Here is a 71,537-nt window from a genome sequence, read left to right as displayed (position 1 = left end):
TGAGATCACAATGTTTAACATATTACCATATATGGGACCTTGAGGGGTCAGGAAATGCATACGTTGTATAACCTATATATGTGTACTCTGGACGCTCCTCGGCGTTCAGATCTTGTTGTTGGCTTTGGCCATCTGAACCTGCGCAAATAAACTTTCCTTCTCCAAAGTGCTGGCTTGTGTCCTTCGATTCCACAACAGTATAACTCAAATGAACAGATAGAAGATTACTTTATTCACAGGTATTCTCAATCAATAACTCACAGTTACAGCTGAGATGCTTCCGGAATACTGTCGCAATTAGAATCCATTTCATTAGGTAAAAAGTTAATAGTTCTTTGTCATCCTGTGTACGAATCACATGTTTGCAGAACAAAGCTTCCAACACATGCATCTGGAAGCCATGGAATAGAGCGAGACAAAAGGCTCCTTTTAGAACTGGCATGTAGCCAGGATATCCTGTGATGAACTTAGTAGGTCCTCCTACTGACTTGTTAACATGGGATTCACTGAATAGCTAAACTACATTACCCATAAGCCATCTCTTAAGGAGACAGCGCTTAACCCTATAAATGCCAAACATTCTAACATATAGTTCCCATCTAACTGGCTGATCCAGAACACTCCCCGCTTGGAAATATAATTTCCACTACTAACTAACTGAAATAGGCAAAAGACGTAGCATTGAAGCATGCAATTCTCATTGCTAACTAACTAGTGACTAAAATAGGCAAAACATGGTATCAATCATGCATAACTATAAGGTAAATATCAAAACATGCACAATTATAACATAGATAAACAAGTGTTACATCAAACAGTGCAATCATGAGTTAAACATAAATGCATAGTTTAAGGTTCAATCTTGCAGTTCGGTCTTCTTCAGCAACAGGACCAGGTTGGTGATTGGCCAGGTTTAAAGCCTTTTCGCGAGAATTTTAGAGTCACGATCTGGCTCACATGGCTTCACGATCTGGACCTCAACTTGGCGAACTAGTCCATCAGAACTGGGTAGGAGAAACTAGAACCAAAGAAACTTCTGGAACAGAAAAACTGGAACCCAAAATTTCTCAGGAACAAAGGAACCTGGGTTCACAGGATGCTCAGGAACAGAAGAAGCTGGAACCACAGGAAACTCAGGAACCAAAGGATCTGGAACCACAGGAAACTCAGGAACAGCAGGAGCTGGAACCGCAGGAAATTCAGGAACAGCAGGAGCTGGAAATTCAGGAACAGCAGGAACAGGAGACTCAGGATAGTCAGGAACCGAAGGATCTGGAACCACTGATGGAGCGTCGATGATGGCTGCTACTGTTGTCATGAGGGTAGTGAGGACCTCATGTATGGGCGTGGGTGTCTTTGTCGACATAGAGTCCATGATTTTGTGGGGTACGCCAATCATGCGCTCCCATGCTTTGCCCATGTGAGATGCACGGGGAGGGTAATTTTTGGCCTTCAGACATTTGTCAATCGCTGGGTCATGACAAATACCTTCAATAGTCTGTAAGTCCTTGCAGGCTCCTACAAAGCTAGTTTTGGGATGCTAAGGCAAGTGATCAGGATGATCAATACTATGCCCAATCTCAGGTGTCTCCGCTTAGAGGAGGGTTTGAAGCTGGCTGGTTCTAGGAATTGGCTAGAAGGTGGTTTCTCTGTCTCTTTGCCCATTGAGGACAAGCAGATGGTCTGGACAATTGTTTTCTTGTCCTGTCTAAGAGATTTACTGGGTGCCTGAGGTTGAACGTTGGCATGTTGATCTGGAGCTGGAAGCATATAGCGTTTTGGTCTCTGTGGCATCTGGCTGTCTGGACAAGCCAAGAACTCAGTACCTTTTAGCCAGATCAATTCTGTCAACTCTGTGGCAAGGGTGGGCCACTTAGCTTGATCCACAAGGTTCTTATCTGTTGGCACATGTTGCCATTGTTCAGGGCTTAAAGATGTTTCAATCTTTTCTACTTTATTGCCTACATAGACATAGAAGTGTCTGCTTTGGTTGCAGATATAGCTTGACATCACCTTGCTGTCTGTGTAGAAGGTGGTGGACTGTAGCTCAAGGCCTATCATTTTCATTGTCAGCTTGGTGAGTTTTGCTGTCAATATGGTACCACAGCGTTCTAACCTTGGTACGTTGTGGCCTTGTTGTATTGTTAGTCTTGCTTTTCCAAAGATGACACCGAGACTGCAGCTCTCCCGGCTGTAGACTCCGATGTATCTTATGGTTGCAATCAAAACGACGTAAGTGGGGCTCTCCCTGCTGTAGACTGTGATGTATCTTAAGGCTGCATTCACCTTCGTTGACACATAAGAGGAAGCGTACAATTCTTTCTTTTGTACAGTGGCGGGTAAGCAGGAAACATACGTGCGCTGCACGTGTATGCTTTGGAGACATCTTAGGAGTGCACTCCACGACTCCCAGTCTTGTTTTTGTTCTGGCAGACGCGGCCTGTCCCAATGTGTAGTGCCTTGGGAGAACGTGCGTAGCTGCAGAGATTGTTTGTCCACTATGGCCAAGGCTGAGTCATTGTGGCTTTCACTGGTCTGGAACACTGCTGCTTCCAAAATGGGTTTGGTTGTCGCAAGTGTGAAGTGTTCCTGGCGTGGTTTTTTGGTGGGAATCTCTTCCATTGCTGAGAATGGAGGTTCTTGAGATATTCACCTGGGTTGGAGTTTGCAGTTGGTCAACACAGACCGACCCTCTGATGGCCCATCCAAGTTCCGTCTTAATGGCTACTAGGGTACCTGGTGGACCTTTGATTCTTTCATTGGAACCAATGGACTCCGGGGCGTCTCGTCCCACCATAAGTAGGGTTTCGGCTTCAGGATCTAGGGGAAGGTTTAAATTGGCTATGTGCACCAGGTGAGGTATTTTTCTTGCCATCTCTGGTGTTGAAATTTCACTACGAACATCTGGTAAGGTCTTCCATTCCAACACTGATAGCAATAGGAACTGCGAACTTCTGTCTATCGATTCTATGAGAAGACCAGAGATTTTCCTCCCTGCTGTGCTCATTGGTACTGTGCACGTATTTATTGCGAAATGCTTTAGTTCACTCGGGAGGTTGAAGTGGTCGAAAAATGCAGGCTTAGCTATTGTGACCTTGCTGTGTGCATCTAGTATGACGTACATCTTTACAGCCTTTTCTGGTCGCGTGTCGGGGTAAACTTTAGCTAGACAGATGGGGGAGCATGAAGGAGGGCGCGGTGAGTCGCCACATATATCTGTGTAGTACACCCCAAATGGTTCTGGGCGCTCTGTGGAACCACGTTGAGTCTCCGTCTCCATGGGAGGAGTCAAGGTTGCTTGCTGTGGCTCCTCAGAGGGCTTCTTAGAGTCTGGAAGTAAGGCCACCGGATGCTTGTCACTGTACACAGGTGGCATTTCACCCTAACTGCACAATCTTTGGTCATGTGATCCATAGAGTCACAGCACTTGTAGCATATCCTAAGCTCCTTGAGCAGGGCCTTTCGATCATCCAGGGACTTTCTTCCAAATTCTCTGCAATTGTTTAGAGAGTGTGAAGATTTATGAATTGGACAAGTCAGGCCTTTTTCGGACAGGCGAGGTTTGGAATGAATACTCCTTGGCAGTTGCGCGTCTGAAGTCTTCTTTGGCCGGGTCGTGACCTCTGTCTTGTATACTGAAATAAGGGTCCTTTGTGGCTTGGAAAGGACCCTTGTTAGTGCCTAAGTTGTGACTGGTCCATTTTGGCATCGTAAAACGTTTGTCATCGACATCAAGGTAATAAGGGTCATTGTACAGTTCTGATTGATCGGAAACAAAGTCTGATCGGCATATCTGGCCGTTGAGATTCTTCTCGTCTACTCAGTCTTGGGGGGCTTGTGGACAGCTGCGGCACTCTCATCTGTTCACCTTCAATGTAGGCTTGCACACGGTTATGAGGGCTTTCCCTTCCTAGCCCTTCCAACCTGTGCGTGGATTTAGCATCTTCCAGCTCTTTCTGCAGAACTGCTGCTCTTACAGCTGCCTCTTTTGCTTTCTGCTGGTGCTGGGAAATCTCAAAGCTGGCCTGAGCTTTGACCATGTCTTCCCTTTGCTGATGCTGTGCCTCTACCACACGAAGGGCTGCTGCAGCCTGCACTTTGGCCATTTCTTCCTTCTGCTATCACTCTGCTTCTACTACATGTAGAGCTGCTGCAGTCTCCGCTTTAGCTACTTCTTCCCTCTGCTGTCGCTCTGCTTCTGTTACACATAGAGCTGCTGCAGTCTCCGCTTTGGCCAATTCTTCTTTTTGCCGCTTTTCTTCTACTGCTGCTTGTGCAGCTGCATCAGCCATTGTGATATCAATTCGCGCTTGTGCAAGTCGGGCGGCAAGGCTTTCTACCCTTGAGGCTCGGGATGCTTGGCTCTGATGAGAAGACACTTTTGAATGGCGGGAGGCGCCTGTAACGTGAGATTGTTGTGACACACTGGAATACGCCTGGGCTCGCGTTGAGTTATGGCAAAAGGGTGAGGCTTTCCCAGAGGCGTGAGATGGAGCCACTTGTGATTGTTGGGATGGCACATGTGAATGGCGGGAGACTTTGGACTCGGCCCTCTCATCTGGTCTGTCTTTCCTGTAAGGCTCGGTCTCCGGGGGGCATTTTAAGCTCTCTAGAAACTTATTATGTTCCTTGTTTTTTAGTTTGAGACTTTGCATTGTGCTATCTATAGTTGAGTCTCCTAGTTGCGCCTGTATCTCTTTGAGACGGCTTTTGAAGTCTATCCATTGTCGGAAAGCTTCTTCCTTATCATCTTCCAATGAGCGCGCACATTTGGGGGAGTACTCCTCCTTAGGTACTTGGTAGAGTTTGTGTAATTTCTTCTTCATGGCGTTCATAACCCGACTCCCGTCTTTCCATCAGGTGTGAGCGCATGGCTTCTGTAGGCTTTCTTTGTTGCCTCAGGTCATAGTGCACCTGGGATGTCTTTGGCCTCACTGAGGCATGAGCATCAGCCTCTGTGTACAGGTCAAGGTTAGCTGGTTGCAGCATTTCTCCTTGGCCGGCTGGTTGGGGTGTCTCACCTAGGCTGGTTGGTTGAATCCCTTCTTCTAAATCAAGGAGACACTGCACCATGGCTAGGACAGGTTCAGTAAACTTCCTAGCTATTTTGAAGCGAATTCTATGAACTTTGCTTTTTGACCACTAGGGGTCACTCTATCTGGGTGGGCTCTTTGGGGAAATTCTCTCTTTGGCCACCAGGGTATACTGTTTGCGTGAGTGAGTGCTTCAGTGAAATTCACCCTTTGACCACTAGGGGTCACTGCTTGCGGGTCAGTCACCAGGGTGCTCTTCCTTCGAGGTTCACACTTTGTCCACTAGAGGGTTTTCTCTGTGCATGATTAAAGGCTTGCGTGGAGTTCCTTCTTTAACCACTGGGGGCGCTTGGAGAAAAGCCAGCTAAATTCTTCCTTCTAAGAACCACGTTGCACGTTGTTGACCATCTGGAAAATACTGAGCTTCGGATAGCTCCCGTAAATTTCCCCCTGGTTGTTACGTCTTTGTGATAATAAGCAAGGTTAATTTGTTGCCTTTTTTCTCCTTAATTTGCCCTCAGCAAAGACACCACTAGGAGTGACTGCTTGCGTGAATGATTACTTCGGGTGAAGTTCACTCTGTGCCCACTAGGGGGTGCTGGTTACTATGGATGAATTCAGGGAACTTTGCTCTTTGACTATCAGAGACACACTCTGCATAGTTAGAAATTTCAGCGAAGTACCTTCTTTCACCTTTGGGGGGTGCTATTAACTTGGGTTACTGCAAGCCTGCTATTTGCAGATCAGCTACCAAGATGGGGGATGCTGTCTTTTCACCAGGGATAAAAGGCTGAATACTATTTTGCTGACAACTTTAGGCGTTGCGTGCAGATTGGCCACCAGGGGATGCTACTGCCTTTGCCATTTGCAGCAGTGGGCTTGGTTCTGTCTTTGAAACCAGAAGCCTTTTTTCTCCCCATTGAGATTCCTGGAATTCCAAGGGGAGGGGAAGGTAAGTGGTATTCTCTCACCAGATGCTGTGTTACTAAGGCAACGAATTAATTTATGGTTCTGAGTTGGTTTGGCATTTGAGGCCAGCAAAGGGTGAATGCTTGGCTTTGATGAACCTTTTTAAAACAGCTTTGCATAAGGGAAATCAGCCTTCTCTGGCTGATTTCAAACACGTTTGAGTTGCAGGCAAAGAGGGGGGGTGGCTGTCCCAACGCTTACTTTTCTTTTCCTTTCAAATGCGAAGTGCCACAGAAAGTCTCTCTTCTTTCAGTTAACTTCTTCCAAACAAATGCTTAGGGATCTTATAAACGAACAATTGCCATTCAAACAAGCGGAATTGGCATGGCACACACACACGTTTGAGTTGCTTTTCTGATCTTTAGACAGTCTTTACATGCAAGGATTCTGGCAACACGATGCAGTAGACAGAAACGTTTTGGGGGAGGGCGGTTTCATCCAATTTAACACTTTCTCTATACTTTAAAACATTGGTTGGCAAACAAGCACTTCTCTGGAGCAGACATAAAGGACAATATTGTTTCTATTGCAAGAGTGCAATCCAATTACTTTTAGCGAAGAGAGAGACAGACTTGTGAATTTACTAATGCAGGCAGTTAGAGGAAAATTAGCCTTATTTTACTTCATCCAAGCAGGACATAAAGAAATATATTAACTTTTTACTATCCTGGCCCACGTAGAATGCTTCCCTCTCAACGTAAGACAGGCTGTATAACTCAAATTAACAGATAGAAGAAGATTACTTTATTCACAGGTATTCTCAATCAATAACTCACAGTTACAGCTGAGATGCTTCCGGAATACTGTCGCAATCAGAATCCATTTCATTAGGTAAAAAGTTAATAGTTCTTTATCATCCTGTGTATGAATCACATGTTTGCAGAACAAAGCTTCCAACACATGCATCTGGAAGCCATGGAATAGAGCGAGACAAAAGGCTCCTTTTAGAATTGGCATGTAGCCAGGATATCCTGTGATGAACTTAGTAGGTCCTCCTACTGACTTGTTAACATGGGATTCACTGAATAGCTAAACTACATTACCCATAAGCCATCTCTTAAGGAGACAGAGCTTAACCCTATAAATGCCAAACATTCTAACATATAGTTCCCATCTAACTGGCTGATCCAGAACAGTCAGTGTTTTTGCATCAGCAATATGGCAGCCCATATTACCATCCTTGAATCTGCAGTAGCTTTAGTGTTGCCATGTTTGCACTCATGTCTATACCCTATCACAGGCTTTTCATGCCTATATCCTATTGCAAATATTTCTTTAATAAAAGTTATTTAATTACATCACATGTCTGCTGTTGCTCACCTAAAACTAGCTTGAATTTTTGTTTGGCACACAATTCTTTTACTTGTGTGTTTCGCATTACCACAGACTTGCCTGGGACTGCACCCCAACTCCACACCTTCAGCATGGTATTTTTGCACCTTTTTGTATCCTGGCCTGCTGAACCCAATTCTTGAGAATGCCCCATATACAGATGTTCTTGTTCATGAAATTGCAAAAATTACAGCGGACTATAGAAATAACATACCATTTCTAAATCCCCATTATACAGATTCTATTGTACCAGAACTGAGTTGCTATGCTGTGCTTAATGAAATTAGTAGGCTGTATCTGCTCAAAAACAAAGCACTGTGTGATCTTGACTGGAATAGTATAGTCGATCCAATTATAAAAACAAAACTAAACCGTTCAGTCTTGCCTGGGAGAATCGTAATCCACCAACAATTGAATTTGGGTACTATAATCAGGATCATTCTGATGAGGGGAATGAACCAGAATCTGAAAACGAGCAGGAGCAAAATTGAACTCTATGGAGCTGGGGCCAACAAGGCTCTCCTTCCAAATGCCAAGGGATTGTAGCCCGTTTTTGTTGTTTGCTTGCTTTTTGTTGAGTTGGCTAGTGCATTCAGTTGGAATATGGGCTGAGGGTAGGGTGACCCGAAAGTTTGGTGTCCCCACGTTGCTTGCTGCACATGAATGGGTGGGTGAAAATGGGAGTTTGACTGCAATAGGCTGCCGATACAGTTGGTCTGCTTCCCCTTCCTGGCTGGAACAAAGGCTGATGGGGAGGGGTGAAGACTTGAGTTCATAAAACTGAGTCTGTTCAACACCTGTTCAACAATTTCTTTGCTTTCTCTTTTTTCTTTTTTCCTTTCTTGCTTTACATTAACTTGCATTAGCTTTTACCTTCTTGTTTCATAGAATTGAAGGGATTTTATTATGCTTAAGGATGATATTAATAATATTGATATTAGTAGTGATATTTTGTATATATATATATATATATATATATATATATATATATATATATATATATATATATATATATATATATAGTACCAAAATAACGATCACCAAGAGAGCATCTATAAAATATAGAATTTAATACACCAAGCTTTCGTCAAATACACTTGACATCATCAGGGTTAAAAGGCAAATGCTGATTGAAGTCTTATATACAATTGCTAAGTATCTGTTTCCGGCTCTTAGAGCGTGTAACCGGCCCCAGCTGATCCTGCCGTTTTCTGGGCGTACTACCCACGTCATCGTTTATTCCTCTCCTTCTACGACCTTGTGCTCCCTCCTGTATTGTTCCATCCGCCGTTTCGGCGTTGTGTGTATTCAGAGGGTGGGTGTTACTACCCCTCCTGTATATGGCCCCTCCATCACCTCGTATGTGACTACCTCCAAGGGATACGGGGGGAGGCAAACCATCCCCCCTGTTCTTGTAAATCCAACACCCGTTCTGTTCTTGCTTGCCAATCCCTTCGTGCCATAATATGGGTTCTTCCCTCCCCCTCTTGCTATTCTCCTTCTCACCCTCATTCTTATGCGTAGTCCTATGTAATGTATGCCCCCTCCCAGTTTCATCCCTCTCACGTGCCCCCGGAATGCTCTCAGTCGCTACCCCGTTGATAGCGCTCTCCCGTACGGTCTGTTGCCGGCAAGTTGTTGAATACGCCGGAGGGGGGTGTTTCCCTTCATTCCGTCTTGATCGTGTTACCATTGTGTGCCTGGTGGCGCCGTTAGAAAGTGGTTCCTCCTTACCCTGGCCCTCCGATCTCACTGTATCCCGTCCGTCCCTCTGTCTCCCGGATTCCACTCCGTGGTTAAGTATATTGTCTCTCCATTCCAGAGGGAGGTCGCTTTTCATGTGCCTTGACGGCCCTTGCGGTAGTTGTTCACTGGGATCGGTCTGTTGATGGCTAGACGGTGGTTGTGCCTCCGATGATAGGTGATTGGGTGGAGGCGGGTGAAGGTGCCAGGGGGTGTTCTTATTCCGATCGTACAGTTTATAGTTAGGTCCTTTTGGGTCATCGGTGCGGTGTCTGGTGCACCACGTTCTCAGAGCTTGATGTGCTGAGCACAGGTCCACATGGCGGTTGATTGAATCAGCTCCTGAGAACCATGCTTCTTTCAGCAAGCGACCCCCCTTCGTGGCATCGTTGGCCAAGATTTGAGTGTTCTCAAAGTCAAAGCGATGCCCATGTTCAATCATATGAGTCCAAATCTGGGAATATGGTTCCCCTCGCTTGACTGCCAGTTTGTGTTCTTGTAGGCATGTTTTTAATCTCTTGGACATCTCACCTACGTAATTACCCTGGCACCCCATGCAGTCTATCTTATAGACGATCGCCGACCTCTCAGTGGCGGGGAGTTGGTCCTTAGGGCACATTACTTTCGCCCGTAAAGTCTGATTGGGCTTGTGGGCCATTTTATGTTATACGGTGCCAGTAATCTGGCCGTGGTAGGGACACACGTACCGTTCGTGTTGAGGGTTCCTCCTCGCTCTGCCATTTGTTTTGGGGTTCCAACTTCATGCTGCAGCGTTTGATAAACTTAGGAGGGTAGTCATTCGTCCGGCAGATACGGAACAGATGTTTCCTTTCCTCTGCCTTTGACTCAGCCGTGCTGCAATGCGATTGTACCCATTTAAATAGGGTCTTAACACAGCTGGCTTTATGGGAGATCGGATGATTACTATAATAGTGGAGGATGCGATCCGTATGCGTGGGCTTTCGATAGACTCTGGTGTTCAACGTGCCATCCAATGAGCGCTGGACTAAGACGTCCAGGAAAGCTATCGAGCCTTGGACCTCCTCCTCCACTGTAAATTTTATATCCGGATATATTGAATTGAATAGCCCCATAAAGTCATCTTTGCGACAGCGTTTGATGACAACAAAGGTGTCGTCAACGTATCGAGCCCAAAATTTGGGCTGATAACGGGCCATAGCCTCCCACTCTAACTGTTGGAGAACCACCTCTGCCACCACGCTGGATATTGAGGAGCCCATGGGCGTACCTTTCACCTGCTCATATGTGACACCCTGGAAGGTGAAATAAGTTGTTAAACATAATTGTAAAAGCTGCACCAACTCCTCGGTGTGCAGGGAATCTTGATGTCCAGCTCTTCCTTGTTTTTTTAGCTGGTCTCTCAGGACCTTAACCGCTAGGTCCTGGGGAATGGAGGTAAAGAGTGAGGTGACGTCAAAAGAGACCATCACCTCATCCTCCTCCACTTTAAGGGTTCTAACTTTCTCAAGGAATTCCTCTGCCGACTTAACTACAGTAGGGCTGCCATCAACCAGATAGGCAATACGGTTGCTGAGCCACTTCGCCAATCCCGAAATGGGGGTGCCTCTAAAGGAGACAATAGGGCAAAGTGGGATGTTTTCTTTGTGAATTTTTGGCAACCCATAGAACCTTGGAAGCGCCGAGTCATTAGGCCTTATTCTCCTTAGGGTGTCATCATCGAGTTTTTTGGCTCGTTTAAGATTGTCCAATAGTTTGTTAATTCTATTTTTTAAGGTCACCATGGGATCTTTTTTGATGATTCTATAGGCCGTCTTGTCATTCAATAGTTGCAGCGCTTTGGTTACATAGAGCGCCCTATCAATCACCACTGTGGCTCTCCCTTTGTCAGCGGGGAGTACCACAATGGTATCGTCCTTTCTAAGCTGGTTAAGGGCTTCTATCTCATCTCTAGTTAATACCTGGTGATGTCTGTGGCGCATGAGCAACCCGGTAACTTGTTGCCTGACTAGGCCCACGGAATCTTCCTCCATACCCCCGTGGCGCATGGTGGGTTCCAACGCGGCAATAAAGTCTAACACACCTGCATCTGAGAGGTTGTGTCCTGTATCACGTTGTAATAGGGCGAGCTGGGGACGGGTGAGATTTTTTGAGGACAGATTGTGAACTAAATTATCCATACACCCGTTACCCTTTAATCCCTGTAAGGTATCTATCTTACGTTGGAGGTGCGTGGAGACTTGTTGGTTAACTTTCTCCGTCATTAACCGAATGTGCTTGTCAAGCATTTGGAAGTGCTGTCCCGAAAGGTCTTGATTGCACTGTTCACGAAGATGGCGGGCCCCCATCTTCAGGGCACTCACCCATCTATGTTGGTCGTTGATGAGTGCACGTATCATGGGGCGTTGGAATTGTAGGTACTCAATGGAGCTGACCACTGGTCTTTTCCTCAAAGACTTGGGTGGTAATCCTTCATGCAAGCAGGTGTGCAGGAAAGTCAGCTTACGATAACTGGTTGCAATACGGTATGCCAACTTCTCCCAGCGTCTTGCCACGAGCAATACTGCTCTATTATAATGTTCAGAGATAAAACTAAAAATTCGACTCTTGGGAATATTCATATTACCAAAATAACGATCACCAAGAGAGCATCTATAAAATATAGAATTTAATACACCAAGTTTTTGTCAAATACACTTGACATCATCAGGGTTAAAAGGCAAATGCTGATTGAAGTCTTATATACAATTGCTAAGTATCTGTTTCCGGCTCTTAGAGCACGTAACCGGCCCCAGCTGATCCTGCCGTTTTCTGGGCGTACTACCCACGTCATCATTTATTCCTCTCCTTCTACGAGCTTGTGCTCCCTCGTGTATTGTTCCATCCGCCGTTTCGGCGTTGTGTGTATTCAGGGGGTGGGTGTTACCACCCCTCCTGTATACAGCCCCTCCATCACCTCGTGTGTGACTACCTCCAAGGGATACGGGGGAGGCAAACCATCCCCCCTGTTCTTGTAAATCCAACACCCATTCTGTTCTTGCTTGCCAATCCTTTCGTGCCGTAATACGGGTTCTTCCCTCCCCCTCTTGCTATTCTCCTTCTCACCCTCATTCTTATGCGTAGTCCTACGTGCCACCTATCATCGGAGGCACAACCACCGTCTAGCCATCAACAGACCGATCCCAGTGAACAACTACCGCAAGGGCCGTCAAGGCACATGAAAAGCAACCTCCCTCTGGAATGGAGAGACAATATACTTAACCACGGAGTGGAATCCGGGAGACAGGGGGACGGACGGGATACGGTGAGATCGGAGGGCCAGGGTAAGGAGGAACCACTTTCTAACGGCGCCACCAGGCACACAATGGTAACACGATCAAGACGGAATGAAGGGAAACACCCCCCTCCAGCGTATTCAACAACTTGCCGGCAACAGACTGTACGGGAGAGCGCTATCAACGGGGTAGCGACTGAGAACATTCCGGGGGCATGTGAGAGGGATGAAACTGGGAGGGGGCATACGTTACGTAGGACTATGCATAAGAATGAGGGTGAGAAGGAGAATAGCAAGAGGGGGAGGGAAGAACCCGTATTATGGCACGAAGGGATTGGCAAGCAAGAACAGATCGGGTGTTGGATTTACAAGAACAGGGGGGATGGTTTGCCTCCCCCCGTATCCCTTGGAGGTAGTCACACACGAGGTGATGGAGGGGTCGTATACAGGAGGGGTGGTAACACCCATCCCCTGAATACACACAACGCCGAAACGGCGGATGGAACAATACACGAGGGAGCACAAGCTCGTAGAAGGAGAGGAATAAACGATGACGTGGGTAGTACGCCCAGAAAACGGCAGGATCAGCTGGGGCCGGTTACGCGCTCTAAGAGCCGGAAACAGATACTTAGTAATTGTATATAAGACTTCAATCAGCATTTGTCTTTTAACCCTGACGATGTCAAGTGTATTTGACGAAAGCTTGGTGTATTAAATTCTATATTTTATAGATGCTCTCTTGGTGATCGTTATTTTGGTACTATGAATAATTCGTAGATTTTCACGGGTACAGGTATGCAGGTTTTGGCGTATTCGGGTCTTTTCCCGTGTAAGTTTGAGAGTATCTTGGCGACGTTTCGACGAGGTCCCACTCGTCATCTTCAGGCTGGGGTCTTCGGCTTCAGGCTGGAGTCTTCAGGTTGAAGCCAAAGACTCCAGCCTGAAGATGATGAGTGGGACCTCGTCGAAACGTCGCAGCTTTGTAGATGCTTTAGATTGGGAAATTAGTTATATAGAAGCAAATGTTTTATGCTTTAGGTATAGGTGATTGCTTATATGAAAAGAGCAAGGTAAGGGGAGGGGGGGAAAGGAGTTACAGATGGAGGCTGGGTTGCTGTGTATGAGTCATCTAGGAATGTGTATCATCTAGGAATTATTTTTTTGTGCCATCTTATGCCTAGTACCAAGACCTGATCTTTTTGTTCTGGAAAGGTATAAAAGGTAGAAGACATCTTTTCTGGTTGTTGCCTTCATCTCTCTACCAGCCACGAAGAGAGATGGGGTCACCCAAATCTATTTTGATCAAAATAAAAGTTGTGTGCTTGCTGAAACCTCGGCTCAGGAGTTTCTTTGACTCTTTTAAATTCCTGAGTAATGCTGGGGCAATTGTGAGGCTAGGTGGAAAACCTTACAGAATCATAGGGCTTGGAAGGGACCTTTGAGGTCTTGGAGGTCTTCTAGGTCCAACCCCTGCTCAAAGTAAGAGTATTAAAAGTTTAAATGTTTTAATAAAAAAATATGATAAATATGCATCAATATGATAAATCTTCAGTCAGTTAAACCTACAAAACAATGGAAACTAATTAAATAGAAACAAATGGTGAGAGTCAGGAAGAGATAATGTAAAGGAAGTAAGATAAACCATTTAGGAAAAAATAGCTGGGTCTGAGAAAGGAAGAAGAGAAGTCATAAAATATATATACAGTTGTAAAAAGGAAATGGCTAGCTAGGAAATAAGGTTGAAGGGGAAAATAGGAAACTAAGCCGAATAAGATAAGAGGAAAGGCACACTGAAAAGCAGGAAAAGAACTTATTGTTTAAAATGGGGACATAAATATATACTGAGTTTAAAATAACCATTTAAATGTCTAATTTTTCTTATTCTTATTGTATATGTGAATATGATTTAATATGTTATCGGGAAATGTGTATAGGCGGACGGAAAGAGTGTAACCTCATAGTACCTCAGTCAATGGGGAAAGAGGAGGGCTGTAGCGCCCGGTGATAGGGATGAATAAAAGGAGATATTTTGGGTTAAAACTTTGAAGAGAACCAAGCTTTGAAAGCTTCTCTTCCGCTTATTGCAATAAACAAAACAAAAGGCCTTCACTGTGTCTTGGCTGGTTATTGGTCAGGTGAGCTTGCCTCTGGTCACGAAGGAAAGTAGCCAGGAGCACATAACAATATAAACAAAAAATAACTAAAATAATGTATTGCTGCTAGTGGCCACTGTACTCCTCATAGCTGTGAAGAACAGAATGGGCAAAGATCACGCAGAAATAAAAAGACATAAACACTTTCCGGTCTTTTCCTCGAAAGCGGTTAGAACCATATTTGTTAGTATATTAACGCGGAACGTTCATGCGGGAATTGTTCCCACCCGGTAACCGGAAAAAGACCTGGAATTCTTTCCGGTTCCGTCGCTTATCAAGCTTGTGCCGTTCTAGCTTTTACGCTGCTTGGGCTGCATTGGTTTGCTTTCGCCGAGATGGGAAAATGCCGGTTCTTTAAAACTGCAGCTCGACAGTTGGCGGGAACATGCCCAGCGGAAGCCAGATTTTTACTGTAAGGCTTTTTGTGCATCTGGCTTTCTCGTTTCTACCTGTTTCCAAATGCCTTTATAACACTCATATCCTATCGCGCCTCATTTTCGGGTTTGGCAACTTTCGTGGTTTATAATCCTCTCACTTATTCCCTCGTTCCTCATTGGTAATCTTTTTTTGGTCAGATTTAGAAAGCCGTTTAATTAAAAACTCAGAGCGACACGCAACGTTTAATAGTAAGATAAACAATAAAAAAGAGAAAAGAGCAAGGTATGTCTAGAAGAGGAAAATAAATTAACAAAAAAATCCAACACCCTGTCATCCATGACTACTTAAATGGTGCGGTTTTTTTATATACTAAAACGCAATTTTCTGTTCTGGACAGTATTTTAAAATGATTATTATTTTTCCATTTTGATTTGATTTGATTTGTATTATGGATTTTGATTTGCTATAAATTACTGTAATGTAGTAAAAACATACAGTATAAACATATGCAGCTCATTTTTTTTGTCATGTCTTCTCTACAGATGGACACTCAGCAACATAGAAGGTAATTGCACAGGAGTTGTGGTACACCATGGAAGTCAGATTAAAAGCTTTTGAGATTTTTTCAGCACTTTTAATCTTTCAAAAATGGAATATATAAATTGCTTTTCTTCTTAAATATGAAAATGTAATTTCTGTGCTGTGGTCAGCAATTTTATTATTTAAAAGAAATGAATTGCAGAACATTTTCATTTTATATGCCCTTTTCATTTCCATTCTAAACATGTTTAGGTGCAGATAAAGAAAAAGTGGAATGGGAAATTATGAACTGGTATATACCTAGATATTGTACTAGGAGTAACAGTTAATTCTCCAGTTTTTTATGTCTTCTCCATCTCTTTGTCTTTATCTAATATTAGTGCACTGCTTAATTTGCAGGAAATCTGAACTCAGGACTTGATTTTATTATAACCCAGCAATGTGATTGGGGAGGTGTTGAGTTAAATTATGTGTCATAGAAGTTTATTTTTTCACCATACTGAATAGTTAAATTGAATAAAGTTAATTTACCGTATGCTACTAAATAATCACATATTCTGAAAAAATCATAAAGCCACTCCTTGAAATCTTCTTAGAGATAACTGGCTTATTCTCTTACCACAAAAATAACTGTTCTATAGAGTCTTTAAAAACTCATTTATGATAGCTATTTTATTAGATGAATTGATTTTTTTCTTTTTTTAAAAAAAGGATGCAGTATGAATTATTTAATGACTAGTAAGCCTGGAAGCTTAAGCTTATGAATAATTTAATTTTAATTAGTCATAGCCTATCTAAATTTTAACAAACCATTTGATACCGTTCCACATAATGATCTCATGAAAAAGTTGTTTAAGTTAGGACTTAACCACTGGGTGGTTCAGTGCATAGGAAGTTGGTTCAGAATAGATCCCAATTTGTGATTGTTAATGTGGGACTGCCTGAACAGAAACCATTTACAAATGGAGTGTTCTGTTCAAATGTATTGGTAAGTCATATAACAGATTGCTAGGTAAGATTTTTTTGCCAATGACATAAAAGTGTGTAATAGAGGTGATGTTCCTAGGGGTATTCGTAACATGCAAAACGATTTGGCATTTCTGGAAAATTGGTCAAAAATGTGGAAACTGCAGGTTAGTGTTTCTAAATGTAAGATCATGCACTTGTGAAAAAAGAATCATTTGGCAGGGTATAGTATTGGGGGTACAGTGTTAAACAGAACACTAGAAGAAAAAGATTTAAGTGTGGTTATAGCTGATGACTTGCAAAATGAGTTAACAGTGTAGGCAGGCAGGTATGAAGGCACACAAAATTCTGGGATGTATCACTAGAGGGATCACCAGAGGAAAAAGGAGGTCCTAATTCAGCTATATACAGTTTAGGCTTAGTTTTGTGCTTAGTTCTGGAGAACTCACTTAAAAAATGATATTGATAAAATTGAGTGAGTCCAGAGACGGGCAACAAAAATGGTGCATGATCTGAGAAACAAAACACTCCAGGAGATATTGGAAGAACTGAATATGTACAATCTGGAGGACAGAAGGGAAAAGGGGGACAGTATTGAAACTTTTATTATTTTATTTGTTAAATTTATTTCCCACTATCTTGCTGTGTGGCTTCTCTAGGTGGCTTAAAATAATAAAAATGAAGAAAATGAAAAGAGTATAAACAGAACAGAAGTAAAATAAAAGAACAGTAATATAATGAAAAAGAAACACAACAAGAATTCATCAATATGATTAGAAGTTGTATGAGTGGAGAGCAGAGAGGGAAGGTGGAATCTGCCATCAATCCAGCAGCAAACTCCAGTGTGGAACTCCCCCATTTAGTCCTCAGGCCAACTGCCAGAGCTGTCTTTAGGCTCTTCCAGAAATATAGAAGAGTGGGGGCAGATCTTAGCTTAGTAGATAAGATGTTCCAATGGGTGAATGCTGCAGCAGAGAAAGCTTTTCTTCTGGACCCCAGTAGTCAGAGTTCTTTGACCAATGGAGTCCAAACTAGCTCCCCACTCCTGGCATGACTAAGATGGGCTTGTCCTAGAAGAACGAGGCAGTTCATCAGGTAGTCTGGACCTTTGCCATTATGGGCTTTAAAGGTCATAATCAACACCTGACTTCACTAAGAAGCAGACTGTTAGCCAGTGAAGTTCACAAAGCAGAGATGTAATATGGGCCACTAGGGCCTCAAAAACTACTCTTGCTACCGCACTTTGCACTAGCTGGAGCATTTGAATTTAAATATATTAAGGGTGTGAATAAAGTTCAAGAAGGCAGTGTTTTCAATATTAAGCAAAAATCAAGAACACGGAGGCATAACCTCAAACTGACAGGAGGGAAGTTAAAAGTATTGCTTCACAGAAGGAGTAGTGGAACCTTGGAACCAGGTTCCAGGGGAGATAGTGGGTCAGTCATCAATAATTGAATTTAAACATGCTTGTTATAAACACATGTCCATCATTTGACAAAAAAATAAAATTTAAAAAAAGCCTTGAAGGGCAGACTTTATGCACCACTAGGTCTTTTTCTTTGTCAGTTTTCTATATTTCTACATTCTAATATTCTTTTCAAGATGGGCTATTTCGACAAAAATAGTTCTAAAATAAAAATTTATCATTATTTAGTTAATATGTGCTTTCTGAAAATAATTAAGTCTGAAAACCTTTGTACATTAAATACCCATGTCATCCCTCTGCCTCTGAAGATTTTCCCCCTCAAATATTTAATAGTCAACTTCTCCTTTTATATATTTTCAGTATGAACTTTGGGGAGAGAGGGGTAATTCTGTGATATTTCTTTTTGTTTATGGAATTAGCTTTAAAAATGCCAGGTTTTGCTTCCATAAAGATGGGAATTACTTTCAGTTGCTTTCATGCAGCTTAAGAAAGACCTTTTCAACCAGCAGGCAGTTGAGCAGCACATTACTCTGCCAGGTAGTTCAGTTGGCGAGAAAAGGTTGCAGGACATAGCAGTTGATAGTGGACTGGGCTAGTATAGGTGCATTTATGGCTTTCCTCTTCCTAAACCCCAACTTAAAAACACTGAAATTTTAATTTGATTGTATTACAATATATTTATAATTAAAATTCAAAGAACTTCACTATTATTATTATTATTATTTACAGGCAAAAATGAGCATCCTATAAATCAGGTGTGCTACTACTGTTTCCAGTTTTTTTTTCCTAATAACTATAGAATGCGTCTGTTACCCAAAATGAAAATAACACCAAGGATAGAAAAAATACTTCATCTGGAAAAAAAAAACTACAGACTTAGTTTAAAGCAAACAAAGCTCTTGAGGAAGTACAAGGAATCAAAGAATGCCCTGGTAAGATTAAACTTGAAGCAATTTGCCTCATAACAATAGAATAACAGATTATTAATCCAAATGAAGAGTTCTTAACTAAAATAAATAAAGGAAAATTTTAAGAAACAACAAAAGGTCTTTTACATTGTGGCATTATATAGTTGAATTAGTAAATGCTAGCAGCATAATGTAATTCATACAGCTTTAGGAATTGTTTATTTTCTAAACATCAACCCATATTTCTGACACAATAATTGGAGCAACTATGACCATAGAATATTGGATATCATATTTGGGATCCATCTAGTGTAATGTCCTTCTCACTGCAGGAATCTACTGACAGCAAAAGATGTTGGAAAGCAAAGGAGCCAAATTCTTGGTTTCTTCTGACATGTTCCCATTTTCTTGAAATACAGTTGTGTGACTTCACAGGAGCCTGTGATGTGTTTGGCATATATAAAGTTTGAAATATTTTTTTTACTTAAATTAATAAATAAATAGTGATTATACGTTTTTTTGGTAAAACTTTGTAGATTTGCAAAACATTACCTATGGATTCTCAGTTATTTTCATAAAATATTTCATTGCAGTAGTTCTAGTGAATATTAATGTCTAAGTAGAAATGAGCTTAATAGCATGTGGACTTTCCTTGTCTTTCTCTAGCTAATTACCTGCAATTCGTGCAAAAAAACAATAAGGCATTATGGAACAAGTAAAGAGGAATACAGCTTAAAAACACCAAATTTGAAGTTATTGTCAAACGGAAGTACACCTCTTATCCATAAGAACTTATCCATAAGATCCAAAAGAGGCCTCAGGTATTATTTATTTATCAGATCTATATTCTGTGTCTTTTACAAATACTTCTGTTTTGCCTCACAACAATCACCCTGTATGTTGTACTGAGACCGAAAGTCTCCCAGTGAAATTCTGTGGCTGAGAGTAGATTAAAACCTAGTCCTCACTACTAGTCCTTAATTACACACCCTGTTGCTTTTCTATTTTTCTTTTAAAGCTGAATAGTGTTACACAACTGGGATTCATTCATGAACAGAAGTTTTAATCAATGTTGTTGCTGAAAAACTAAGCCATGGTGGCTTTTGTGTGTGTGTATGAGGGTGAATGTTTATTCTCTGAACTTGTGGGTGGTTTCCAAACATTTCATTACCAGGCTTGGTAACATATTCAGTGGAGTTTAGGCGATATCAGTATCAGTGTTCTTCTGTTTATTTATTTTTTAATATATTTTATTAGTTTTAATAGGGTTTCAGATAAAATGGGGTCGGGATTAGGATTGGGGTTTGGGTTAGCGTTGGGGTTTTCCCAGGTAACATTTTCAATATTTAGCAAACAGCATATTGTCTGGGTACATGTATTTAACAATAATAGATGTAGTTAATTATCTTAAACTGTATTAATTAATTCTTACTAATATATATTCAAAATTACATGTCACATTCCTTTCTCTCTGACTCATTTTTCTAGCCATTGGTAAAAATTATCCCATGTTCTTTCTCTTTAATCTCTAAAGTCAATCTATCCATTTCTGCGCACTCTAGAATTTTCTTAATTAGTACTTCTTCAATTGGTAAGTTTTCATTTTTCCAATATTGGGCAAATACAATTCTTGCTGCTGTTAATACATGTAGTATTAGATATCTGCAATCTTTCTCATACTTGGCTCCTATTATTCCTAACAAAAACAGTTCTGGTTTAAAGTCTATTTGTTTTTTAGTCATCTTCTCCAACCATAAATATATTTTAGCCCAGTAGCTAAATTACCAGCTTATTACCAGATGTGGTAATAAGTATCTGCCTTTGTTTGCATTTCCAACAATTGTTTGAAGTATTTTTAAACATTTTTGCTAGTCTCACTGGTGTCATGTGCCATCTGTAAAACATTTTGTATAGGTTTCCTTTATATGGCACTGCTTTAATATTTCTTTCCCATATTTTTTGCCACTCTTCTAATTCTATATTGTATCCAAAATTCTTTGCCAATATTATCATTGTTTCTTTTACTTGTTCTTCCTCCATCTTTAAATTTAACAGGAATCTATAGAGTTTCTTGATCAACTTTTCATCTGTTTTTAACAGTATCTGATCAAAGTCTGTGTAAGGACCTACCTCAATTTTACATCTTAAGAAGACAGAACTCTTGGAATGTCTCTTCCAACAGGGATCTTTATTAAGAGAAGCTGATTGCAGGCAGGATCTGGGGAATCCTCTCCCACCATTCAGTGTTTTGAAGTGTTTCCAAGCAGCCCCACCCCACAGTTCTTCCGGGCGATTCAATCCATCAGTCCGCTCCGTCGGCATGATCACTCATCCTCTTTTCCCAGATTCCAGGCATTGTATTTCCCACCCCCTTTTCCTCACTGCCAGCAAAGGGGAGTGAGATGAAAGGCGATGGCCACATTGTTATGGTTAGTTCTCTCGATGAGAATCCACAAACGGTCACTTTGTAGTTAATGAAGGAAGTGAGAATCATAAACCCCCCATGCTTACCCTCTTCCCTTTTTGTAGTATGACAGAATCCAGAATAGAGTAAGAATTGTTTTTTCATCAGAGTAGGTAGATAGAAATGAAATATAATTGGATTCTGACATCCTGCCCCCCTTAAAAATAAGAGAGATCCACCTGTAAAGAAAACAAAACAAGTATAAAAGTTAGTCTGGCTTGTTAGGATACTCTGTATGAAACTTCTTTAACACCTTTGAGGCTCTGACATGACGTTTATGGATCCACTCGTTTTGTGAGGCAGGGAGGTGTTTCCATGCTACTAGGTTTTGAGTTGTCCCATGATATCTCCTAGAGTCTAGGATTTCCTTTATCTCGAAGTGTTGTTCTCCTTCCACCATGATTGGGGGTGGTGGTGGTGGGACTTTTGGCCGTAAGGGTGACTGTTGTTCTCTTTTCAGCAAACTACAGTGGAAAATTGGGTGTATTTGCCTGATATTTTTGGGTAGTTCTAATTCTACTGTTACTAGGTTTATAATTCTTTTAATTGGAAAAGGCCCTATATATTTTGGTCCAAACTTTTTACGGGATTTTAGGTATTTTGTAGATAAGTACACCATTTCTCCTATAATGAATGGTGTAGGCTCAACCCTTTTTTTATCGGCTTGTGCTTTGTATGCCTGCCTAGCTTCATCTAGTGCTTTTCTAACTATTGGCCAGGTGTTTTGTAATTGTTCCATCCATTCTTTCAGTGATGGGATTGCCGGTTCGTTTGGGGTTAGTTCTGGCATGGGATTGAAACTTTGACCGGTAGCTATTTGAAAAGGAGTGTAACCTCTGCTGGAGTTGACTGCATTATTGTAAGTCACTTCTGCGAAAGGGAGTAGGTTCGTCCAATCCGATTGCTGGAAATTAAGAAAGCATCTTAAATATTGCTCAAGTACTGAGTTCGAATTTTCTGCTTGACCATTCGACTGAGGGTGATGGTTAGATGTCAGTCCCTGAGTGGTCCTTAAGAGGGATAAAAATTCCTTCCAAAATGCAGACGTAAATTGCACTCCCCTATCAGATCTGATGCGCTGGGGTGCCCCATGCAATCTGTAAATATGCTGCACGAAAAGTTTCGCTAAGGCTTTTGCGGTGGGAATCTTTTGGCAAGGGATAAAGTGCACCTGTTTGGAAAACAAGTCCGTGACCGTCCAGACGACAATATTCCCATTGCTTTCTGGTAATTCCACTATAAAATCCATGCTATTTCCCTCCAGGGGGCTGAGGGATTTGCCACTGTTTGTAACAGTCGGGCGATTTCCCTTGCAACCTCTTTGTAGTTGCACACTTTGGGCAGCTGGCCACGTACCTTTCTATGTCCTTTTTCATGGATGGCCACCAAAATTGCCGTTTAATGAAGTGTAATGTTTTTACAAATCCAAAATGCCCTGCTGATTTTGTGTCATGGCAAAGCTGCATGAATGTGACTCTTTGGGTTGTTGGTATATATAACTTTTCCCCCACCCAAGGCAGTCCGTCTTTCATTGTGCACACGTGTTTATTTTTCTGGAACCATTCATCTGTTTCCAATCTTTTCCGGAATTCAATTCCGGTTTGGCTACCCAGCTGCGGTTTTAATTTAGCTTGGGCTCTGGTGGTTACTGGCGCTGCCAGTTGTGATTCTACCATCATTGTCCATTATAATTCTTAAATTATTTTTTATTTGTCTCTTTGGTAGAAATACATTTTGGTCTGAATGTATAAATTCAGTCAGAAATCTTTTCAGTCTCTCAGCTATTCTTGAAGTAAAGATTTTATAGTCCACATCGGTCTATAGTTTTTTTTTTAATTAAAAGTTTTATAAAGATTACAATATTCCCCCCAACCCCCCTCTCTCCCCCACTTCCCAGAGCTATTCACAGGGTTAACAAATAATAATCATAATCTAAAATAACATTAACCAACTATTAAATTACCAAATCTATAAAGCACTTTAACTCCATTTTTAGATAAATTTAAGTAAATTAAAGTTAAACACAATAATGAACAAATAATAATATCATAATAATAATTAAAAATAACAGAAAAAATAAACTATTATAAATATTAACAATAATAATACTCTAAAGTTTACTCAAAAACCAAATGGAACTTTTTAGTCCCATATTTATTCTGAATATAATCTATCCATCTTCTCCAAACCGAAATATATCTTTCTTGTGAATGGTCGTTCACATAAGCGGAAATCTTGGCCATTTCTGCTAAATTTGACACTTTAAGCGACCATTCTTCTATAGTAGGCAAATATTGAGCTACCAGTAATCTTGCAGCTGTTATAAGATTCAACATCAAATTCGTTTCTTTAACATCCAAATCTTCCATAATACCTAACAAAAATATCTGCGATGTAAACTTTTTCTTTTTCTTAAAAACATTTTGAATATTCCACCAAATTTTAATCCAAAATGCTTTTATTTCCCTACATGTCCACCAAATATGAAAATAAGTTGCATCTGAATTTCCACATCTCCAACACTTAGGTTGTAAATTAGGATACATGCACGACAATTTTTGAGGATCCAAATGCCACCTATAAAACATTTTATAAAAATTTTCTCTTAAATTTTGAGCTTGAGTAAATTTCACATTTCTAACCCAAATTGTTTCCCATGTATCCAATGAAATCGGTTCTTGAATATTTTGAGCCCATTTTATCATACAATAACCAATTCCGTTTCCGAATCCAATTCTATCAAAGCATCAGAAATTCTCTTTATATGGGCTCGCGATTGATCTTTAATCTGTTTAATCAAGTTTACATCAAGTTTACCAACTTTTTGATCCAAGCTCCACCTCATTAACAATTGATTATAATAATACCAAGAATATACAGTATTTTCTTGTTTCAAATCCACTAAAGATTTAATTTGCCAATCTTGTCCTACCAAACTAAGTAGTTCCTTATAGGAAATTTTATCCAAGTTAACTCCTCTAGATACCCCCTCTATCACCTGTCCTGGAATTGCCCAAATGGGAATTTTATAATTTAATCTATAATAATATTTCTTCCAAACTCTTAATAAAGCACTTCTTAAAATATGAGCTTTAAAAACTTGGTCTACTTTTTTATCATAAATTAAATATGCATGCCAACCAAATAATAAATCCCATCCCTCAAGGGAAATTATATTTCTATTTGTTAAGTTAAGCCAATCACTAATCAATGTTAAAGCCACCGCATCATAATACAATTTTAAATTCGGCGCCTTAAGTCCTCTTTCCCGTGCATCTTGTATAATCTTGAACTTAACTCTTGGCTTCTTGCCCGCCCATATAAACGTATTGATCCCCTTTTGCCAGTCCTCCAAATTAGCATCTTTTTTTCAAAATAGGTATCATTTGAAACAAAAAAAGAAACTTTGGAAGAATATTCATTTTTACTGCTGAGATTCTCCCCAGCAGAGATAATTGTAATTTTTTCCAATCATTTAAATCCTTTTGCACTTTTACCCATAATGTCTCATAATTATTTTTATACAAATTAACATTAGAAGCTGTAATGTAAACTCCCAAATATTTTACCTTTTTCACTATTTCAAAACCTGTCAACTTAACAAAGATATCTTTATCCCTCATAGACATATTTTTCGGTAATATTTTAGTCTTATTACTCTTGTGGAAAACGAAAGAACTCTTACGAATTCCAGAGGGGTTTAGCAGAGAGGTTTATTTGCGCAGGTTCAGAAGCATAACGGAGATAGGCAATTCTGAACAAGGAGGGCGGGATTAGACTTCAGTTTTTATACTATCCTTCTTTTAGGAACAAAGGGACTACACATGGTAATACACTGTAATACATTTGGATCGTTTCTCACGGGCATACAATGGTAGGTTTTGCTACATACAAAGTATCCATGTGCAATGCGCATTTGGTTAGCCACATATTACTGACACAGAACTTTCCCAGTGAATTTTCCCAGTGATTATGCATTACATCATTATTCTAGCAATTATGCAGACAAATCATCATTCTAATTATGCAGACAAATCATTATTCTAATAATTGTTCATTTTACTACATTATTCCCCCCTTTGGAAGTTTTCTCACTTAAACTTCCACTATTCGTCCTCCAATTCAGGATCTTTAGAGGGCAACACTTTATATATTCACATCTATTTTGTTCCAGGAACCAACTGCCATTTTTGACTGTGAGGGTCACCAAATTACAGTTATCCCTTCCACATGAGTCTGCTGTTGTATTTTTCTTTTCAAACAAGATGTGCTCCATCTCCTTTGGGTCTTGGGTATGCCACTTAATACATGACCACCTCTTACATTTGACCGTGGAGACTGCACACCCATCTGGTGNGCAGTTTTGACAATATTTATTTCCCTGTGTTTGTGTCCTTTCTTTGTGTGTACTCACTAGTTTTCTATTAGCGGGTTTCTGCAGTATGACCTCTTGTGTAACCATTGCACTGATTTGTGTAGGAATGTGTGTGTATATTCCCCATATTAAATAACCAACAGGTATTATGATCTGTAGAATCCTCATGTCTTCCACCGTGTGTAGAGAGACAGCTTCCGGAGTGTCTCAGCAAGGTCTGATGTTCACACCGTGTGTTGAGAACCCGTTCCCGGTAGGGTTCAACAGGGTGTATTTCTTGTAAATTTCAGCACTAAAGGTTTGTCAGTTTTATTCACCTTGTAAGTTACTGGATTAGCAGGTGCAGCTGTTTTCAATCTGGCCCAATGGATCCAGGACTTTCCTTCCAAGGTTTTCACTGCCAATGGAGAACACATGACAACAGTATACGGTTCTTTCCATCTTGGGCTTAAGGGATCTGATTTCCAATGTTTCACCCATACCCTATGTCCTGGTTTGAACCTATGTGTTGCCGTGACCACTGGAGGGGGTTGTTGTTCCATCATATAATGGCACAAATTTGAAACAGCTAAATTATGAAGCTGTAACTGGTGTAACAATTTCTGTTGGTCTATTCCCCCCTTATGGGCCAAGTCCGGCCAGCCCTGACTGTCAGGTTTAAATAGACAAGGGGGACGGCCAAACATGAGCTCATAAGGAGTAAGTTGCAACTTAGTGTGGGGGGCCCAGTCTGATTGCATACAAAACCATAGGCAAAACGTCTGGCCAGTGGAGATGAGTTTCCAAACAAAATTTAGTAATAAGGCTTTTAATTGTACGATTAGCCCTTTCCACTTTTCCAGCTGATTGAGGGCGAAAAGCACAATGAAATCTCCACTTAATTCCTAAAGCTTGGGCTAGAGCCTTGTTAATCTGATGTACGAACTCAGGACCATTATCTGATGAAATCTTAGAAGGGCAACCAAATCTAGGAATAATTTCCTTAAGAAAGATTCTGGCAACCCGTAGGAAAGGCTTCAATCCAACCTGAATAGGTATCAATTATAACTACCAGGGCTACATATTTCTTACTCCTAGGTATATCAGTAAAGTCAACAATGACATAGTCCATTGGGAAATAAACAATTGGTTGTTGACCAGGTGGTACTATTGGTCCTTGGCGAGCATTGGTTTGAGCACAAATGGAACATTGAGAACATACTTGTGCTGTCAGTGAAGAAGCAAAAGGAATATAGAAAAATCTTTCAAGCTGCTGTAATAATGCAGTTTTTCCCAAATGATGTTGTTTATGAGCCTGAAAAATAAATGGGCGGGCAAGTGCAAGAAGAATAGCAATGCGTCCATCGGGAAGGGTGTACCAGCCTTTAATTAGTTCGGCTTGTACATCCTGCTTTAACTTTTGGCTTTCCTCTTTAGTATATGTAGGATCAAGTTTTTCCAAGTAAGTGTCTAAATACATGAACCTGGTGACATCTGACTGTAGCTGCTTCTAAAGCTGCTCTTTTGGCTTCTTTGTCTGCCTTCCTATTCCCCTGGGTAATAAGGCTTGAGTCTTTTAGATGTCCAGGACAGTGGATGATTGCAACTTTAGACGGTAATTGAACTGCCTTAATAAGTCTTTTAATCAAGGTGGCATATTGGATGATCTTGCCTGTGGAGTCCAAATATCCTCTTTCTTTGTAGATGGCTGCATGTGAGTGGATTGTTAAAAATGCATATTTGCTGTCTGTATACACATTTAAAATCATTCCTGCAGCTATTTCCAAAGCTCGTGTTAGAGCATACAATTCTGCAAATTGTGCACTTGCTTAGCTGGGTAGTTGTGCTGACTCTACAGTTGCAGTTTGAGAAACAATTGCATACCCAGAGTATCTAATGCCCTGATCCATAAAGCTAGATCCATCAATGAACCACTGTAAGTCTGGATTCTGCCATGGTTGGTCAGTAAGGTCAGGTCTGCAAGAATATTGTAGTTCTAGTGTTTACATGCAGTTATGCACTGGCATAGTTGAATCTGGTATTGGCATGAGAGTTGCTGGATTGAGAGTAGTGCATTGTTTCAGTGAAATTTGTGGATTTTCTAATAAAAGAGCTTGTATTTTATGCATTCGTTGATTGCTAATCCATAAATGTCCTTTATTATCAATAATTGTCTGCAGGGCATGACTAGTACAAACAGCCACTGGAGCAGAAAAGGTTAACGTATTTGCTGCCTGTAGTAAAAGCATGACTGCCGCTAGGATTTTTAAACATTGTGGCCACCCTTGTGCTGCCGTATCTAATTGCTTTGACAGATAAGCGACTGGGCGATTCCAAATTCCTTGCTTTTGGGTAAGGACTCCAAGAGCCACATTCTGTCTCACATCGACATAAAGTGAAAATGTCTTAGTTATATCAAGTAGTCCTAGGGCTGGAGCTGTAGTTAAAGCTTGTTGAAGTGTTTTCATTGCTAGGGTTTGTTCCCGTTGCCATAAAAGAGGTTCCTTTTCTGGCCCTCTTAAAACTTGGTACAATGGTTTAGCTGTGAGAGCAAAATTAGGAATCCAAATCCTACAGAAGCCTGTAATTCCCAGAAAGGCTCTAACTTCCTGTTTTATTTGGGGGATGGGGATCTGTAACACAGCTTGCTTTCTCTGGGGGCCTAGAGCCCTCTGTTCTTGGGACAGTTCATAGCCTAAATACATTACAGTCTTTTGGACTAGTTGTGCTTTCTTTTTGGACGCTCTGTAGCCACAGTCTTGTAATATTTGAAGCAGTCTTGCTGTGTTTTCAAAACAATCCTCCCTGTTTTGTCCAGTTATTAGAACATAATCCACATATTGAAGACAACAGTCCTCTTGTCTGACTAACTTTAAAAATGCAAGATCTTGGGCTAAAGCTTGACCAAAACATGTGGATGAATTTTTAAAGCCTTGTGGTAGCCTAGTCCAGGTATATTGAGTCCTAACTTGTGTCTTAGGATTAGTCCATTCAAATGCAAAAATCTGCTGGCAATTTTCATGTAAGAGGATGGTGAAAAATGCATCTTTTAAGTCCACAACTGAAAACCATTTAGCAGATGCAGGTATTGTGCTTAAAAGAATATATGGATTAGGAACAGTTGCGTGTAGGGTCAAGGTTAGTTTATTGATGGGGTGCAAATCCTGTGGCGGTCTCCACTGTCCGTCTGGCTTACGAACAGGTAGAATTGCAGTATTCCAGGGTGACTGAATTTTTTTAATGATTTTTGCCATCAAGTATTTTTTGATTAATTCTTGAATGGCCATAGCAGCCTCTGAAGTACAATATCTAACAGGATATGCTTGTGGTTTTAGTTCTACCATAACAGGCGTGGCATATTTTGCAAATCCAGGGGGGTTATCCTCTGCCCATAGAAGTGGAACATTAAATTGCTGCCAGGTAGAGCTTTCTGATTGTTCTTCAGTTACTAACATGATGCACCAGGTTTCTTCCACTGGGTGGCGCACTTGGATTAATTGTTTCCCTTTGTCAAAAGATATTGTGCCCCTCAGTTTGGTAAGGAGGTCCCTTCCTAATAACGGTACTGGACAATCAGGAGCATATAAAAATTATTGTTTAATGATTCCTTGTCCCACTTGGCATGTTAGGGGTTCCAGTAGTGGTCTATATTGAATTTCTCCTGACACACCCTGAATTTGGATGGTCTGGTTTGATGGTTTGCCAATGAATTTATTTAGGACAGATCTGGTAGCTCCCGTGTCAACTAACATTGGGACAGTCTATCCTCCCACCCGTATGTTAACAATGGGCTCTGGGGGTGGGACCATAGAACCCTGTTCCCTTCAGTCTCCCCATTCCATGTCAGCTAAGCCAATCAAGTTTTCTTCTCTTTGTTCTGCCTGATTGGGATAGGCTGGACGCTCTCTTCCCCTGAAGCTTCTCCTAAAACTTCTTTGGAAATTCCCTCTAAATCCTCTTCCTCGTCCCCTTGCATACTGGCGAGATTGCCTCTTGGTTGGTCTTTCCTCTGGGGGCACTCCCTTTGCCAGTGTCCTTGTTGCTTACAGATGGCACATTGGTTTGGTCCGATGTGCATTCTTCCTAAGGCTATTGCTAACATTTCGGTTTTTTTTATTTTAGATCTGATTTACGTTCTTCTTCCTTATCACGATTACGGAAAACCTTCTGAGCAATTCCCATAATCTCTGCAATATTTTTCCCTAAGGCCCCCTCTGTGCATTGTAACTTTCTCTTTATGTCTGGAGCACTTTGGGTAATAAATCTTTCAATTAGGAGTGGGTGATTTTGTGCCAACTCCATATCAAGACCAGTATTTATTTTATAAGCTTCTATCAGTCGGCTGAGAAAAGCAGTTGGTGTTTCATTTTTTTCTTGCCAAATACTAGTTACTGCAGCATAATTAACTGGACAGATTGCTGCTTCCCTCAGAGCTTCTAAGCATAAAAGCCAATAATTTTGCAACAATATATGATGCTGTGAATTATTTGCCTCCCAGCCTGGCCTCTCTTCAACTGCTGAAGTTTTCCTGTCCGCTTGGTAATTTGCTCCTCCCTCTGGATGTCTTCTGGCAAGTACTTTTAATTTAGCTAACTTATATTTCTCTCTTCCGTCCATATCTAGTAAGATAGAAATAAGTTGCTGCATATCATCCCATGTGGGATTATGCGTCTGAATAATGGTAGAAAATAAATCTATTATTTCTTGAGGCTTTTCTGAAAATGGCCCGTATTGCTGACGCCAATTTAGTAGATCAGTAGTTGTAAAGGAAACATATTGGCGCATTGAGACATTGGAGTTGTCTGGTCCAGGAACCAAAACTTCTCTTAAAGGGGCTATGGTTTCTTCTATCTTTGGTTTTGTGTGTTTTTTCTTGTGCGGCTAGAGACTGGTGTTTTCCTTTCATGTTTATCCAAGTCCTGTGTTTGCTTTTGAGCACCCTGTTCTTTTTTTATCTCCTCCTCCTCCACTCCGGCTTCTGGTTTAAGGTGGATTTCATCCCTTTCAGCCAGAGGAGCCTCTAAGGGGGGGTATTGCTGATGAATTCCCTCTTCTTCTCTTCTAGGAACATAGGGAGGGGGTCTGGCAAGTTCCTCCCTTTCTTCCTGGCTCAGAATCTTAGGTTTTTTCTGAGGTTTGGCTTTTTGGGTTGCCAAATATATCTGAGCACATTCTATTTGACACATTGCTAACCATCTAGGCTTTTCTGCAATATTAATCTGCCATTGGTCTATGTAGGGATATTGGTCCCAATGACCCCTTCCAATCACAATTTGATGAACCCGTGCCACGAGTTCGGGATGCGCCGATCCCTTTGGGCCACCCTACGCCAAAGGTGGTCCATTCAGATTCTCCGAATCTTTTTAATATGGCTGGATTTGGTCTTGGATTTCCATAATCCCTAGAAAACCCCTTTTTAAAGTTTGCCAACATACACTGGAGTGGCGTCTGACCAACGCCCTCCTTAGTCTGTTTTCCTCCCATTCTACCTTAAAACACTACCATCGACCTGGAGCCCCGGAGGTTCCAACGGCCACTCAGCAGGAAATGCGATGGTTAACCACCCACACAATCCTACCGATTGAAGACTTAAGGATGACGCCTCGTCTTCCAGGGGTTGATCAATCCCCTCTTCTGATCCAAATGGGATCAGGTACCCCTTTTTATAATACTTGCCTGCAGGCGTTCCAGACCCTCCTGTGGATTAAAAGACCTGTCTGCTCCCCTCAGTGGATCCTTGACTGGAATGCTTCGCTGGCGGTGAGCTCCCTCTCTTCCCGTCGAGGTCCCCCCGTAGTCAAAGGCCACGGAGCCGGCTTGGAGATATCGCCGTTAGGAGAGGGGTTTCCCCCAGGGCAGTCCGTCTGGCAGGTCAACGGCCTCTTCATAAGAGTCCCATCTGGAGGTGCCAAATTTCTTGTGGAAAACGAAAGAACTCTTACGAATTCCAGAGGGGTTTAGCAGAGAGGTTTATTGCGCAGGTTCAGAAGCATAATGGAGATAGGCAATTCTGAACAAGGAGGGCGGGATTAGACTTCAGTTTTTATACTATCCTTCTTTTAGGAACAAAGGGACTACACTGTAATACATTTGGATCGTTTCTCACGGGCATACAATGGTAGGTTTTGCTACATACAAAGTATCCATGTGCAATGCGCATTTGGTTAGCCACATATTACTGACACAGAACTTTCCCAGTGAATTTTCCCAGTGATTATGCATTACATCATTATTCTAGCAATTATGCAGACAAATCATTATTCTAGTTATGCAAACAAATCATTATTCTAATAATTGTTCATTTTACTACATTATTACTATTTACCTTAAAACCAGAAACTTTCCCATATTGTGCAATAATTTCAACCAGATCAATTACCGAATCTGTTGGCTGGGTTAATGTCAACACCAAGTCATCAGCAAAAGCTCTTAACCTATAGTCATTCTTATTCACATTTATTCCCTTTACTGTAGATGACTCACGAATTTTAATTAATAAAATCTCCATTGTTAAAACAAATAACGGGGATAATGGACATCCCTGCCTTGTTCCTTTTCCAATTTTAAATGCCTCTGTTAACCCCCCATTAACTATGACCTGTGCTGATTGTTGTTGATAAATAGCCTTAAGAGCGGACAAAAGTTTTTCCCCAAAATTCATTTTCTCTATAACTCGTAACAAAAAACCCCAATCTAATTGATCAAATGCTTTTTCAGCATCCAAAAATATAAAAGCCGCAGGGATTTGATTATTCTTATCCAAATACTCAATTAAATTAATAATTTGTCTTACATTGTACTTCATATATCTTCCAGTTATAAATCCAGATTGATCACTATGAATTAATTGGCTCAGCACTTGCATTAATCTATTTGCCAATACTTTTGAAAAAATCTTATAATCTGTATTCAATAAAGATATAGGTCTATAATTCTTAGGTTGAGTCAAATCCTGACCCTCCTTTGGAATCAATGATATAAAAGCAGTTCTCCAAGATGGAGGTACCTCTGCACCCAACAAAATACTATTAAACAATTCCTTTAATAGTTCTATCATTTCATCAGATAACATCTTGTAATAAATTGCTGTTAATCCATCTGTACCAGGAGCCTTACCAACTTTTAATTGCTTAATTGCCCCCCTAATTTCCTCAGAAGTTATTAAACAATTCATCTCTTCCCTTTGATTATTTGACAATGTAGGAAAATGTGCCTGCTGTAAATAATTCTCTATTTCTACAAATTGTATATTTTCAGAAGCATATAACTTAGAATAAAAATCCAAAAAACTCCTTTTAATCAAATTTTGTTGAAATGTGACTTTACCATTGTAATCTATTTTCTCTATAATTCTTGACTTCTGCTTCTTTTGTAGTTGGTAAGCCAACCACCTTCCAGGTTTATTTGCATTACAAAATGTATTATATTTCATATAACGCAAATTAGTTGCAGTCTGATCCGCCATTAACATATTAAATTGCTCCCTAAGCATAGTTATGGATACTTTTAAATTATTATCCAATGGATTTAAAATAAAAGCCTTTTTTTTAATTTAATCTCTTCTTCTAACTCTTTTCGTTTTTCCGTCTGTTTACGCCTATAAGCATTATTCATATAAATCAAAGCACCTCTCATATACGCTTTACTAGCATCCCAAACCATTGAAATCGAGGTGTCTTTATGCATATTCAATAAAAAAAAATCTTTCAATTGGTCTCTACATTTCTGCAAGTTTTCCTCGTATCTAAATAAATTTTCATTTAATCTCCAAGTCTTTCTATTCCCCTCTTCAGCAAATAATTCCATCCATATAGGACTATGATCTGACAATGTTCTAGGAAAAATCTTGATATTCTTCACCCTAGAAAAGAAATCATTAGTAATTAAAAAAAAGTCAATTCTGGAATGAGATTGATGCCTATCCGAAAAAAAGTAAAGTCTCTTTCTTCCATATTTCGCTCTCGCCAAATATCTTTTAATTCCAAATCATCCTTCAAATCAAAAAAAGTTTTAGGTAGTATAGAACTAGAAGCTTTGCAGGAACCTTTCTTGTCTTGGCTTGAATCTAAAACTCCATTCCAGTCTCCCATCATAATAATTGATTTATAATCCATTTGATTTAATTTCTGATGTATCAGTTTATAAAACTGTTTCTGTTGTTGGTTCGGGGTATATAATCCAATAATAAGACATTTCCTTCCATTCAATAATAACTCAATAAAAACATATCTTCCTTCTGAGTCACAATCAATTAATTTAGGCGAAAACTCTTTCCTCACATAAATAACTACCCTGCCTTTTTTCTGCGGAGCAGGTGCTATAAAATGTGTTCCTAACCGTGAGTTAATCAAATACTTTTGATCCTTTGCAGTAATATGAGTTTCTTGCAAACACACAACATCATTCTTATGTTGTTTCAAATAGTAAAATATCTTTTTTCTTTTCTGTGGTGAATTCAAGCCATTAACGTTCCATGTCAGAAACCTTGCCATTTTTAGTGGCAGAGAGCCTCTGGAACACTCCTTGAAGATCAGCTGTCACTGATCTCTTCGGTCTTGCACCTCCCACTGGCTCTGAAGTAACTTGATACACTGTAGGTACAACATCAACTTTTTGCTGTTCTTTTTCTTTACGTCTATGAGCTGCACGGGTCATTCTTTGTGACTTTGGATCATCTTTCATCTCCATAAATTGCTGCTTGGCTTCATCCTGTAACTCTATTATACCTGATGACGTAGCTCCTTCAACCACTTGTTCTTCAAGCATTCCTTCCTTCCTGGTGTCTCGTGGAGATGATGATGAACCTGCTTTCAAAACTGAAATATAAAAATCTCTTGCTTTTAAAATTGAATTAAGCCTGTAATGTGTTCCCATATAATTCACAAGTATACCAACAGGTATATCCCATCTGAATTGAATTTGTTGCTTTTTCAACTCTTCGGCCAGGAAGGCGAAATCCTTTCTTCTCCTAAGTATTTTAGGTGGTATTTCCTTTAAAATTATAACATCTTGTGCTATAATTTGGAATCTCCGCTTGTAAAAGGCTTGAATGATTTCATTACGAATTGATCTTCTGGAAAAGTAAATTACAACATCTCTTGGAAGATTTCTCTGTCTTGCGACCCATGAATTGACCCTAAAAATTTTTTCTATTTCTTTCATAATTTCTTCAGGTTCACAAGACAAAACTAAAGCCAAATCTGCTGCAATCTCTTCCTTCAGGTTTTCTTGAGCATTCTCCTTCAATCCCCTTATTCTCAAAGCATATTCCATTTCTCTATATTGTGACATAATAACTTCATTCTGAGTTAAATCCACATTCTCCTCCACTTTTCCAAGTCTGTACTCTAATCTTCCAGCATTTTCCTCCACCTCGTCCACCCGTCCCTCTATACGTTCTACATGAACTGCCAGTCCTTGAAGAGCTAACAATGTCTTCTCTCATCTCTGCATTTTTCCTTTCAAAAAGATCCTCTGTCTCTATTCTAATCTGTTTTGCTGTATTCATCAGAGCATCCTGTAAATCTTTAAGTGTAAGTACCGGAGCTCGGGGAGATGGTGGAGGAGTCTTAGGTTTCGGTTGCTGTGATGTTTGAACAGCTGGAGAGGAGATCGAACCTTTCGGAGGAACAGAAGTTCCCACGCGTTTTGAAGCCATTTTTCTTTTGTTTTAAAAAAAGATTTTTTCTTCTTGTAAATGTTATAGAATCTTATAAAAGCAACAGTTATTGAGTATACAGAAAAGGATCAGAAAGCTTGCTCTCTAAATAAGTAGCAAAATCTGTTACAATGTTTCTTCTTTATCTAAACACCAAGTAAAAGTGAAAGTCTCTTATGTATAGTTTTTTATCTGTGTCAGATCTGAATCCTCTTTTGGTATCAGAGTAATATTTGCTTCTGTCCATGTATTTGGGAGTTTAGTCTCCAATAGAATTCATTACAGACTTCTTTCAATGGTAAACTTAGTGTATCTTGTAGACCTTTATAAAACTCTGCCGGGAGCCTGTCTGGTCCTGGTGTTTTTTCATTTTTTTGTCTTCTTATAGCCTCTATCAATTCCATCATTGTTATTTTCTCATTTAACATAGTTTTAAAATTTTCTGGAATTTTTGGTAGGTTATTTTTTTCCATATATTGAATCATTTTCTTCCATGAAATTTCTTCCATATCATACAGTTTCTCATAATATTCTTTAATTATCATTTTTATTGTCTCATTTTTAAATTGTAGACAGCCTTTTTCGTCTACTAAATTGTTTATCAATTTTTCTCTTTCTGTTTTTTAAATTTGTAAGCTAGCCATCTTCCTGGTTTATTTGCATTTTCAAAAAAGATTGCTTTGCTCTTTTAATTTGCTGCGCCAGTTTTTCTGATTCTATTAAATTTAATTTATGTTTTATTATTTCCATTTGTCTTTTCAGTACTTTCTTTTGTGGATTTATTTGTAGTTCTAATTCTAATTTTTTAATGCTTCCCTTAACAGCACATATTGTTGTCTTTTTTCTTTATTTTTTTCACCATGTATGTTATAGCTACACCTCGAAAGTATGCTTTGGCCGTGTCCCATACATTTTGTAATGTTGTATTTTCTTTTTTATTTTCTTTGAAAAAAAATTCCATTTCTTTTGTTGCTAAGTCTATAAATTATTTCTCTTTTTATATGGATTGGTTCAAGGTCCATCTTAATTTTTTCTGTATTCCTTTCCACGTCATTTTTAAAGGATTATGGTCTGCACAAGTACCTAATTCTATCTCAATTTCCTGCATATTGATTCTTAGTTCAGGCGTCATTCAAATCATGTCAATTCTGGACCAAGATTTATGACTATTCAAGTAAAATGTATATTGTAGTTTCTCTGAGTTCGTTTCTCTCCAAGTATCTTGTACACCAATTTCCTCTATCATGTTGAAAAAAAGTCTTCCACTTTTTCCTGTTTTGCTACTTTTATAGTCTAGTGTCCCATCTACTATTGCATTAAAAATCCCCTACTAGGCAAATATTTTGATATTCCATTTCTACTATTTTTCTATGAAGATTTTGATAAAATTCTTCTTGCTTATTCTTTGGTGCATATATTACTACCAAAAGTACCTGTTTTTAATTTAAGAATATTTCCACCATTACAATTCTTCCTTCTTCATCTGAATAAATCATTTTAGAATCTATTGCCTCTTTAACATATACAACTACTCCTCTTTTTTTTGTGCTGATGCATAGTAGTTTCCCAATTTTTGGACATTCCAAAAGTTTATGATATTGGTTTTTTATATGTGTCTCTTTTAGACAAATTGTACCTATGTTTAATTTCTGCAATTTAAAAAAAATTCTTTTCCTTTTTGATGGAGAGTTCAATCCGTTTATATTCACTGAAAATTCAATTTTCCTTCTCCATTTTGTTTACTTATATTTAGATCTTGTCAATCTCATAGTCCTCTGCTCTCTTGTCATTCCCTTACCCTCTTGGTCTGTCTTCTCTTTCTCTTCTTCACTTTGTGTAGTTATTTCCTCTGTTGTTTGTTTCTGGACTTTTCTATCTTCTTGTTGGTATTGTATTCTTTCTTCCAAGAATGTTCTATTTCTTTCATAGAAGTCTTTTGCCTTCCAAATTCAATCCAATCGATATTTTGTATTGTTCGAATTAATTAGGATCCCTTCTGGCATTAACCATCTAAAGTTTACACCTTTTGCAATTAGCTTTGTAGTCAGAAAGTGATATTGTTTTCAGGTGCCCCTTATTCTCTTAGGAATCTGCTTCAGCACCACAATTTTCCTGTTTTTATATTGTAATGGGTCATTCTTAACTGTTTTCAGTATCTCATCCCTTGTTGTTTTCTTTACAAATACATGGACTTCACAGTTTCTGGAGGCAGGTTGTTTGACTGATTAATTGTTCTAATTGTCAGGAAATTTCTCCTTAGTTCTAGGTTGCTTCTCTCTTTGATTAGTTTCCATCCATAGCTTCTTATCCTGCCTTCAGGTGCTTTGGAGAATAGGTTGACTTCCTCTTCTATGTGGCAGCCCCTGAGATATTGGAACACTGCTATTATGTCACTCCTCGTCCTTCTCTTCATTAAACTAGACACACCCAATTGCAGCAACTGTTCCTTATATGTTTTAGTCTCCAGTCCCCTGATCATCTTTGTTGCTCTTCTCTGTACTCTTTCTAGAGTCTCAACATCTTTTTTACATTGTAGTGACCAAAACTGGATGCAGTATTCCAAGTGTGGCCTTACCAAGACATTATAAAGTGATATTAAGACTTCACGTGATCTTGATTCTATCCCTGTTAATGCAGCCTAGCACTGTGTTGGCTTTTTTGGCAGCTGCAGCACACTGCTGGCTCATATTTAAGTAATTGTCCACTAGGATTCCAAGATTCCTCTCACAGTTGCTACTTTTGAGCAAGGTACCACCTATACTATACCTGTGCATTTGGTTTTTCTTGTCTAAATGTAGAACCTTACTTTTTTTACCATTGAATTTCATTTTGTTAGTTAGCCTCCAATGTTCAAGTCTGTTAAGATCCTTCTGTATCTTAAGCCTATCTTCTGGAGTGTTGGCTATTCCTGCCAGCTTGGTGTCGTCTGCAAATTTGATGAGTTCCCCATTTTTCCCCTCATCCAAATCATTGATGAAAATGTTAAAGAGCACTGGGCCCAGAACAGATCCCTGGGGCACCCCACTACACATTTCCCTCCATGTAGATGCAAGTTCCATTGAGGACCACATACTGTGGACTGCCGGTCAGCTAGCTACGAGTCCATCTGGTGGTGATGCTGTCTAACTCACATTTTTCTATCTTATCAAGTAGTAGGTTGTGATCTACTTTATCAAATGCCTTACTGAAGTCCAAGTAAATTATATCCACAGCATTCCTTTGGTCCACTAATTTTGTCACCTGGTCAAAGAATGCAATACGATTTGTCTGGCATGATCTGTTTTTGACAAACCCATGTTGACTTTTAGTAATGACTTTGCCTCTAGGTGTTTGCTGATTCCTTGCTTGGTTATCTTTTCTAAGATCTTCCCAGGTATTGAGGTCAGGCTGAGAGCCTGTAGTTTCCTGGATCCATTTTTTTCCTCTTTTTTTGTCTATATCCAGGTTTAAAAAGGTTTTCAGAATGCTTTCTCACGGAAAATAAACAGAGAAATTTTCCCAAATCATAGAAGTTAGCAAAGTTTTCTTTATATTGATCACAATTTCATTTTCTATATATTCTTTTGTATTCCTTAATTTCGTCCCCCCATTTAAGATTTTTTGCCACTTTTAACTCCCTTCTTCCAAATCTTCCTGGGGTCTTTGCTTTTGGAAATTATCCAATCCAGGGATTTATATTTATAAAACCATAGGGAAAAGAAATAAGAGACAGTCTCACCCAGATCTCAACACGTTGTTGACAATCAGCTGTTCAGCTGTTCTTCGCTTTTTTCCCTGCTGTCTGTGACTTGAGCTGTCTGCACATTTGCTGGCAGCTTTTCTCCCGTCTGTTTGAAGAGGTTCTTCGGTTTGATTGGGCTGACTGCTGTCAGCTCCAAGCTCCCAAGTCTTTCCTTCCTCCTCGTCGCCTCTCCAGGGCAACTTTCCGACCTCTTGGGGTCTCCGGATGGAGCGAAATTGGACTAGGAAACCGGAGCCCTGGTTTCTTTCGTCTATGCCATCATAACACCAAACCGGAAAAATGACATGGAGTGTTCTGTAGAGGCATCATCTTTGTGGGTAATGGTGTTTAGTGAGTATGTGATGTATGGTTTGTTTAGCCAGATGTCAGTCGAAGGGAAGAGAGCTGTGACGTTGAAGGAGACCATAATTTCTTCCTTGTTGATCTTGGTGTGTTTGATGCATTGGAGATATTGTTCTGGGCAGTTTATTGAGTGGGTTGAGTTGTTGACCAGGTGTCTGAGTTTCCTCTGCAGGTTTTGTACATCGGTATTCAGGTAGGAACACATTTGGGCCAGGGTGGATAATAATCGATGATTTTTTAAAACAAAAACAAAAAAATTGAATTTTTATAATTTAATCAGATTTTTTTATTTAAATTTGATTTTTCAAATTTTTATCAAATTTATTTTAATAAAATGCTTTTGGAGTAAAAATCTATCTAAATATAGTTTTCTATTTAAGATACATTAATAATTTAGTTTATTCAGCATGAAATGGAGCTTAGTTATGTAGCATGGGGCTGTTTATTCTGCAATATTTACATTTTGGTAAACTCATTGAAGGAATCCAAGCTCTGCAAGTTGAGATAACATGTACTGCATTGATGCATTCACACAATTTCACAGTAACCATAAGATAAATCATAAAACAAAGTTCAGGAATATTCTTTTATCCCATTGTTTTGCAAATCTATGTACACTACAAACTGTATGAGTTTTTGAAGAGAAATGCATCTGTACCAGGCTCTAAGTGTTTTAATTAAATAAAATAATTTGAGTATTTCTCCAACTATGTATGATTAACCTAAAATCAGTTCTGATGTTGCTGTTTAACTAACCTGACAGCTTATTATTCTAAATAGGAAACCTTCATTTTATTTGCAAATAATAACATTAAAGATTCTAACTATCAGCAAGAATGAGTCCTTACATTTAAAGAGCACGTATCATTTCAGATCCATCATGGCAGCGCCTATTAGCGGGCATCCACTCACCTGCTGCCCGCCACAGCCCTCACCTTGTTGTGTCACTGCCACATCACCAGGCATCCCATTAAAGTGAGTGAGACTGTCGGTGAGTCAACAACGGGTCAGAGGAGGAGCCACTGCGGGACAGAGATGACAGTTGCTCTTTAAAAATTATGATTTAAATTGAGTTGATTTAAATCAAGCCTTTTTACAAGTGATTTAAATCGTGATTTAAATCACGATTTAAATCGACTTGATTTAAATCAAATCCACCCTGATTTGGGCGTAAGGGGATCTTGTTCTTATGTGTTTGGGGGAGTCTGTAGAACCTGGATGTGGAGGAATCTTGTGGTTGCATGTGCTTTCTCTCTAGTGGTGTTAGCTGTTTTTCTTTTTTCCATTTTTCTTAGGGTGTCTTTTATTTTGTTCTCTAGCTGTTTTGTAGGATCATTGTGGATTATTGAGATGGTTGGTATCATTGAAATTGTTTTCAGCTTTGTGGACGTAGTCAGCTTTGTCCATTACTACCGTCAGTCTGCCTTTGTCTGCCGGACTGTAGGATGACAATGCTTTCATGTTTCAGTGTCTTTACTCCTGTCTTCTCCTTTTGGCTGAGTGTTTTGTTTTGTCTGATGTCTTCTTGTGTTTCTTGGTCCAGGTGATGTCTTTTTAGAATGGATTTGAAATAGGAGAGGAATTCAATGGGGTCAGCATCTCTGTGGTTGAAATTTAGGCAGTGTGTGAGGACAGCCTTTTCATTGTCAGATAAAGGTCAGCTGGATAGATTTCTGATCCATAGTTCTGAGTTGTCATCTTGTAATTTTGGGGTGCTAGTATTGAGTTTCTCTTGTAGTGAGATGTGTTTTGGGCTTTTTATTTTGTTGGCGTTCCTGTGGATCGTGCGTTCTAAGGTGTCTGTCAGGTCTTGTCTGATGGAGTTGAGGCATGCTGTTTTTTGTTCAATGATGTATTGGTATTTTTCCAAGCAGTTGTGGGCATCAGTGATCATGAATCAAAGTATTTTGTGCCCATTTTGGAAGGCCAGTTTCCATGCTTATGGGTGGTTGATTGGTGGTTGGTAGTGTATGCTTTTTGTGGTTGTTAGTTTGTGGAGGTATTCATGAAGGAAGTGTAGCTGTTTGCGAGTTGATGATTGTCTCACACCGAAGGTCTCCCAATGGCGGGCAAGTTTAAACGTTGCATGCCCATGTAGGTTTGCAATAGTGGCAAATATCTGTAGCTCAGATATAGGATGAGGCTGAAGATTTGTTCTCCGAATTTGTGGGTTGATTTCTGAACATTTAGTTACCTGGCTAGGTAACATCTTCATCGGAGTTTAGGGGATATCAGTGTCAGTGTTCTTCTATTTATAAGGGCTTTCCTGATTCTGAATCATCTTCTATTTCTAAATAGATCTATTTATTAAAAGACTTCTGTTTTTTTCCTATATACCTTACCAATATTCTAAAAGTTTGGAGTTTGTAATACTCATTCAGTTAAGTAGCCAAAAACATTTCAGTTCAGCTTATATTCTCCAAGGTCAAAATTCTGATCCTTTTATTTTACTATGTCCCGCATTTAGTCTTAAAAAGTGCTGAAATCTTTGTTTCAAATTTAATTGCTTTTCAGTTCTGGATCTTTCTTGATTAGGAATTCAGCTTGAATAGACTTTCTATTGCACAACTCCAGGATTGAAACTGGAACTTTTGGCTGTTCAGTCTTTTTATTCCAATTATTTCCCAATTATTTGGTCTATTCTTTTCATACTTACAAGATCAGAATACCATGTTCTCTTGCATGTTTCACTGGGTTTGAACCTCATGCATTCTTGATAAGAACTGCTGACTTTTGCCAATTTGTTACATGGGAAGTAAGTAAGAAATTTGGAGTACTGTGTTGATATAAAAGGTCTAAAGCCTGCAGGCCGCATATGTAATGCAGCCCTGGAAGATAATAAAAAATATTAAAAACTAAGGAAATGTATTTATATACATCAACTACATTATATATTTTATATGCGATCCAAAGCAGTCCCTCTTCACTCAGTGTGGCTCAAGCAAGCCAAAAAGTGGGATAGCTATGGTATATAATAAAGATAGCATTTTCTTAGGCTTTTCATGCTTACAGGATGAACTATATGGGCACAATCATACTTATTGACATATTATCTACTAAGGCTGTGGGTGTTTCAAAAGTTTTTTGCAAGAGCTTTGTCAGCACAAATGCGAATCTTTAAATAAGTACATCTTTTTTCAAACATGTACCTGATGAAAAAAAATCTATGCTTGTGTTCGTATCCATTCTAACATATCACTATCATATCATTTTTGAGCTTGCACAACCATATCATAAGGCATTGGTATATTAAACAAGCATTTATTTACCATACTTATTATCATTTGAATCAAAGTTCACTTTAATAGCAATTCTTGAAAAAAACTGTTTTTTTCTGTTTTGTTGGGAAATTATTCTGTTCTCTGCATGCCACTTTTCTACTAATGTTTCCTTTGATCTGGTTGTACTGTGAGGATGCACAATATAAATACAATGATATCCTAACAAAGTACACACAATACCTTCCCCTTCATAAACTATCACTATACACAGAAGTGATAAATGTAGGATATACACTGTGAAGAGCATAAGCTAATTATTAAAGTTATACAAGCTTTCTCAGTTGCATATTAGCATGATGGTCAACACTTTCAGCTAAAGTAGGAGCAGGATTCATCCATTTTGGCTTCCCTGTGCAGCTTTCTAATTGTATGGCTAAAATGTATTCCTCAAAATTACGTTTTTCTCAATTATTAAAGGAAATAATCTGTGGTACAGGCTGCCTTCTTCTCATCCAACCTATATGCAGGGTGATCCCATCCCTGGCACCCTACCATGAAGCCTGTATAAGAGCCATCAGGTCTGTGCTGCCAAAATCCATATCACTATTAAATGAAAGCTGAGGGGGGTTTTCTGTATCTTTGCAGAAAATTCAGTGCACATTCGGATATTTGTAGCCCAGATCCAATAGGCAACTTTATGTGAATCTACAGTTCATTAGAAGAACACAAGCTTATTCTTCTAAAGATCCCAGATTTGATTTCATCTCCTAGAAAAAGAATCTTGAAATAAAGACAAGTATGCATCTGAATCTGATAATCAGACTGGCCTAATGAATACTTATTTAACTGAAGTATGCCTTTAATATCTATTTCCTATTGAGCTTGTCTCTGGTGAGGAATTACCGTATTTAAATTCTCCAGAAGATATATCAATTTTTCTGCACTTATTACAAAACCAAACCTGAATGTGACACAAAAGAATAAGATTACAAAAATGCCAATCTTTTGAATGGAACATTATGATTGCAGGAGTATCACTGGAGGAAAGTGTTCTTTGTGTGTGTGTTTGTGGTGGGGTGGGGGTACTTACATATCTCATGCAGTGTGTACAAAGTGCTCCAGTAATTGATTTTTTTTGTCGTATATTTATATATGGCTCTATATATTACTATTTCTTATTGGACCATACCTATCCAAGTGATACAGTGACTGGCTACAGATATACCTGGAATTCTGTTAACTATTGAGGGAGTCAACTTTTAGATTAACAAGTATGAATAACCTGGGAAGAAGGATACTTATCTCAAGTATGTTAATTTTATCCCTGGGCATCCTTACCAACCAGACGTTAAGCATGAGGCAGTCAAGTAATTGTAGCTGCCAAAAATTAAAATACTGCTGATGTGCATTATTTATTTAGTATTTATTTGTACGTCACATGTATAGGCCTTTCTATTGATAATGTCTCTGGGCAGCATAGAAGTTAAAAAGTAATAAGAGCAAAATAAAGCATTAATCTAATGGCTAACTTTGCTAGCTCAGCACTTGGGGAAAGAGATCTTCAGGGCCTGTTTAAAAGATAATTCAAATCACGACTAGGGCATACTTCCATTTCCTTCAAGGATGCAAACACTATTGCATAAACGTAACTACGCATCATTTTCCAGTTCAGGAAATTAATCAGATCTGAAAGGCAGTATAAAACTAGGCTGAAGTTGCCATGCCTAAAAATAAAACAGGCACATAAGTAATGTGGATAAAAGCCAGGAATTTTATATAAAAGATCCCTTTGGGGAGGTAGTTAAAAGGAACCAAGTTGTTAAGGAAACGAGAGAAAAGCCACCAGACAAAAGTAGTTGGGCGTGATCCCATGTAATACCTTCCCCCAAGTCCCATCAACAACTACCAGATCAATAAGGCAAGAGTAGCTGCAGTCTTGTCAATTAAAAAATCAAGTACTTGCGGGACTAGACAGTATCTATTCCTCTGGCTAGTGCTTGACAAGCTAATTGAAAAAGATATAATAAATAAATATGTGTTTATGTGCATGTGAGGAAGATGCATATACTAGTGACGTTTTACTGTTAATTTTAAATTCACTTTGTATTCCAAAGAACCTGTTGTACCCCTGTGTTCAGTTCAAAAGAATGTATTCTTAATTAATTCCAGATGTAGCACAAAGCTGTGTGTCTTGTCTACCACACCTACCCAAATAGAAAATAAGTGGGCCTGAAAAGATCCACATGCTTCTACAACCTGTGAATGTGTGAGTGATCATAAGCTGAACCTGGAAGCTTATGTAATAGAAGCACCAGGGATTCTGTCTACTTTCTCAGGTCAAACAACCCCCAATAACAGGACAAGAAAATGACTTGGTCACCTTGCACAGTCAGAATCTACCTGAGCAGATCTGAGTGATTATCTAACTGATGCCTAGAATGCAAAAGATCTGAATATATCCCAGTGATTCTTCCCTTCCTTACAGAGACCGCTGGCTGACTACTGCAACATAAGCATGGAAAAGTATACTTTCTTTGAGAAAATTTTTTAAACAGAGGCTGGGTGGTCACCTCAGACTAATAACCTCAAAAGTTGTCTCCATCTTTGTAAGACTACAATTTATAAATGATAATTCAGTCTTTCTAGAGCAGGGGTGTCAACTTATGGCCCGTGGGCTGGATGCGTCACACGCAGGCCACGCCCACCCCAGCTCAGCAAAGACAAAAAACATGATATGTCACAATATGTCACGTGACGTGACCAAGTTTGACACCTGTGTTCTAGAGTAAGTTCAATAATATTCATGAAAAAGCATGTATTGTATATTTTGTTGTTGTTGTATTTAGTTGCGAAGTCGTGTCCGACCCATCACAACCCCATGGACAACTGTCCAGGCCTTTCTGTCCTCTACCATCTTCTGGAGTCCATTTAAGCTCATGCCTACTGCTTCAGTGACTCCATCCAGTCACCTCATTCTCTGTCGTCCCCTTCTTCTATTGCCCTCAATGTTTCCCAACATTAGTCTCTTCTCCAGTGAGTCCTTCCTTCTCATTAGGTGGCCAAACTACTTTAGTTTCAACTTCAGGATCTGACTTTCTAAAGAGCAGTCACGGTTGATCTCCTTTAGGACTGACCAATTTGATCGCCTTGCAGTCCAGGGGACTTGCAGGAATTTTCTCCAGCACCATAGTTCAAAGGCCTCAATTTCTTTTGTGCTCAGCCTTTCATATGGTCCAACTTTCACAGCCATACATTGCAGCTGGGAAAACCATGGCCTTGACTATACGTACTTTTGTTGGCAGGGTGATGTCTCTGCTTTTTAGTATGCTGTCTAGATTTTCCATAGCTTTCCTCCCCAGGAGCAAGCGTCTTTTAATTTCTTGGCTGTAGTCCCCATCTGTGGTAATCTTGGAGCCCAGGAAGATAAAATCTGTCACTACCTCCATTTCTTCCCCATCTATTTGCCAGGAATTGAGAGGGCCGGATACCATGATCTTGGTTTTCTTAATGTTGAGTTTCAAGCCAACTTTTGCACTCTCCTTCTTTACCCGCATCAAGAGGCTCTTTAGTTCCTCTTCACTTTCTGCCATTAGAGTGGTATCATCTGCATATCTTAGGATGTTGATATTTCTCCCGGCAATCTTAATTCCAACTTTTGATTCATCTAGCCCTGCCTTTCTCATGATGTGCTCTGCATATAAGTTAAATAGGCAAGGTGACAGTATACAGCCTTGCCGGACTCCTTTCCCAATTTTGAACCAATAATTGGTTCCATGTCCAGTTTTCACTGTTGCTTTTTGACCTGCTTATAGGTTTATCAAGAGACAAATAAGACAAATACTGTTGGAGTCTAGCTTGTAGGATTTTAAGCATAACTTTACTAGCATGTGAAATGAGTGCAATGGTGCGATAGTTTGAACATTCTTTGGCATTGCCTTTCTTTGGAATTGGAATGTAAACTGACCTTTTCCAATCCTGTGGCCACTGTTGAATTTTCCAAATTTGCTGGCAGATTGAGTGTAGCACATTTACTGCATTGTCACCTCCATTAGCTTTGTTGTTGCTCAGATTTCCTAAGGCCCATTTCACTTCACATTCTAGGATGTCTGGCTTGAGGTCAGTGACCACTCCATCGTGGTTATCTGGGACATTAAGCTTGTTCTTGTATAGTTCTTCTGTGTAGGTTTGCTACCTCTTTTTAATCTCTTCTGCCTCTGTTAGGTCCCTGCCATTTTGGTCCTTTATCATGCCCATGTTTTCTTGAAGAGATCTCTGGTTCTCCCTATTCTATTGTTCTCCAGCACAGGAGATGGAGAATCCACCAATGGGTTTGCTCCGTCTTCCTGCTTTTGAGACCAAGTCAGCCAAACCTGCCACGTCGTCTGTTGCTAGGAGAACCCTTGACTTGGTCTCCAGCTCCAGGAGGCGTGACAGGTTTGGCTCTCGAAAATCTAGCAGGTAGAGAGTTTCTCCCATTAGTGGATTTCTTCCTATCTCACCTCCACAGCTATCTCAGCAGCGCTGGGACCAGCGCTGCTTCAGATCGTCTGTCAGAGGTCGGGGGGAGGTTGTCTTTTTTCCCCCTCTCCTTTCCCCAGGGCTCTGGGGATTATTGCTGAGGCTTAGCCTTCTCTCTGTTTCACCCTTTTCCTTCGTTGCTTCAGCGCTGAGCTCAGCGCTGCGCATCGGATCTTCCCTCAGCCAGAGAAGTTAGGCCTCCCGTTGCACATGAGGCTCCTTGGCCTCCGAGACGTTCCTTCTCACATCGGTTCATTGCGGCCGCCATTTTGGTTGCCGCGGACAAGCCACAGTGACTGTTCGGGCCTCCGGAGGGAGGGGAGACTCCTCGCAGGGCGTTTTTTTCCTTTGCACTGCCCTCAGCTGCTTCCGTGCGAGGAATAGGCTTGCGCAGCACGCGACCAACCTTTTCTGCTAATAGCTAAGGATCAACGATCTGATCGGGGCGGCCGCCATCTTAGCTGCGCCTTGCTCTTCTTGCCTGAGGGGTACGTTGTGCGCTTTGGCTTCCCGTGACATCATAGGACCACCCCTCAGGTGCGGTCAGAATTTCACCGCTAATAGCCTGGCCTGGTTGGCCTTTTCTTCCCCGACCGTTTCGCGCATGGGATTCCAATAGGCCTCATTAGCCTTGCACGGCGGCCATTTTAGCTGCTGCCTACCAGGCCCGACTTGTTCACCACACGATCTCCCTCTGTGGTCGCCATCTTGGACACGTGGTGGGCCGCTTGTGCATGTGCCCTAGGCCGTATTAACTCTCAGATACCAGGCCCGGCAGCGAGGCCACTCTACACTCAACAACTTGGGCCATTCTGGTGCGGAATTTCTTGACCTGGCCACCAAAAGATTTCAGAAGGCTGCGCACCAGTTGGCTGTCAGGCCTCTGCCGCAGATTGACTGCCCGGCGAGCGTGCCGACCTCTCCCTTGTCGCCTCCAAGATATCAAGGGGGCACTGAGTTACCGGTCAGGTGGCCAGGGGAGCAGCGCACGTTTCCCTACTCCAGCTGCTTTAGCCAACCCGCCAATTGATCCCCTGCCAGAGCTCCCTCTCAGTACTTCCTGAGATAGCTCCCTTCAGGATGGCCCTTTTGTTGCCGCTGCTGCACAAGGCCAGCACGACGGCCAACATAGGTCCCCCTCAACTGGACTCACACAACCTTGTGAACCTCTCCCGCTCTCCCCCATGGAAAATCCCACCGGATTGTGTGTCTCTCCACCAGGGGGTTCTACGACACCCGGAACCCCAGTGGCTACAGTTAGCCGCCTGGCACTTGAACGCCGAATCATGAACCAGAAGTCGTTCTCGACAAGAGCGATTTCCATGATCCAGGCCTCTCGAAGGTCGGTGACCAATCGCATCTATGACTCCACATGGAGGAATTTTTGCCATTGGTGCGGAAGGCAGCAACTGGATCTCTCGGACTTGACGATTCCACAGATTTTAGAATACTTGCTTGAGGGTTTTGATAGGGGCTTGGCGCCTAATACAATCCGTAGGCAGGTTGCGGCACTATCAACCTTACTTACCTGTGCCAACTTGGTCCCTTTGGCCCAGCATCCCAGGATATGCGCCTTTCTCAAGGGCGTCACCAACACAAAACCACCCGTGGTACATAGGTATCCCTCTTGGGAATTACCCCGGGTCCTACGGGCACTCACCAAACCGCTGTTTGAGCCTCTCACAACTTGTACACTACGGTCCTTGTCCTACAAGGTCGCCTTCCTGATCGCCTTCCTGATCGCTATCACGTCAGCCAGGCGCATTTCTGAGCTTGCGGCACTGTCAGTCAGGGACGACCTCTGTATCTTCCACCGGGACTGGGTGGTCCTTCGCTTGGACCCCACATTCGTGCCCAAGGTCAACTCCCTTTTTCATAGGGCCCAGGAGATTGTTTTGCCGGATTTTTGTCCTAATCCTTCCCATGACTTGGAGCGGCAGTGGCACACACTGGACGTCCATAGGGCAGTACGCCGATACATCAAGCGAATGGCGTCCTTTCGCAAGTCCGAGGCCCTCTTTGTTTTCTTCCACCCTACCTCTCTGGGACAGAAGGTGTCTGCCTCCACTATAGGCAGGTGGATCAGGGCTTGCATTGCAGAGGCGTAACAGTCTTTTTCCCTGCCAGCTCCAAGTCGTATCACGGCTCATTCCACTCGCAGCGCTGCGATCTCTGCGGTGTGGGCCACTCAGGCATCCATCAAGGAGACTTGCAAGGCCGCGACATGGTCTTCGCCCTCCCCGTTTGTTCGTCATTACAAAATTGACCGCTTCGCTTCCACGGACGCCTCCTTTGGTCAGAGGGTCCTTCAGCAGGTGGTGTTGGGAATGCGGATCAGGCCTTATCTGTTTCCCTCCCATTGGGACAGTGAGGCTTTGGTATGTCCCATTGGTGGATTCTCCATCTCCTGTGCTGGAGAAGGGGCGTTGTCTTACTGAACGCCTTTTCTCAGCACGGAGATGGAGAATCCACTCCCACCCTTAGGGTCAGTTAGGCCAGGGTTGGGGGTCTGAGAGCCAACACCTCGGACTGTCGTCAGCTGCTTTCGCCCTTGCCAAGACTGGGTTCTCCTAGCAACAGGGGGTGTGGCAAGTTTGGCTAACTTGGTTTCAAGAGCAGGAAGACAGAGCAAACCCATTGGTGGATTCTCCATCTCCGTGCTGAGAAAAGGTGTTCAGGTAAGACAACGCCCCTTTTCTTCTATTTCTTTGCACTGTTCATTTAAGAGGGCATTCTTATCTCTTTTAGCTATTCTCTGGAATTCTGCATTTAATTGGGTGTATCTTTCTCTTTTCCCCTTGTCTTTCGCTTCCCTTCTTTCCTCAGCTATTTGCAAAGCTTTCTCAGACAGCCATTTTGCTTTCTTGCATTTCTTTTTCTTTAGAATGATTTCAGTTACTACCTCTTGTACAATGTTGCGAACCTCTGTCCATAGTTCTTCAGGCACTGTCTATCAGATCTAATTCCTTAAATCTATTTGTCACCTCTACTGTATATTCATCAGGGATATGATTTAGTTCATACCTGAATGGCCTAGTGTTTTTCCCTATTTCTTCAATTTAAGCCTAAATTTTGCAACGAGAAGCTCATGATCTGAGCCACAGTCAGCTCCTGGTCTTGTTTTTACTGACTGTATAGAGCTTCTCCATCTTTGGCTGCAGAGCACATGGTCAATCTGATTTCTGTGTTGACCGTCTGGTGATGTCCATGTATAGAACCATCTCTTGGATTGTTGGAAAAGAGTGTTTGCTATGACCATCGTGTTCTCTTGACAAAGTTCTATCAGCCTGTGCCTTGCTTCATTTTGTACTCCAAGGGCAAACTTGCCTGTTATTCCAGTTATCTTTTTGCTTCCTACTTTAGCATTCCAATCCCCCATGATGATAAAGACATCATTTTTTGGTGTTGATTCTATAAGGTGCTGTAGGGCTTCATAGAACCGGTTAATTTCATCCTCTTCAGCACCAGTGGTTGGGGCATAGACTTGGACTAGTGTGATATTGAATGGTTTGCCTTGGATTCGAACTGAGATCATTCTGTCATTTTGGGGATTGTATCCCAGTATTGCTTTTCCTACTCTTTTATTGAGTATGAAGGCTACTCCATTTCTTCTGAGGGATTCTTGCCCACAGTAGTATACCTGATGGTCCTCTGAATTAAATTCACCCATTCCTATCCATTTTAATTTGCTGATTCCTAAGATGTGTTGTCATCTCTTGTTTGACCATGTCCAGTTTGCCTTGATTCGTGGATCTTACATTCCAGGTTCCTATGGAGAAAAGATCTTTATAGCATCGGACTTTCCTTTCACCACCAGATGCATCCACAGCTGAGCGTCCTTTCGGCTTTGGCCCAGTCGCTTCACTCTTTCTGGTGCTACTATACTAGCCTTCTGTTCTTCCTCATTAGCATATTGGACACCTTCCGACCTGAGGGGCTCATCTTCCAGCGTCATATCTTTTTGCCTTTTGGTACTGTCCATGGGGTTTTCATGGCAAAGATACTGGAGTGGGTTGCCATTTCCTTCTCCAGTGGATCACATTTTGTCAGAACTCTCTGCTATGACCTGTCCATCTTGGGTGGCTCATAGCTCATAGCTTCATTGAGTTACACAAGCCCCTTTGCCACGACAAGGCAGTAATCCATGAAGGAGATTGTATATTTAGCTATTTTAAAATGTACTTTTTATTTGGATAACTTATGTGCAACAGTATGGATGCTATAAGTATTATAGAGCATATGTAATACTTAATCTGTGTTTCCTTTCAGAACTACCACAGTTGGATTATCCATACATCATTTCTCTAGGATACAAAATAAAGCCAAAATCCTTTCCAGTCAATTAAGAAAAATGCTTAACTTTGAAGAAGATAAAAGCAAAAGAGGAAACCTGAAGAATTTCTTAATGTCACTTTAAAAACTTAAAATAAGTAAGAACCTATAATTACAATTGTACTACATAAAACTATATTATACTATGGGAAATACAGCATGAACAAATATGTATACATTGCCCTGGAGATCAAAAATGTTTTGGGTGATAAGATAAATTAGGTACCCACACCACCATAAAGAACGAAAATGGGAAAAAAATATTTTAATACTGCTTCTGACAAATTATGAAAGAGAACAATGAAATTACTCACTTTTAAGTAAGTCTGGGCTGATGCTGTTTTCCCACTTGAATTATTTCTAACATTTGAATAGTTTGCTATTACCACTTACTGTATAGTCTTCAAAATATATCCTCAAAATAAAATTGGTCTGAACTTAAAACTCATAATATGTTGTGATGGAAAAATAATAGCAATAGCACTTAGACCTATGTACTGCTTTACAGTGCTTTACAGCCCTCTCTAAGTGGTTTACAGAGTCAGCATATTGCTCACAACAATCTGGGTCTTCATTTTATAAAATAAACCTGCAAATTCTTCTCCAAACTCCCCATTCACATTTTTCTTTGCCTCTCACCCCCACTCCCACTTCCTATTACAAGATCCATCCTCATAACAATGGAATTATTAGCAGCTTTATCTCACACAAAATATAATTTCCTTTATTTAGACAACTATCTCACTTGCTCAAAAAGTGTCCACAAATTAGCTTTTATTTAACTGAAGATAATACATACCTCCTATTGAGCTTGTCTCAGGTGAGGAATTATTTAAATTCTTCAATCATAATCTGACTAGAAGACACTTCAGATTTTTTGCTGAGCTACACATGTTACAAATCAAGACCTGAACATGACATAAAAGAATGAGATTTTGAACAGAACATTATGATTGCAGGAGTATCACTGGAGGAAAGTGTTCTTTGTGTGTGTATCCTGGTGCCTTAACTACTAGACCAAACTGGCTCTATTTATATGGCTACCCAGCTAATATAGGTGACCCAGGACAGCTTATAACATTAAAAATCTACAGCATAAAAACTAATAAAAATAGTACCTCATCAACATGTGCTATTAATAGAGGAAAGTCATATATTCAGTCAACAATATACAATAAAACGTGTATACAGATTTGGTTTTGCTGCTCCTACCTCTCTGTGAAAAACAGAATTGATCCTTGGCTTGAAATGGGCCAGTTCTGAGAATCCCTTACCATTGTGAGTACATAACTTACCCTGGTTCCTCACCTGTCCTGACTGAGGTCCCTGTTACAAAAAGCCTTTATAATGGCCTCAAAGAGAGTAGCAGTTAAAACTTTCCAAGTCAAATTCCATAATTCCAATTTTCAGCTTCACTATTTTAATGATAACTTTTTCTTAACCTTTTGCTAAATATTTTGGGGAGGATGGCAATCTAGGAAGAGTCTAGGAAGTAGCCAGCATTGTTCTCCAGCAGTATAAAGGAAATTGTATAAAAAGCTTCCTTCAGAGAATGGAAAATCTGTGCTAATGAGCAGAATGAAACGGGACTAGGCAGGAAAGCAAAACATCTGGGAGCACAGATGGTGTTTTCATCAATTCTTCCAAAGAAAGATTAACATCTAATAAGAGAACAGAGAATTCTCCAGCACTGGAGATGGAGGATCCACAGAATGGGTTGAGACTGTATTCCTGCCCAATCAGATCAAGTCAGCCAAAGTTGTCACGCCCCGTCCTGGGCTCTAGATCCCAGTCTTGACTTGATCTTGCCCATGGACAGGACGTACAACTCTGGCTCTTAGGCAGGTATAGTCTAGACTATTTGTGAATCCTCCACCTTTTGTGTCTATTTAACTGATTTAAGTCCCATAATTTGGCCTTTTTCCAATTTGACCAAATATCTTGGCTGTAGGGAAACTTATTTCTTCCAGCCCTCAATTGGGGGGATAAAATAATTTGAGGATAGAAGGGGATCCTTCTATCTTTATTCCCCTTCCAACAGCACTTGTTCCTGCTGCTGGTTCTGTCTGTCACAGAAACTTCCAGCCCTCAGTTGGCAGGGGAGAAAAACATCTATAAGGCAGAAGGGGATCCTTCTCCCTTTTCCCCCCCTTCAAGTAACATCTGAAGCAACTGTTGGTTCCGTTCTTACCGGAGCTCGCGGCTGCGGCCCGGTGAGGAACGGAGTAAAAAGGACTTGCCTGGAAGCGAGCGAGCCTCGTTGCAGGCCGTTTAGGAGCAATTGGAGCCTAAATTAAATCTGACAATTTTCGGGCTCGATCTTTGAGCCTCGGCCGGGGAGGCGCGCGCGCGCACCCCAGCCTTCAGCGTCGATCAGCGATTCGGCGGCTGATCGGAAGATCGAGAAACGGCCGTCGTTCAGGCTGCCCTAAATTTTTTACCTTTCGCTCCTCGCTGCTGCCTGTGAAAGCGCGCGAGCTGCAAACGGACCAGCTATTTGACGGCTGATTGGGAGACTGGACAGACTGCCGTTTTTTCTCCGTTGCAATTTAGCTCACCAAGAAATTCATTCCTTGGGCCCGTTCCTCTCAGGCCTTGTTCGCCAAAATTTGACAGTCATCGCGCGCGGCCGCCATTTTGGACCGCGCGGTGAGGGGAATAGCCTGCCTTTACATTTAGGAGCTCGGAACTTGACAAATTCGGCCGTTGTTCGTGCGCGGCCTTCATTTGACCACCCAGCAGCGGGAGAATTGCTCACTGAATTTGCACAACTTCACGAGCGGAGACTTTTCTCGACGAGGCCTTGTTGTCTCTTAGTGGGAGTGTCAACGTAATGGTTTGGAGTCCCATCTCTCGGTCGGGCCGCCATTTTGGGCTCTGACCGCCATTTTAAAGTACAGAAGACTCCATTACTAACCCAGGCCTAGAATTTAGAACTGGTCTGGATTGTATCGTTGGCACCCAATTTAGTATTCTCCTCCTCAGGCTTGGTGTCTCCCATTATAATTTAGGCCTCATCGTCATTTGGGCCCGGGGGGAGTACCTTGTTGTGCTCCTGATTATTATTATTGTTATTTTTTTGGGCCTCAGGATACCAGGTGGTCCCACAGAGCACCTTCTATTATCCTTTTTGGAGCAGAGCGGATTCCAGGCATACCCGATTGTGTGTCTGTCCTGTCCGCATAAGAAAGTCAGCTGCTCTTACAGTTGTGTCCGGGTTTCCAGACGTACCCGATAGTGCGCCTGTCCTTCCCGTTGACTAATTTCTCTTGATACCGGGGGGTCCCCACGAGTCCCTGTGTTATCAGAGAATGGAGGCTACTGACCCTCCCTTTAGGGGTATTGTCCCCTCTTCAGCAATCCCCGCAACTTCTGTCAAACTTCCTATGGAGGAATCTGACAAGACCTCATCCAAAAATAAGGTCAGGTCCACTAGTAAAACCTCCAAGAGGGCAGAGAAACAGGCTAATAGGAGACACCAAGCCTTAGAAAAAGAATTCTCTAGGGCGCAAAAAATTGCTAGGATAGATAATCCCCCAACTGAGGGTCTGTCTTATGTCCACATGCCCCAAACATCACACCATGGGACTCCAGAAGCTACCTTTACCCCCACGGCAGCTGGGCTTCAGCCAGCTGAGCTGCCTTCCTTCCCTTCGGAGGATCGACTGGCCCTATTAATTGCGCAGGCGGTTGACCGCGCACTTGACGCAAGGGCCGTACCTCCTAGACCCATAAGTAGTGATCATCTGCCCATGCTTGATCAAGGGCCGGAGACTCAGTATGCCCCCTCCTCACCTTCTGGATCTTCATATTCTGAGGGATTGTCACTTCAGGGCCAGGACAACGAACAGGAGTTCCCTATGTCTGATGAGGAGGAATCCTCTACTCAGGCTCCTCCATTTAGTGGTATGTTTAACCCTTCCTCCTTTGTGACCTTACTCCGCAAGGTCTCATCCACAGCACAACCCGGTGCTGAACCTTCCTCGTCAACTGTCACGGTTTCACCTGACTCAGAATTCGATCCGAACTTTACTGAACCAGTGGCAACACAACACCGGATTCCTTGTCCCCCCATGTTTCTGACCGCTGTCAGGAAACAATGGGCAGCTCTGGCCTCCCTCCCTCTCCCGAGTGCCACGGACAAAAAGCTGTACAACGTGGCCAAAGATTTGGAGGAGGCTCTAGAGGTGCCTGCTGTGGATGAACCTTTTGGACCCTTAGTTTCCCCTACCGCTATAGCTGGGGATGTTTCTGATGCCCTTAAGGCGGACGACCGTAAGTGTGAGTTAGCCTTTCGTAAGACTCACCAGGCGACTGCTTGGGCAATTAGAGCGGCCACCTCGGCATCCTTTTTCAACAGAGCTGCCCACCGCTGGCTTAAACAGCTCCAAGCCCGTACCCTGGAAGATGACATTCGGTCACAACAGGAGCTTAGTAAGATGGTGGCAGCCCTGGAGTACGCATCAGATGCAACTCTCCAGGCTTCCAAGTTTGCCTCCAAGGCCATGGCATCCAGCATCTCGGGACGCCGCATGCTTTGGCTCAAACATTGGCACGCGGATGCCAAGTCTAAGTGGCGTCTGGCGGCGGCTCCGTACCAAGGAGGCAAACTGTTTGGCGAGGCTCTGAACCCCTACCTCACCGAGAATAAGGATAAGCGTAAGGTCCTTAGCCATATTCTCAAGAAATCAGAGAAGCGTCAGAATTATTTTTCCCGTCGACAATCCTTTCGGGCCGGGAACAGGTATAATTACTCACAACCTTTCCGCCCCTTTCCGGCAAGACAGGACAGACAGGACAAGCAGTACGACCGACAGGCAACCAAACCCAGACAACAGTTTCAGGGTAAGCGGCCCTTTCGAGGGAGCGGCCGGCCATTTCGTCGCTCCAGGTGACTCCCTGACGGCTCCTCCCATAGGGGGCAGACTGTCCCTGTTCGCCCACCAATGGGAGGCTACCACCACGGACGCATGGGTCCTCAAAACCATAAATTCTGGCCTTTTCCTGGAGTTCAACTCCGACCCACCGACCAGATTCCTTTCTTGCCCATACCCTTGAAATCAGGCCAAGAGGGCTCTGATGGGCGAAGCCATCCAGCATCTACTGGACATACGAGCCATAGAAACCGTTCCGGAGGACCAGATAGGTCGGGGATTTTACTCCATACTCTTTGTCGTGCCAAAAGCGTCAGGGGGATGGAGGGCCATTTTGGACCTAAAGGCCTTGAATTATCATCTTGTATATCGCAAATTCAAGATGCAAACGCTCAGATCCATCTTAGGAAGCGTAAGAAAGGGGGACTTCCTGATGTCTATCGACCTCACGGAAGCATACCTCCATGTCCCCATTTCTCTCGCCCACCGGAGGTTCCTACGGTTCGCATACAAGGGCCGTCACTATCAATACAAGGCCCTTCCCTTCGGTCTTTCATCGGCTCCCAGGGTGTTTACCAAGATCCTGGCGGTCCTAGCAGCTTACTTAAGGATGGTACCTGTCAGGGCCCAGTGTTATCTGGACGACATCCTGATCCAATCGTCTTCCATCCACGCCGCCAGGACAGATCTCGAACTGGTGGTACAGCTGCTCCAGGACCACGGGTTCTCGGTAAACTTCCCCAAGAGTCACTTGGTCCCCACTACAAGGCTACTACATCTAGGGGCCATCATAGACACGAAGGAGTGTCGGGTGTATTTGTCTCAGGAGCGCAGGGACAACTTGAGAAAGGCCATCCTTCAGATTTGCAGGGGAAGGACAGCATCTGTCATCAGCCTGTCCAAACTACTAGGTCAAATGATCTCAACTATTGCAATAGTTCCGTGGTCCAGGCTTCACTCCAGGGAATTGCAATGGTTTCTGCTCCCCTTTCAGAGGCAGAACCTCAGCGCCTCTCACCGGAGAGTGAAGCTCCCATCTCAGGTCTTGAGGTCTCTCACATGGTGGCTGTCCCCCGCCGTACTCAAAGGGTCACGGTTCAAGGAACCGGATCGGACACTACTCACAACCGATGCCAGCCTGTTTGGCTGGGGTGCACACCTACAATCGAATTGGACACAGGGTCGTTGGTCCCATTCGGACCTTCGACACAACATAAATTGGCTGGAGCTTCGGGCTATCCACGTAGCCCTACGGCATTTCCGCGACCTGGTGCGATGGCGTCACATGCTGGTCCTCACGGACAACGTGACGGCCAAAGCACATGTGAACAGGCAGGGGGGTACTCGTTCCAAATCCCTTCTAAACGAGTCAATGTTATTGGGAACCTGGGCGGAGCACAATCTGGCTTCCATCAAAGCCGATCACATCTCGGGGAAGGACAATACTCAGGCCGACATGTTGAGCAGGACGACAGTAGACCACTCAGAGTGGAAGCTCCACCCGAGGGTCTTCAAGGAGGCGTGTCACCGCTTCGGCCTGCCGCTGGTGGACCTGTTTGTGTCCCCGGCCAATGCCCAACTACCACGGTTCTCCTGATTCCTGTCTCAAGGAGCGGAACAGACGGATGCGCTCCGCAATGCTTGGCCCCGGGGTCTGCTTTATGCATTCCCCCCTCTCCCTCTCCCTCTCCTCCCGGCGGTGGTACGCAAACTGCTCCGGGAGGAAGCGGAGATTCTGTTGGTAGCTCCTTATTGGCCAAGGAGACCCTGGTTCGCCGACCTGGTGAGTCTCTCCATCTCGGAACCATGGCGAATTGCCCCAGACAGGATATCGCTCAGCCAGGGGTTGATCACCCATCCGGATCCCCAATGGCTCCAGTTAGCCGTTTGGCACTTGAGCGCTCTTGCTTGTCACAACAGTCTTGCTCTGTGAAGGTAATTGAAGTAATCCAGGCTTCCCGTCGTCCTTCCACGAACCACATTTACGAGGCCACGTGGAAAAACTTTTGTGCTTGGATTTCCAGGTGTCACTTGTCACTCTCACAGCTCACTATTCCCCATATTCTGGAATTTATGCTGGACGGCCTGGAGAGGGGACTGGCCCCTAACACTTTGCGCAGACAAGTAGCGGCTCTCTCTACTGTCCTCACTTGTGAATCCGTAGGTTCCTTAGGACACCACCCGCTGATTCGGTCTTTCCTTAAAGGAGCAGCCAAATCCCGACCACCTACAGTGCATAGGTACCCCTCCTGGGAACTGCCTCGTGTACTCCGGGCCCTGATGAAGCCACCTTTCGAGCCCTTGGCGTCATGCGATCTGTGTCACTTGTCCCACAAAGTGGCTTTCTTAGTGGCCATTACTTCAGCTTGACGAATCTCCGAGCTGACTGCTCTATCGGTCCGCAAGGACCTTTGCATATTCCATTCAGACAGAGTGGTACTTCGCCTTGATCCCACCTTCGTTCCGAAGGTGAACTCACTTTTCCATAGGTCCCAGGAGATTATCCTCCCGGATTTTTGCCCTAACCCTTCGTGTAACCAGGAACGGCAATGGCATTGCTTAGATCTCCGCAGGGCGCTCCGTTACTATATTTCACGGACAGCGGATTTCCGTAAGTCAGAGGCCCTGTTTGTATCCTTCCACCCTTCCTCCAAGGGTCGGAGGGTCTCCTCTTCCACGATCGGCAGGTGGATTAGGGCATGCATCGCAGGAGCATACCAAGTGGAGTCATTGCCGGTTCCTCAACGAGTGACAGCTCACTCCACACGGAGTGCGTCTACATCTGCAGCCTGGGCCACTCAAGCGTGCATTGAGGATGTCTGTAGAGCGGCCACTTGGTCCTCACCATCACAATTCATTCGTCACTACAAAATAGATAAATTTGCCTCGGCGGAGGCCTCCTTCGGCAGGAGGGTCCTCCAACAGGTGGTACACCAAAGTGTCACTCCCGACCGGTCTATTTCCCACCCTCAGGGACTATAAGCTTTGGTAGGTCCCATTCTGTGGATCCTCCATCTCCAGTGCTGGAGAAGGGGCGTTGTCTTACCTGAACGCCTTTTCTCAGCACGGAGATGGAGGATCCACATCCCTCCCTCAATTTCTGGGGGCTCCTAGTATCTAGGATATTTAGTTTGTGAGCCAGTACATTCTTGGTCAGTCAATGGCTACGCTCGCGTCAAGACTGGGATCTAGAGCCCAGGACGGGGCGTGACAACTTTGGCTGACTTGATCTGATTGGGCAGGAATACAGTCTCAACCCATTCTGTGGATCCTCCATCTCCGTGCTGAGAAAAGGTGTTCAGGTAAGACAATGCACCTTCTAGAAGTAAACTGCTGGCTCAAGGAATGGTGCCACCTAAAGAATTTTGGACTTTTGAATCATGGTTTACATTACCTACAGGAAGAGCTCCTGGCAAGAGATGGGCTGCACCTCATAAGGACCGAGAAAAATACGTTTGGAAAAAAACTGGTTCAGCACATCTGACAGGCTTTAAACTAAAACTAAAAGGTGAGGGAGACCTTTAGGCCCAAAACCCAAGCCTAAATACCAGGACAACAATTGGACAATGAGAAAGATAGTGGTGAGAAGACAGGGGAACTCATAAAACAGGAAGACATAGGAAGCAAACACAAGATCAGCATAAAGGGCTCAGATGCCTAAACATTAATGCTCAGAGTTTGGGTAACAGAAAAAACCTAAAAGTCCTAGTACCTGAGAAGAGATATTTTATAGTTGAAACTTGTTGAGATGGAACCCATAATTGGAACATCTTCCTTGAAGGATAAAATTATCAAAAGAAACAGAACAAACTCAAAAAGGAGGAGAAGTTGCTTTGTAAACGATTACACATCTACAGGAATACAAAAGTATTTGGATAAATATTGGAGGAAAAAGAAATGACATTGCTATAAGTTTGAACTATAAGTCACTCTACCAACTAGAACAGACATGTCAAATAAGGCCTGCGGGCTGGATCCGGCCTGGGGAGGGCCCAGATTTGGCCCCCTGAGGCTGTCCCAGAAATGGCAAGGGACCGGCCCCCGTTGCCCCAGCCCTGGCCGCCCCACCACAGCTGGGTGCCCTGGTACATGCACAGGAAACAGCGAGCACTCTGGCTGCTGGTGTGCAGCAGCAGCTGCAGCTCATTTGCCTTAGCCCGCCCCGCCCCTCCCAGGTTAACCCCATCAAGCCCGGCCATGCCCCACTTTGCTGGGCTTCTCGTGTGGCTCTGCTTTGCCAGGGCAGAAAGGGTGAGAAGGAAGAGAAAGCAGGAAGGGTTTCTGTGTGTGTGTGAGAGAGGGGGGGGAGGGAGAAAGAGAGAGCCAGGAGTGGAAAAGGAGGAGGAGGAAGCTGAGGTGTTACAAAAAAGGAGAACTTCCCCCATTCTTCCACCCTTCTCTTTTTTTTTACTTCCACTCCGTTCAGGTGCAGCTGGAGGAAAAGGACGAGGAGAAAACAGGAAGGGTGTGTGTGTGTGTGTGTGTGTGTGTATGAGAGAGACAGAGACAGAGAGAGCCAGGAGGGGAAGAGGAGGAGGAGGAAGCCGAGGTGTTACAAAAAAGGAGAGCTTCCACCTTTCTGCCCCCTCCTCTTTTTTATTAACCTCTGTGTGTGTGTGTGTGTGTGTGTGTGTGAGAGAGAGAGAGAGAGTTGAGCCAGCAGGGAAGCGAAAGTGTGGAAAACGGGGAGCGTTGCAGAGTAAGCAAACTTACAAAAAGGGGATATCTCTGTCTCTCATACACATACACACATATGCTCATACACATACACATACACGGGACGATGGTGTGCAGGCAGGTGAGAGAGCAAACTTGCAGATTAGCTTTGTGGTCTATTCTTGCCTCCTCCTCTCCCTAAAATCCAGGCAATAATAAAACTCTTTGGATTGAATGGGGAGTTAAGAGGAATTGGTGAGTTGAAATTAAAAGGCCGAGTCAACTCCCCCCCCCAATTATTTTGTCGGAGACAAAAATACTTCCCTTCATCTGCTCTTTTATAATTTAATCCAGCCTTACCCATACTAATATATTTTGGGTGTCATGAACCACAGTTCCCATCATCCTGTGGCTATGTTGGCTAGAAATGCAATGCCTTATTTTCTCTGCAGTATGCGCCTAGGAGGCAGTAGGTCTGTGGGATTTAGATGTATTTAAACATTTGTTTCTTCTGCCTAATTTATTAAATCAAGAGTATCAGCAGACATGTCATCTATTCTTCTGCGGACAGTGTCATTGGACAAGGAAACTGCATTCAATTTTGTCACAAATTCGTCTCCGATCATAAGTCGAACAATGTCTTTGGCTGCTGGCAACAGTAACTCCTCAGCAATAGTGTGAGGTTTCATTGCTCTGGCGATTCTGAGTGCCACCAAATAAGCTTCAACGGCTGCCACGTTGTGTTTGTGGTACTTGCCACCAGTGTCAAGTCTGCCTTTCTTCAGTCCATCAGCTTTCGTTTTAAAATAATTGATATCCTTGCCAGCATAGCTTGGATGCTTGCTCTCAAAATGCCTTTTCAGTTTGGCTTCATCGATTCGGCCGATAGAACTTCGCAACAGATTACACATTGTGGTTTCTCGATTCCCGCTGTATATATTGAGGTAAAACCATATTGTAAGAAATCCTCATTATATTTCCTTTTTCTGATGTTCTTCGGATCCATTGTCATTGAATGGTTTGCTAGTGAAAAAATATAACAATAGCTTCAATAGTACAAAACATGACACATGGCATAGTTCAGTCAAAACAGTTCATTTAAAGTTTCCTATGATTTACCATTCTCTATGTTGTTCTATTTACAAATCCAGTGTTTCTCAAACTTGACAATTTTATGGCATGTGAACTTCAACTCCCAGAACTTCACAGCCAGCAATCACCAACTCCATGGGAGGAGTCTTACTCCTTTGGTGGAAAATCAACTCTACTATCCTGGGAAAGAAACCAGGCTCATGCAATTCAGATTTTTAGCCAGAGATCTGAGACCATGAGAAAACACAAGTCCATATTTAGGTGGCCACATAACTGATTATTCATCATGATTTGGGAGCCCCAGATGCACCACCCAATCTCAGGGAGTGTAGGCAGAATCTGCCCAATATTTGCTGAAATACATTGCACTCAGATTTCATTCTGGGAATGAAATATTAAAAAGGAAAAGAGCAGAAGACATCAACTTTTATTCCCCATTTTCAAACCATCTTTCTGGAAGTCATAACATGTAATTAAGCACTTCAACAAAGTAATTACTCCATTATTTGAGTAGGCAATCAATTAAGAAGTTGCACCATGTAAGGAAAGAAAAGAAAATTAAACAAAAGAAAAAGGAAAGGGGACAAGAGGACAGGACAGGACAGGACAAGGAACAAGAGAAGAGGAAAGGAGAGGGGGAGGAGAAGAGAAAAAGAAAAAAGGAAAGAAAAAAGAAAAGGAGGGGAGGGGAGGAGCCAACAGGAGTCAATATTTTCTCAAATGACGATCAATGATTCATCCACAATATGCAACATTGATCCTGAAGTCCAATTTTTTTCCCACCAGGCAATCCCCAGGCTACTATAATTCAGAAAGGAGGGCAAGCTGCCCATTCTTAACTTCCCATTGCTGACCCATTGCTGACCCATCTCTCCAGGTTTAAGGGGTGGGAAATCCTGTTTTTTTCTTTTTTTACACACAGCAATAAGCATCTTCCCCTTGAGTAGAAAGGTATCCCCAAATGAAGGACTTATTTATATATCCTATTTAGAAACCACCCATCTCCCTCATGGAGTGACTATTGTACTTATACCCCACCTATATTAATTTTATAAATAACTCAAGGCAATGAATATATTTTTGGTGGTTTTTAATGTTTATTATTCTTGAAGGGATGGAGAGGATGCCATTTTCTGTTGCAGAACTTTTTTTTTTTTTAATAAAATTTTTATTGATTTTTATAATTAAACAACAAAGATTATGATGCATTTACGTACATAAACAAAAAAGAAAAAATAATCCAAATCGATACATTTTCAGAGACGCTCGGCAGTCCCCGCCATGCCTCCACCCTCATCCACTTTCCTTTCCTTCCTCCCTCTGACCCCCAACCTCTCCACCTTCCTCCTTACCACCTATCTACATCCCATCTCCTTTCTTACCACTTCCTCGAGTGCAATTTGGGATACCAGCCGAGCATCTCCTCTTATCAATACAATAAGTATTTATCTATAAAATGTAAATACATCAATTTTTATAATTCCCCTAATCCCCTACCCCCCCTGAACTTCCCGGAACCCAATACAGGACTAACACTCATCCCTTTCCATATCTAAATTACAATTTAACTAAACAAAGATAATACAATCAATATATACGTACTTTAACTCTAATAATGCAATAAGTAACAACAATACAACTGATCAAAAACTATATGATATTTGTATAATATATCCACCTTCAACATTTAAACTCAAAACAATTTTTTAAAAATAAATATCTATCAAACATTTTATATAAATTTTTTTCTTGCATTTTACTCTTAAATTTTTCCTACACTTTCATCACTCTCAAATCAATATTCAGCAAAAATCTTAAGTCAATACTCTTCATAGCTGGAAAAATAATTTACTTTATCAAATATTTTAAGACTTTCAAAATACTATAAATTCTTTACAGACATATAATCAAATATTAAACTAATTTCTTCCTTTTCCATAATAAAGTCTCACTTCCAGCGTCTTCAATTTAACCATCCTTTGGCTTATGAAGCTTGTTCAGCATTCCCTGCAAATCTATCGTTGCAGATCTCTTTGGCCTCACCCCTCCCACTGGTTCTGAAGTCGGTGAATATATTACAGTTTCCTTTTGTTGTTCTCTTTCTTTACGCCTATAAGCAGCACGAGTCATCCTTTGCTCCTTTGCATTCACTCCCACCTTTTGTTGAATCTGAGGATCTCCTGCAGATAATGACATGGCCCCAGGCAGTTCCACAACAAGTTGCTCCATCAAATCTTCCTGTGCTTTAGATGTTGATGATGATGACAAATCAGCTTTCAGGACCGACAAATAAAAATCTCTGGCTTTCTGTACAGAGTTTAATCTGTATCTGGTCCCTTCAAAATTTACCACAATGCCCATAGGAATCTCCCATCTAAAAGGCATCTGCCACTTCTTTAACTCCTGAACCAAAAAAGTAAAGTCTTTTCTTCTTCTTAAAATCTTAGAAGGTATTTCTTTTAAAAGTATAATATCTTGTGCAGCAATTTGAAATCTCTGCTGATAAAAAAGCTGTATAATTTCATTACGACGTACTCTTGTGGTGAAGTAAACAACCATATCTCTAGGTATATTTCTCTGACATGCAACCCAGGAATTGACTCTATAAATTTTTTCTATTTCTCCACAGATCACCTCAGGGTTGCAATTCAATACCAGGGCCAAAGCTGTAACAATTTCCTCCTTAAGTTTCTCTTGTAAATCCTCTTTAAGCCCCGATTCTCAGGGCAAATTTCATTACTTTGTATTGTGACATCACCATGTCATTTTGTAAGTTCTCCACACCTTCTTCTACTTTCTCAAGTCTGTCCTCTGTTCCTTCCATTTTCTCCACTAAATCATCCACCGTTCCCTCTATACGATCAATATGAATTGCTAGTCCTTCAAAAATATGTGATATATTTTCACAAAGTTCCTGATTTTTCTTATCCAAAAGTTCTTCTGCAGAACTTTCTGTCAAGTTAAGTTTGCCTGAATTTGCACATTTCCCTTGTGCCTGACAGGAATTCTGGCATAACATCTTTCTTGGGATTTAACTGAAGCATTGAAAGCTAGAGAGAAAGACCATTAATAATTTGGCATCTGCAAGGGGCCAACAACATCATATGTCAAGTATCATGATGCAAATTAAATAAATCATGCAATTTGCATAAAATTACCTACTATATAACATTAGTACAATGGCATCATGACTCCTTTAGGGTCACTGTGGCTTCTACAGGACATCTAGAATTAATGAAATGCAGGACAATTACCTTGGACTGTTAATGCCAAATAAATAAAAAATGTTAGTTGTGAAGCCAATTCTCCTTCAGAAAACTGAAAGAGAAGATACTTACCTACATATATTTTCTTCTGGGGCATGTTACATGTTACAAAGAGGCTTTCTTTGCCATTTTGTGTACAATAAAGGGTGCAGTATATTTACATACAGATGCTTCACATAAATTTTAATGTAACCATGGGATTTTCTTTCCTTAATGACCATTCCTTACCACCAATCTAGATGTGCTCAGTTTATAGTGGGGAGATCATCGTGTTCTTCTGCTGCATTGGTCCACAATCAGGAGAGAGCCTCCTCAGCTCAGCTCCTGTCTCTTTAACTTCCAGCAATTCCCCCCCTTCCTCCCTCCACATCTATTTTTAGCTCGCCTCTTGATGGTAGCATCCATTTCTTTCCTTCTTGCCCCCGCCCGTCCCCTTTTTCCCTCCCTCCACTCAATGGTACTTTCTACACGGGGAAGGTCAGCCGACTGAGCATGCCTGAACGTTGCTCGGCAGCTCCAGAGGCCGGGATGCGCGCTTGGCTAATCCCATTCACTGGGAGAGGGCCATGGCGCACGCGCTCGCTCACTCTGACTGGCTGCCGGGGCTGAGCCAGCGGCTGCGCCGGCTTCTGCAGGAATCAGTGAAGCGGATGAACGTGCCCCCCCTGCTCTTCTCATCCCCTTGGCAAGTAAGTTTCTTGGTTTCTTTCCCTCCCTCCGTCTTCCTTTCGGTCCCTGAAGTCGCAGGGGGGGCGGGGGGGTCTGTAGCGGCTACCCAAAGCAGCAGAGGCTTCAGGCGTGGATGGAAGGTAGCAGGGAGCTGGCCGCTCCACAGGGCTGGAAACAAAGCCCGGGATTCGCGTGCGCCTTCAGTTTCCTTCCCCGGGATAGTTTCAGCAAGCTTGGAGAGTCCTTTTCGGAGGCTCGCTTGCCACCCTATCGCCATGTTCTGGGCTTTTCCTTCCCTCCGCTTAGGCTGGAGGACTTACTAATATTTCGTTGACGCGCAAAGCTCCGTCTCTGGCTCTCTCTGTGCGCTCGTGTGACGAATACTTCTATCTAATTTTGGTTCTCCAGCCACTTTGCTAGGTTTTTTTGCAAGAGGGCATCTGAGCGCAAGGGAAAAAGCGAAGGTCAGGGCGGAAGGAATGGAGGAGAGGTGGCCGGAGAGACTGGCGAAGGGGGAGGCGGCTGCAAAATTACGAGAAGTGCCGGCAGCCGCGGGGTGTTTTTTAGCTGCTGGGCCGGCTGTGAAATTGCAGGAAATGTGGACAGGGTGTTCTGGGGCCGCTGGGGTGTCCGGTGGCCAAGCAGAGGAAGCTCAGCGGCAGGACAGAGACGAAACTTACCGCTTTTGCTTGTTCTCTCGCTTGCTTTCTGCTGCTTGTTCTCTCTCGCTTTCTGCCGCTTGTTCTCTGTCTCGCTTTCTGCCACGTGCTCAGAAACCGAAACTTCCTTAGTTTATATAGAAAAAAGGTGCGCATGAGCAAAGAGGAGGGAGGCAGGAATGGCTCTGCGTGCCACCTGTGGCACTTTCGAAAGCCAATAAGAGGGAGTAGCACAGCTAAGGAAAAGGGTAAAAAAAATGGCGGACTGCGTTGTTTGGCGACCCCTGTGAAATGGTCGTTCGACCCCAAATGGGGTCGCGACCCACAGGTTGAGAACCGCTGGTCTAGCTTAATGAAAAGGACTAGGGGTGGTGACATGATAGCAGTGTTCCAATATTTGATGGGCTGCCACAGAGAAGAAGCTATTTTCCAAAGCATCAGAAGGCAATAATAGATGGAAACTAATCAAGAAGAAAACCAGCCTAGAACTAAGGACTTGTGAAAACACCTAACCAGTGAAAGGCTTGCCTTCAGAAGTCATATATGACATCACTGGAGGCTTTTAAGTAGAGATTGGATATTCCATTGTCTGGAATGGTATACGTCCCCTGCTAGAGCAGGAGCTTGGACTAAAGACCTCAAAGGTCTCTTCCAACTCTTATTCTTTGAGAAAAGTGCTGCAAACCTCTCCCTCTCCCCTCATCCATTCCTGGACACAGAGAGGAGGGAGGGAAGTGGGAGAGGGAAACAGGAAGGAAGAAAGAAGGAAGGAAGGAGATTGGAATAAGAGGGAGGGAGGGAGGGCCTGAGGGAAGTCCTGCCTTAGCTCTTGGCCTCCAGCAGCCCTGTTGCCCTTTTGCCATCCCCTGGTGGTCTCCCATCCTATTGCTGAGGATGCTTTGGTTACAAAACCAGGTTTTCTCGCATGGAGAGGGAGTGGGCCTCCCTTTGACCCACACACTTTGTCCTCCTGCACCCACCATGAGCAACCTGGTCAAGGAGAGTGCCCAGGGCTCTGGGTAGTCCATGCCACTGTCCAGGGACCCCGTGCACAGCCTGAGGCTCAGTGAGGCTCCTCCAGTGGACCATGCCCTGGTGGTGGCCCCGGTCCCACCCACCCTTCCCCACCCTCGGATGCGCCCCAGTCCTGCTCAGGCCCGCACAGGTGCCCCTGACGTGAGTGACATCGAGCTGGCCACGCCCACCCAGTAGGCCACACCCATGCCAGCCATGCCCCACCCAGTAGGTCATGCCCATGCCAGCCACACACATTCGGCCCCCCAATGGCAACCACAATGCTGATGTGGCCCTCAATGAAATTGAGTTTGACACCCCTGAACTAGAAGAGCTAGATTAATGTTTTGCTAATCTGTTAGCTAAGGTGGGCAGGAAACGCAACACTGCAGTAATGGGGGACTATAAGTAACCTGACATCAACTGAGAAACAAACTCTGCAACAAGTGGGCCTAGCTGACAAACTTGTCACCCAAAAGTGGAGGTGGGAAGTAGAGGGTCAGCTATATTGAATTTAATTCTGACTAATAGAAATAAAATGGTGAAGGGAGTGAAAGATGTAGCGTCTTTGGAGGAGAGTGATTATGTCATACTAAAATTCCCTATAATGCAGGCACTGAACAAAGTGAAACCAGTGTTTTAGATTTTAAGAGAACTGACTTCAACAAACTAAGATTACAAAGGATTCCATGAATGAAAATCCTAGAGAAAAAACAGTTCATGATGCATGGGAAACTCTGAAAAATGAAATACCAAAGGAAAAAACAAAAGACCTGATGAAACCAGCATGGTTGCACATAAAACTCTGAAAACTGAGAGACAAAAAGCATAAGTATTTTAAAAAAAAGAAAAAGGGATACATAACTAAAAAATGAATACCAAAAAAATAGTCTGAATCTGCAGGGAGGGAGTCAGAAAAGTTAAAGCTCAGAATGGATTAAGACTGACAACTGATGCAAATATAATTTAAAAAGTTTTTTAGTAGGTAAGGAACAAGAAAGTCAAGGAAAGAGTTAGAGCAAAAATGCTTAATTCATTCTTTACATTAGTTTTTATGCAAAAGGAAGAAATATCCAACCTATCAAAAGCAGCTCTGAGGGAGATAAAACAGATATACTAGGCAAAATAAGCAAAGAATTAGTAAGAGAATATCTATCCACTCTCGAGTACAAATCATCTGGACCAGATGACTTACATCCCAGGATTCTGAAGGAGCAAACAGATGTAATCTCAGAGCCACTGAATGTAATCTTTCAAAGTTCCTGTAACAAGGGAACTAACAGAGGACTGGGAAAGAACTGATAGGGTTCCAATCTGCAAAAAGGGCAGGGGGGGAGGGGGAATGGATCCAGGAAATTATCGGCCAATCAGCTTGACATCAATACCTGGGGAAATCCTGGAAAAGATAAGCAAAAAATTTGTGAGCACCTAGAAATGAACAAGGTGATTACTAAAAGTGTGGTTTTGTTAAAAGCAGATCATGCCAGATAAACCTTATACCCTTCCTTAATAAAGTGACTAGTGGATCCGCACTTCAATAAGGTATTTGACAAAGTAAACCACAGCCTGCTTCTTGATAAAATAGAATGATGGATTTGCAATTGGCTGATCAATTGCACTAAGCAGGTAGTCCTTAATGGAACAACATCTACATCAGTGTTTCTCAACCTTGACAATTTTAAGGCATGTGGACTTCAACTCCCAGAATTCCACAGCCAGCAATGCTGGCTGTGGAATTCTGGAAGTTGAAGTCCACATGCCTTAAAATTGTCAAGGTTGAGAAACACTGATCTACATGGAGGGAAGCATGCAATGGTGTAACTCAAGGATTGGTCTTAGGCCCAGTACTCCCCAATCTTTTGGGCACCAGGGACCAGTTCCGTGGAGAGAAGTTTTTCCATGGACCGGAGGGTGCATGGTTTTGTGTGCTGCCTGCATCCTGAGGATGGGTCTTTATTTGTTTGTGCCGACTGGTTGCTGGCAAGCCACAGCCTGGTACTAGTCCACGGACTGGGGGTTGGGGACCCCTGATCTTGATCAGCAGCCCCCAACTTTTTCAACTCTGTGGGCTAGTGGCGACGGCAGGAGCAGTGGCGGGGGAAAGGGGATGGTTCCATATAAGCAGTAGGTGAGTGCATTCACTTGCGAAGCTCCATTTGCACAAATGGAGTTTCACACACTCCAACAGCCTGGTTCCCAGTGGGCTGCAGACTGTTACTGGGCCATGGACGGGGGAACCCCTGATCTAGATAACAGGAGAGAAGGAGAAGGATAGTATCAAGACCATAAGAAGTGATAATACCACTTTTATCATACTGTGTAGAATTCTGGTCACTTAAGATAAAAAGTTTCTGAAACTCTAGAAAGTGTGCAAAGAAGAGCAACAAATTGTGTGATGAACAGTTGAGAGAACTAAACTGTCAAAGAGGAGGATTAGGGGTAGCATGATAATTGTTTTCCACTACACAAGCAACTATCATAGAGAAAACTGACTTATTCTCCAAAACACCATAGGGCAAGACAAGTAGTAGTAGATGGATGCTTGTTAATGCAATATTCAACCTAAAATAATAAATTTTCTGATAGTGAAAACAATTAATGGAATGTGGGAGGTCCATTACAGGAGGCTTTCAAAAACAGACTGGACAACCATTTCACTGAGATGGTTAAGCAGGGGGTTGGAGAAAAAGACCTCCATGATCCCTTCCAGCACTATAATTCTATGTTCTATGAATAAGAGGTACCAGTTTAAAGTATTTTGTTTTAGGCTACAGAAAATATCTAAGACATTTACCTCATACAATATGTGGCAATTACATTGGTCCATATGAAACTCTATGGTATATTTACATTCATATATATATAGCTGATTACCTTACCTTACTGTTGTTAACAAAATATTAGTAACATTTTCTCTTTGCTATTTATTTAGTTAAAAGTTAATTTTAAATTTTAATTTATTACGCACACAGGAATTTTAGTTCATTAATATTTGTCTGTTTTTTTACAAGAAAAATTGTGTTAATCAAATACAGCATTGAATCCTTGCATGCCTTATCTTCAACATTTCTCAACAACCACTTTATTCAGGTTTCTTAATGTAATATGCCAGGACATAATATTAATAACAGCAACGACACTTTCCTAAATGTCTACATTCCCAGCACAGAATTTGCAAATAATTCTCACTTTGATTATTTCAGTCTGCAATTTACCTTTATATTTGAGGTGTATATAATATTGCTTAAAAGCTTATGAACCTTCTGAATTTTTAGTATTTTTCATAAATATGATCTAAAATGTGGTATCTTCTTCACCCAACTCCACACAACCAAAGAGAACCCAATTAAACAGCTGCCAAGCATCACTTTTATCAGTGAGATGCAGAACTCTGATTATTCACTTCATTTATTTATTAAAAACCCATTTTTCACAACACAGGAATATAAAAGAGTGTTGTGCTATAAACAAAAAAGATCTCTTAAGACTCCTCCCCAAAAACCAGTTACTGGTGTTCACCAGGCAGGAAAATTACAAAATTATTTCCAAACAGTTTGGACTCCACCATCCATTCTCAGGCAGATCGTGTGCCATTTAACACCAATGTTATATCCCCCAGGAGCAGCTGATAATACATACAGTATTTTTCTAAACCCAGGCCAGAAGACTGGAGAAGATATAATGTTCTAGTCTTTTAAAAAGGAAAAACATGGGTACAGGCAATTAATTTGACATCAGTACTTGTGAAAATCCTAAAAATAATCAAACAGTGGGCTAGCAAGCAGTTTGAAAAGAACAAGGTGATGGCTAGAAACCAGAAAACAAACTAGAGTTTGTTAAAAATAAGTCATTGCTTTATTTTGCCAAAGTATCTAAATTAGTAGATCAAAGAAAAGCTATGAATTTAATGAATCTAGACTGTAGTGTAAACCATGTGGTAAAATTGACTATACTCTCCTTTTTGATAAAATAAAG

At 41.9% G+C, this 71,537-nt stretch overlaps 1 protein-coding gene across 1 annotated transcript; it reads left to right on the top strand.

Annotated features, from left to right (window-relative positions):
* Positions 1-14,755: 14,755 nt before the first annotated feature.
* On the top strand, positions 14,756-51,780 carry CUNH18orf21 (chromosome unknown C18orf21 homolog). The gene is made up of 5 exons (XM_015816988.1): positions 14,756-14,895; positions 15,404-15,426; positions 18,523-18,725; positions 19,368-19,522; positions 51,270-51,780. The coding sequence occupies exons 1-5, from the start codon at positions 14,819-14,821 to the stop codon at positions 51,415-51,417; spliced, it is 606 nt and encodes a 201-aa protein (XP_015672474.1). The 5' UTR covers positions 14,756-14,818; the 3' UTR covers positions 51,418-51,780.
* The last annotated feature ends 19,757 nt before the right edge of the window (positions 51,781-71,537 follow it).

Source organism: Protobothrops mucrosquamatus, unplaced genomic scaffold, assembly GCF_001527695.2.
Source record: "Protobothrops mucrosquamatus isolate PMUCROS unplaced genomic scaffold, P.Mucros_1.0 scaffold_124, whole genome shotgun sequence".
Classification (NCBI taxonomy): Eukaryota; Metazoa; Chordata; class Lepidosauria; order Squamata; family Viperidae; genus Protobothrops; species Protobothrops mucrosquamatus.
The sequence above is the reverse complement of the archived record's forward strand: the minus strand, read 5'-3'. Positions and strand labels throughout refer to the sequence as shown.

Bases quoted from the DNA above. Each gene is read 5' to 3' on its own strand.
- CUNH18orf21 (XM_015816988.1), top strand. From the start codon at position 14,819: ATGGGAAAATGCCGGTTCTTTAAAACTGCAGCTCGACAGTTGGCGGGA. The intron at 15,427-18,522 runs GTAATTGCACAG...TATTATTTACAG, and splicing joins GACACTCAGCAACATAGAAG to GCAAAAATGAGCATCCTATA. The intron at 19,523-51,269 runs GTATTATTTATT...GTTTCCTTTCAG, and splicing joins AGATCCAAAAGAGGCCTCAG to AACTACCACAGTTGGATTAT.